Source organism: Amblyomma americanum, chromosome 9 (assembly GCF_052857255.1).
Source record: "Amblyomma americanum isolate KBUSLIRL-KWMA chromosome 9, ASM5285725v1, whole genome shotgun sequence".
Taxonomy (NCBI): Eukaryota; Metazoa; Arthropoda; class Arachnida; order Ixodida; family Ixodidae; genus Amblyomma; species Amblyomma americanum.
This window is the reverse complement of record NC_135505.1, coordinates 132,199,362-132,270,047: the sequence shown is the minus strand read 5'-3', so window position 1 is coordinate 132,270,047 and position 70,686 is coordinate 132,199,362. Positions and strand designations below refer to the sequence as shown.

Genomic DNA, 70,686 nt, shown 5'->3' with positions numbered 1-70,686 from the left:
TTATAAATAACAAAACTGCAGATAGATTTCCGTTCGTTCAAATCCGTTTCAGCTTTTTCCATTTCGAGAGCAATAATTGATGGGGCATTGCATCCTAATGCGAATTTCCAGTTCAAGCCACGCGATGCGGCCATGCCAATGCATTGACTGGCCTGTAATACAAGATTACCACCTAGCTCATGTTCTAAAGTTGAAACGATTTTAATTTCCCTCGTTGTTCTTTTTTTTCATTGTTTATTTTTATTATTCTGTTAGTGCGGCAATCACTGCAGGTTTCTAGAAGTTTGCATCCAGTAGCGGTAGAGCTTCAGGGCATGAAAACGTTCATTAGGCAGTCATCTGGGAACGAACACACCGCAATACTTTTGCCGACTTCGTCTGTTATGTGGCTATTGTATCATAAGAACAGGACAGAGCTCAGCACACAGCAGTGTGGCGCAATTGAAGTTGGAGCAGTATTTCTGAAATTTCAGAGTCGACTTCGACGTGCTGCATTCTGTACTAAGGTGTGAGTTTATTCCCCTGAAAATATTGCTATAGACACCAAAGTAAAGCAAGTCTCTCTCGGGAGTTTCGACAGTGAAACGCGGTCAGAGGCTGTTGACAGGTCGAAGCGCATGGCTTCTTTTCGGTTTCTTTCTTCTATCGCCTTTGACAAGAAGTTTATAGTTTTAACGAGCTGTTAACTGTATAAGCTATTCAGTTTCGCTTTCACGATGTTCAAGCTTTAAAAATTGTCAAACAATATTTTTTATGGGATATTTTCCAAAAAGTTTACATGTGCACTGAGTGGTCGATATTGCTGTAGTTCACAACTCTGTGTTTATCACAACATTTATAAACGAGTACGATTCTCGCAATCAGCCAGTGATACGGAAACTGTTTCGACGATGTTTTATGCATATTTAAAAGATATCCAAAGATCCAATCTGAGTTGCGTGTAATCACTTCACTAGCGATGCAATGTCGACAAAGATATTTTTTCGGATCTGTACTAAGCACAAATGGAAAATTTTTATATCTTCCGATAAAAAAAAAACTACACGCATGACAGAAGGTGAGCAAGCAATTGGCCTGCAGTAGGCTCTAGCAAATAACTCCCATGGAGCAACCACAGAGCAAAACTATTGCTGCACTGATCAGCAACATCTGAAAGGCTAGTAGTAACATTTTCAGAGTCAGCATGCGCACTGATCAGCAACCTCTGAAAGCCTAGTAGTAACATTTTCAGAGTCTGCAATGTGTTTCGTGTTTTCTTTTGTTGAAGCAAGATGACGCCAAAATCAATGCGGGGAGTTCGATGTCCATTCACTGCTTTTCATGGCAGCCATTAAATCATTCGCAAGCGGTTTCTTAACCGACTCTAGCTTCCTCTCTCTGAGTGTTAGCCTTATCATTTTCCTTTCTGGCTATGTTTTGCTAGCTGCGTTCTGCTGAATTTAATTTCAACCTAGTTTAATGGTTGCTGACAGCACGTTGCCAATTTTGCTGAAATTTTCACCTCACAGGAAAGTCATGAATATTCGTGGCCAAAAACGCAGTCTTTTGACCTGGAACTCTTTTATGATGCAGTCTACAAGACATGGCATCTAACTTGAAACAGTAGAAAATTGGGCACCAAATTTAACGACCTCCGCTGATCAATCCTTGATAACAGTTGGTGATCTGAAAGCAATGAGAAAATGTATATAAAAATGACCAGATGTTCATGCTTTCGCAAAATATAAGGGAGCACTCCATTGTGCGATAACAGACCAGAGGCTTTCTACAGGCTACGCGCAATCGAAATAGGCGTAATGCGCAACTCCATCACAAGACATTTCCTGCTGTTCAGGCAGCTTGGAGCGGTGACCAGGAGACTACAGCTTTGAGCGAGCACGAACTAGGGTGTCACCAACGAGCACCTACTTCTTTGTAGCATGCCCCTTGCCCCCGGTTAAACATGCTAAAGCTCTTTTTTGTTAAAGCTCTTTTTTTGTTTGTTGGCTGAAAACTTGCGCGAGAGTATACTTTGCGCAATTGGTCACGTTTAGATTCAACTTTAAGGGGTCATGTCTGTTATGAAACGAAAGAGGAGATGGAACCAGGGGACCCTCAAATAACCATGGATTTTGTGCTCTCGACAACTCACTACATATCTTTTTTTGCTCTCCCCAAATGCACGGAAGTGACACCCAGAGCGCATGCGCACAACCATAGGCCCACCTGAGCCCCATTATCGCCGGCGGCACATTCTGAGGGGTCTGCTAACGTGTCCCTCATTCCTCACGCTGTCCTGGCAAAATTCTGATTTGGCAAGACCTGAACGCGACCGTTTTCCGCTGCGCCATACTAGGAGCATGACGCTATTTAATGTAAAAACTCTAACCAAGTGCAACAAAGTGAAGACTACTCTGGACTAGGCGCTAGCAAAGTTAACGATAAAGACAAGATCGCGCTTCCTGAGCTTTGTCGAAAGCATCAAAAGCAGTCCTCGTAGTTCATCGCGGCTTGCATGAATACCCCTAAAAAGCTTGAGAACACAAATGCCAATAAAGAATATTGTCTGCGCTGAGTATTTCATCCCGGCCGTGCTTCCCAACAGACTTTCAGCGGATACAGGAGCCGTTAACCTCTTCGCTACCAGCGTTCCCATTTGTGCATAGTAGTTTAGTAGCGCCTTACGGTTAAGCGAGTCATTAACCAGCATTCACGTATTGTGCTGTTACAAGAGCAGGTCATTGTTTATTCTTTGAGGTGCCGAATTATGCCCACTGAAGCATTTCTTAAAAAAAAACACCAAAATGGTGACTTCTTGCCCGGGCGGCACGGAGCGACCGAGGACTGTTTTCTACCTTTGTTTACGGTTGTGCGTTGTTATATATTGAAAACATGACTGTTCAACTGCTTTCGTCAATCCTATAGTGTTCGAAACTAATATCTACATGTGTGGACGCGATCTCGCTGTGTCCGCGACGTATGTCCGCATTTTTGGCTACAGTTTTTCACCTCAAAATAATAAAATTTCTGCGTAATCCGTTATTGCGTTCAATTCAGCAGGTGTCTAAACACTCTGAAGAGTTGCTAGTTTTCTTGCCTCCTTAGGTGGGCAGTGAAGAGGTTGAAGTGCGTCAAGCATAGACACGCTACAAGTCTGCACCTTGACAGCGGCAGCAGCATTCACTTTAGCCAGCGCCATCGACATCAGCGCCAAGTGACGATTGAGCAAGCCAGCCGTATCACACATTGCACCGTAAATTTATTTGTACCCCATTTGTAGACTGTGCGCAGAGCACAACGAGTGAGTCAGGAGTTCTTCTCAGTTGTTCTTAGCCTGTACGAAAAAAAAACAAAAGCAAGAAAGGTGTTGTAATACATGCACTATTCCAAAAAAAAAAAGAAAAACAATGGTAGAACAGTCAACTGTTCTTCTAAACGAATTGTCGTTCAAGATTGTCAGTCTAGAATGAGCCCCAGAGTAGCCATAGTGCACAATTTACTCTGCATCTGGTAGAATGGTGTGCACACATTCATCCTTCAAAGCCTCTCCAATAAAGTATATTTCTTTTGGCTTCAAGCACATGTCATTTAACAGTTACCATAATGTCACTAACCACTTCTAAGGGATAGTAAGCACAGTCCTAAAATGGCAGCAACAGGCATATTGTAATCTTAATAGGGAAGTGCACTAATATGGTATGGTATGTAGGGTTTAGCATCCCAAAGAGACATGGGCTCTAAGGAACGCTGTAGTGGACGGCTGTGGATTAATTTCGACCACCTAGATTTCTTTAACGGGAATTCTGACATCGCACAGTACAAGGGTGGTTTGAGTTTTACTTCCATCGATACGGTCCCACCGCGGCTGCCGGGATCGAACCCGCGTACTAAGGAGAACGGGGGAGTACGTAGCAGCTTAAGCACTCACCAGCGACGTAGGGCAGCGGGGCCACATACGGGAAGGCGGCGACCACCGGGTGGTGCACTTTGTGGTGGTACTGGTACGAGACAGCCGTGGGTGCCAGCAGTGGGGCAGCAGCAACCAGAGGTGCAGCGGCAACCGGTGCGGCCACGACAGGTGCCACAGCTCCACCCTTCACCAGCACGGCGAAGCACGAGGCCAGGACGGTCAGCGCCAGGATCAGGGACTTCTGCGGTGGAGAGACAGTGCGTCACGTGAAAATCTTGAGGGTATTTATAGCTAGAAAAAATGCCAGTAACCATCTACCGATCTTTTCAAAATTATTTTCCTTCATTTGATATCATTCCAGCCAGCTGTCACTCAAGCGACGACAAAGTTAAGCTCTTCCTGACGCCAGGTTCGGGTACGACTTATTTAACTTGTCAGATTAGCACAAACATCATGCTTCTACCTCCTGTATTGATGAAGTTCCGGTGGCTACTTCTTTCAGCACTGTTCGCCGCTGATATATTTTGCGTAAGTATCCGTACTCAAGGCTGTTGAGGATCGAGCAGCCATCGTTCCTGGCCGTCGCATCAGTCACAACTACAACTGCTTGTTGAGCCCTGCACTGCACGTGTCTATTTTTTTGCTTCAGCTAGTATAAAAGCTGTGAGAAACACAGCTAGGCTCAAAATTCTGCTCTTACGTAAATGAAATGACAAAAAAGAAAATTATTCAGGAAAGTCTTCAACCAGTCATTCCAAGGTTCTTCAACGCGCTAAAGAAAGAACTTTATAAGGTTTGGTTTATTTTGGTTTATGGGGGTTTAACGCCCCAAAGCGACTAAGGCTATGAGAGACGCCGTAGTGAAGGGCTCCGGAAATTTCGACCACCTGGGGTTCTTTAACGTGCAGTGACATCGTACAGCATACGGGCGTATAGGAACTTTATAAGGTCTGTGTCGACTAATGAACTGCCTAATCTTCCCAATAGTTTCTTCTTCTCCGTCCATTACGCGCTACCAGCCCTTGCCTTTTGATTAGCGTTCTTAAGGAATTATCTTCCCGTCTCTGCTTTTTACTGGCTACAATTACCGCCTTGCCAAGAAACATTCCTATCAAGCTGCACTTACCATTATTGCTTAGTTCCGGCTTGTATTTCTTTGTGGAAGGAAGCGTCGTGCAAACCTCTTAGTTTCAAAGATACGAAAGCGCTGTAAACCCGCCGATGTCATTGCTGGTTGGGCGGTGGTCCTTATATACCAAAGACGTCCCCTGGGAGAGACGCTTCTCCGCCTCTCCGGCTTACGCCAGCGTTCAGGCTGACCGGGCAATTAGGAAAAAAGTGAGAGCGGAAAAAAAAAAATCTTGGCGAACTGCACTCGGAAGAGCTTCCGTGCTGTCACGGGGTCACGCGCTCTCGCTTAGCGAGGTCTGAGGAAGCCGCTGTTTCGTAATGAACGGGTGTAGCAGTTTCTTATCTGACGCCACCGGGCTTACACGCTCACCTTTGCTGTGATGTAATAACGGGCGGCTTTTTACAAAAAAGAGATGGCGAGGGCGGAGCCACGGGAGATGCATGCAAACAGGGAGACTTGACGAGGATCGTGGCTGGTTATGTCATCGCTGAGTCGTAAGCGAAGGAGCGGAACAGCTCGTTTTCCTCTCGGGCGTCTTTCCCGAATTTTTTTCTTTGCCATGATGGTTGCATACAGGACTTACTCTAACGTACACGGCTTCGACATCGTAGTTAAATTTTCTAACACAAAAGCTCCACCATTCCCCTGCTACCCATCAAAGGTGTTGAACAAAGAGGCCTAAGCCATAGACGGTGCGGGGGAAATGGGTTGATCGCTCACGGTGATGCACAGTATGTTTTGATAATGTGCGCTTGGACAAAGGAGTCGGCGCTCTCAGGGAGGCGGGGGAGGGGGCGTGGTGCAGTCCCTTCTGGTGAAGAGGACGTCGAAATAGCGAGAAATTGTTCTTTCTTCAAGAATTCGGCCTAGAATTGTCGCCCAAAGCTTATAGGCCTGTCATAGTTTACGACTAGGCTCGTTGCGGGCGATTTTAGTCACAGCTTGAACAAAATAATTGGGTAGTGGTACTCGGAAACTGTGCAAAGTTTTCAAGCAAGGCAGCACTACGACAATGAGCGTTTCGAAGCACTCCTACTCGCGTACCCTACACACGTAAACTAAGAACGGAGGTGAAATGGGAAAGGCGTTCCTGCCTCCGTTTGTACCCACTGCCCAAATTCATAGAGTACTTTAATACCCATGGATGCCTCATCAGATATTATCTAGACGTCCAAGGTCTTCTGTACAAACGTGACATCTCCGGGATTATGACGATACATCCGTGACTTTTCCAGGAGGAAAATTCTTGATCTTTGGGCTTTTGCTTCAAGAGCTGTGATAATCATGTGTCTGTCTGCAAGTGTATTCGTATTTTATGGTATTTCATCGTGATATTTTGTGCTCACAGCTGCTTGGGGTCAAATCGATTTTGCAGTATTAATAAAGAAAGAAAGAAGGAAGGAAGGAAGGAAGGAAGGAAGGAAGGAAGGAAGGAAGGAAGGAAGGAAGGAAGGAAGGAAGGAAGGAAGGAAGGAAGGAAGGAAGGAAGGAAGGAAGGAAGGAAGGAAGGAAGGAAGGAAGGTATGAAGGAAGGAAGGAAGGAATGAAGGAAGGAAGGAATGAAGGAAGGAAGGAAGGAATGAAGGAAGGAATGAAGGAAGGAATGAAGGAAAGAATGAATGAATGAAATAAGATAGGTTAGACGCTTGGTAGGAGGCGCAGGAGGAAAGGCAGGAAGGTTAACCAATAGAAAAATCTGGTTTGCGACCGGTTTGTTGTCGACGCCTCCTTGGTTGTGGGCATAATAAAAATAATAATAATTGGTTTTGGGGGAAAGGAAATGGCGCAGTATCTGTCTCATATATCGGTGCGGGCAGTGGAAATTCTGTTTTATGTTCGTCTTTAGTTCTAGTTTTGAGTGCCTGTTTGCACACTGAAAACGTGTTTTGAGCGCATCTTTGACAGATGCATGATGTAGTTTCAGAGCGCTCTAGCGTACGAAAAGCATCCGCTCTTACTGTTGCCTGCGAATTCAGCAATCTGTTAAGCTATCTCTGACTGTTTTTTTTACATTTTACTAAAAATTCATCCCACGTGCGCAGCTCATATATTGCAATGTGAATGTTTTTTTGTCTTTTGCCTCACAACCTGTGCATTGGCATTGAGACCAGTTCTGCAGCAGAAAGTGCGCTACTCTTTCAGTTTTTTCACCCCCCCCCCAACCTCCCACAGAGTTAAAAATAACAGCAGCTACTGCAACACCTTTAGCAATACGCAGTAGAGTTTTCCCGTACAAACACGACCTACGTGACATTATGCCCTGCCTACTGCGTATTATTAAAGTAGGCCCAACATGAGAACGTCCAAACAGCCCTCATGCCCAGAGACGTGGTCATCACGTGTCTTACGGCGAAATCATTAACGTAAAAAGCTCATTTCTGCGATGCACTTTAGGGGCGTTAGAGGAAATGCGTCAGAAGAATGCTTACGAAAGCAATCACTACCGGATGCTTAAGCCTGAGGCGCCCCAGTTCATTTACATGTCTCCCTTAGCTTGCGCTTATCTCCAACTCCAACTCAAGATGTGACAGGTGCAGTACTGGCACAGTTTCGGTAAATTTATATATCTGATTTCTAGACATTTTCGATTTTCATTGGCTTCTAAAAACTGACCACAACCTTCAGGTGAGGCTTCGTATTCGTTATTGTAACATATTCGTTTTAAGCCTAAAGACACAATGGATAAACGAGGATGCACTCGTCACTGATGGTAGGTCTTTGGAGCAGCAGTGTTGAATCAGCATCGATATGTGGCCGCTTTTGTGTCAGCCGATTCAAACCATTAAATTGTGTGCTCCTAATACAATCTCTCATTCACCAGACCAAATGTCGGTAAATTGTATAAGGGTGGTGTAAGCACAGAAATTCTCACGTATTATCTTCACTGGACCAATTTCTTCGAGTAGGTGTACCTAAATTTATGACCTTAACACTGATCCTAATTGTATAAGTTGTGGGATACCAACGAGCCTAAACACCTACCCTTGTCGTTGGAAAGTTACTCTCATGGGCAGCATATCGCGTAACCTTTGCTAGCCATTCATGTCGGTATGATTCACATGTTACCAACTGTTTTTAAGTAGCATTAGATACCCCTCTCGAACCGTGCTCACTGCCTACTACTGTTCCACCAAAAACACTTCCATTAGACGTTCTTAATGACAACCGATATCTTCACCTCAGCCATACTCGTCAACATCATCAGCCTGACTACGCCCACTGCTTGGCAACGGCCTCTCCCATGTCTCGGCAATTTACCCTGTCCTTTGCTAGCTGCGCCCACCGTACCCCCCCCCCCCTCAAACTTCTTAATCCCATCCTCCCACCTAACTGACTTTCTGCCGCCCCTTGCTACGCTTGCCTTCACTTGGATTCCACTCCGTTACCCTTAAGGACCATCGGTTATCTTGCCTTCGCATTGCATACCCTGCCCAAGCCCCCCTTTTTTATAGCCTTATTCAATGCCTCTGAGCATAATGGGAGAAAAGGTGGGCCCATATAATAAAGGCGAGGAGGGAGCGGTGATGTGGCCCTTGAGTCCAAGCAATACATGAGGACGGCTTGTCCGGCTGGAGGCCAGGTGGCGAATTCTGGTTGGCTTCAGCGCCGGGCAAACCCACAACAAATGGTGAATGTCAGCTTCAGTGTCTTGCGTGTTGCAGACTGGACATCCTTGGCGGGGATATAAGTGGCGGAATTTAGTAGAGATATTAAATTAAAAGCACATGTCTGTCAACATCCAAAAATGCAAAATGCTCAGTGCCTCCCTTACGTTAGTCTTGATATCTGATATATTATCGTCTTTAAAGAGTCCTGTAATTGTGTCATTTCTTAACAAAATTAAGTTTATAAAATTTTAAACGGTGCTCGCGAATCTGTTCATGTCTCCACAAAGCTTCCGCAGACTTCTATTTTAAAACTCTGATTTTTGTCGGGAATGTACATCTGTTGGAACCGCACTGCATTCCGCAGTTCCATCTTCCTGCCTTGTGCAGTATCTCCATACCGCCGTCATACATGTTCACAATTCTACTTGTGAAACTCGCAGTACAAATAAATCACAAGAACTTCACACGGTACGTTATCGAAAGCGTCTATATCTTGCCGACACGTATAGTGTTCGCATCAGTCAGCAGATGAAAGACAAGCTTTTCGTGTACAAAGCACTACCCCGAAGTCTGCGGCAACTTATTTGCTGTGAAACAGCCTAACGCAGCCATCGCAGCTATAAATCATCTGACATGAGTACAGAATAAGCAGCAGCAAAAGATGACCACAAACGTCATGACAGAGCATTTCTTCATCAAACTGAATTAGCTTAAATTGCAATCAGAAGTATCAGCAATCTAAAATAAAAACACGCTTAAATAAAACGAAGTAATGAATTGCAACCACAAAAAGTTTCAAACACAGTGGCATAAAAAACACTGTATTTGTACGCTTCTGGGTTCCGTTTTTTGACACTGTGTTTTTACATAGTTATGACCAATTTGGAGGTAAACTACTGAAATCAAAAGAAAAGAAAACATGCCAAAAGTGGGAACCAAACCCACAATGTCAGCATCAGCATGCTGCGTGAAGTCCCCGCATGCATCATCATCATCATCATCATCATCCGGACTACACCCATTGCAGGGCAAAGGCATCTCCCATGTCTCTCCAATTAACCCTGTCCATTGCCACCAGCGGCCACCGTAATAATAATAATAATAATAATAATAATAATAATAATAATAATAATAATAATAATAATAATAATAATAATAATAATTGGTTTTTGGGGAAAGGAAATGGCGCAGTATCTGTCTCATATATCGTTGGACACCTGAACCGCGCCGTAAGGGAAGGGATAAAGGAGGGAGTGAAAGAAGGAAGAAAGAGGTGCCGTACTGGAGGGCTCCGGAATAATTTCGCCCACCTGGAGGTCTTCAACGTGCACTGACATCGCACAGCACACGGGCGCCTTAGCGTTTTTCCTCCATAAAAACGCAGCCGCCGCGGTCGGGTTCAAACCCGGGAACTCCGGATCAGTAGCCGAGCGCCCTAACCACTGAGCCACCGTATCCCCGCAAACGTTTTAATCTCATCCGCCCACCTAACTTTCCGCCCTCCCCTGCTACGCTTGCCTTCTCTTGGAACCCATTCCGTTACCTTCAAGGACCACCGGTTATCTTGCCTTTGCATTGCATGCCCTGCTCAAGCCCATTTCTTTCGTTTGATTTCGATTAGGATGTCATTAACACGCGTTTGTTCCGCGTGCAGGGAGACCTAACTACTAACTAACTAACTACATTAACCCACACAAAAAGGTAGGATGTCCCTGTGCTTTCCAACACGCGACGCACCATTACCTAGCAGTAGTGCAAGAGTCCGTGGAATAGCTGTACGCTTGCCTACCTGGCCCTGTACGCATTACGCAAGCGAAGGGGGTGTCACAAGCAGAGCAAAGCCGAGCAGAAAGTACAAGCCATAACTCTTCCGGCAGCGCACACTTATGCTTGCGTAAAGATCAGCTGCGAAGCGACAGCCCCGGCGTACGCGTGGCATAAATCACACGCTCGTAGAGTGGGGTCACCACGAAATCCAGCGAAATGCTAAACACGTCTCGTATTTTCTCTTTTCGCGGTATACGTGACAGGAAAAAGGTGACACAAGGTCATTTGAAAGTCGATACACCGTCAACTCGGCATGGAGTCTCTGAGTAGAACATGTCAAGCGCCGTATTACTTGGCTGTGCAAGGCCGCCGTAGGATCAGGTTGCTAGAATGAATGACGCCTCTGGTGGCTGTCTCTTGACCTAACCAGAGATGCAGTCGGTCTTGGGTAATAGTTAAGCGAAGCTTTCAACAGGCTTTTTGGCTGAAAGACTGGCCCTCATGCTTGAGCTGGAGGTGCGTGCAGAGGATATGCTGCCTTTCAGAGTGAATGATACTTCTCCGGATTGTGGTTGCGTGATTCCTGCGCAACGAATTTGAGAAAGTCGCTTTTTCGCAAGCAAATGTTTAGCATTTTGCTCGGGCTCTGAGCGATATGTTTTGCCAACCAACAACTCTGAAGCGTGCAACCATTGAATTCTTAGCCTCAGTCCGCAGGTAACGCGGTAGCAGTCGTTCTAGCTTCGCTGGAGAGCGCTTCAAAATAATTAAAACAGAACAAGTAACGAACGAGGTACTTCTCTGTTGGAATGCCGCCTGAGAGTGTTCAGTCGGATGTCAGGATGTGTTTCATCTCGTTCATCTCTGTTTGTCCATCAAAACCACGCTCTTCATTATTAATCCCGAAGCGATATCTGCGAACCATTTCTTTTTTTCTTTTTTCGAATACATCGTTCACTCGCAGAACATTGTGCTGACTATAATCTTTTCTCTTCACAGAAGGCAAAAAAAGTGCTATGCGTCGCTTCTTTTCTCTCAAGGTATTCATAAGCAGAAAGCTTTGTCATTGTGTGTGTGCGTGCTTCCTTCCAGAAGACAGGAACCCGTCACAGTACAGTTCAGGACATTGTCTACCCGAGTGGAAACCAGACATGCAGAAGGGAGGCTGCACGCTTTCTTTTAACATTTCTGCAGGACACTGATCTTATTTTTAAATGGTGACAGCAGGAACGGACTATGGCCTACTGTGATTGAATGTGTGCGTAGATGGTGTCTTTCGGAGTAGACTACGTTATACTGTGAGTGAATGTGTGTATGGAGTGTGGCACTACAATGGCCTATGTTCTACTGTGACTGAATATGTGCATAGACGGTGACTTTTGGACTGGACTGTGATGTGGAGTGTGTGGATTTATTGTGTGCATAGATGGTGACTGCGGGAGAGAATGTGTGCTATTATAAGAGACTGTGCGCTTAGCGGGTAGATGCGGCATTGTTAATATCGAAGGGACGCTGCGGTGGAGCAATTGCTGGCAGATAAAGCAAGGCTAACCTCACCTGCAGCATTCAACACCTCAACCTCAACCTGTGTGCGTGCGCGCGTGTGTGTGTGTGCGTGTGTATGTGCGTGTGTGCGTGCGTGTGCGTGTGTGTGTATGTGTGCGTGCGTGCGTGCGCGTGTGTGTATGTGCGCATGCGTGTGTGTGTGTGTGCGCGCGTGTGCGTGTGTGTGTGTGTGTGTGTGTGTGTGCGCGTGCGCGCACGCGTGTGTATGTGTTGTAAGGTTTCTGGCGACAGCCGGTGGTCTGATTCAGCTGCGTATTCGGCCAGGACACCTGCAGCCGGGGTCCCTGCACGGCGATAGGCATCTTGTTTCCCACGGCCGGTTCTCACGTGGTTTATTGGATTCGAGACGGAGGATTCCACTGCCGTTTGTAAACCTCGTTCCTGGAAGATCGTGCGGCCCGGAGGCAGTTAGCGACCGCCAGAACCGAGCAGGGGGTGACTCACCCCTTCAACTATGCCTGCTCGCCGGCGCCTCGCCCATTCGGACTTCCCGGAAGACGTGTCCGGCTGGAGCGTGAGAACTGTCGTTCGGAAGCGAAGACACCGCTCTCTCTGGTGGGGGCGATTGTCCAGCGGCACCCTCTCTCTCCGGTGAGGCATGTGACGGGGCCGTGTCCCTATGTGAAGTGGTGTGTGTGTGTGTGTGTGTGTACGACAACGCAAGTTAGGCCACGCACAACCTGGCGAAGACTTCCTCGAACCTGGGGAATCCTAGGGACCGGACCCTTTTTAAACCGGACGACGAGTGCCGTGAGGAAGGAATCCTAGATCATCCTCAGATCTTCTAAGATCCTCCGACCTTCCCCCATCACCCTCCAATGGGTTCCAAAATCTTGTAAATAATGTAAAATAAACCCCCTGTACAGTTTCCTTCATAACCAAGTCCGACAACGTCATTCGGAGAAGGGACCTGCGGCGCTGAAAGAGTCAGCTCACTCAAGGACCCCTCGTCTCTATCAGTGTAATATCCTGCATGGCTTTTTTTCTATCTGCTTAAGAGGGCGGATCATGGAGAAAAACAGTGGGAATAAGAAAAAGGTGAAAATTAATTTGAAAAGTTAAGATGAAAAGAAGAATGTTGTAAAATGTGTACAAACTAGCAGAAGCACACAAAAAATAGCGGAAGGCTGGGGACTGCTTGCAATGGTTGAGAAATATACATTTCAAAGTACGTCCGCCGCGGTGGCTGAGTGGTTATGGCGCTCGGCTACCAGCCCGAAAGACGCGGGTTCGATCCCGGCCGCGGTGGTCGAATTTCGATGGAGGCGAAATTCTAGAGGCCCGTGTGCTGTGCGATGTCAGTGCACGTTAAAGAACCCCAGGTGGTCGAAATTTCCTACGGCGTCTCTCATAGCCTGAGTCGCTTTGGAACGTTAAACCCCCATAAACCAAACCAAACCATCAAACAAAGTACCACTTAGGTAAATAGGTAAGCACGTGCCCTTGTCCCCACGAAATCATTCAAAAATTTAGCTAATCTTAGGCATGGAGACTACGCCGTTCATAATTTTTTTTCCACACACTGTTTTCAATATCCCCAATCTTTCAGTTTATATCTGTTCTGACAAAATTTAGCAAAACAAATGATAGAAGCACGTGTGGCTCCGGTGAAGGTCGACCTACTTCCAGCGACAACTTTCACAGCACATCGGTCCCAGCTTTCCAGGAATAACTCGTAAACGACCACATACGCGGAATTATTTCAAAATCAAAATGAAGCCACCTTTTGTCTTTATTCCCTAAGTGCCTAGCACAGGCAAATCTTTTATTTTTTGTATTTCACCAATGACTGTAGACCCGGTGCACAGGTTTCAATAATAGCGTCCGTGTGACTGACCTTAAGCGCACGTGCCGTGTTTCTTTAGCTCCGGTCTTTTCTTGCCGGAAATGGAAAGCAAACTGAAAGCGAACAAGGTTTAAATAGGAAAGGACTTTATGGCCGGGATGTTAAATGAATATATGACCGACTTTTTTGGGGGACAGCTGTTCTATGGTGTGCTCAGTACATCCGACCTTAGCTCGTGCCGCCGTTCAGGTAACAAGGTCGTCACTGCTGAGGAAGTATGCGTTGCATGCCTTGGTGTAAAAGACTGCGAAAAAAAAATTACAGATCACTGCGGCTACCCAAATTGGAGGAATGCCAAAGCGTTCACACCTCCTCGGCACTGGTCGCCTTTCAAATTTGGCGCCATGGTTGCTTTACCGTTCACTTAATTCTTCATTTCTTTCCAAATTGCGTAATTACTCATCTTAATTAACAATTTTACTCTGATTATACCCACAATTATCGATTCATTGATCGATCATTGTTTATCCAATTGGTCATCGATCGACTTCCTAATTACATATTGTTCATTTTTTCATTGGACAATCATTATCTAATAGATTATTATCAATTAATTATTTATTTATTCTGAATATACGTCCTTTTCATCTCAATCACCAATTTTGAGTTTTAAAATTTGACGCCGTGGTTTGCTCCCCCCCCCCCCCCCCATCCACTATATAATTGTATAGCCTATTCAACCATTCATTGACTTTTGCTTAGAATAAATTCCCTAACCACCACGCATCTATCAAACCTTTTATTTGATTACTTTTCATTCATCGAACACTTTTCAATTTATTTCAACCCTTTATTTCGCTTTTTTTTTACAATTTCATACCATTGTAACATCTACTGCTGTTTTCCTGCACGCTCATTATATCGACGTCCGCGCTATTTCGACGTTTGTGCCATTATTGGCTCTATTTAATTAATCCTAATAATTAACTAGTCGAGGACCGAAGAATGTGAAGCGCGCTTCAGCACTCAGAGCCCTTTTCCCTGTTACCTTGTGAGAATTAATAGATCGTTCATGCATATGCTAGTAAAATCAATTTTTTTCACTTGCAACTAAAGGCGCAAAACATTTCGCTTCCCTTTACGCAAGCGTGGAAGCTTGGTTTATTATATTCTGTCCGCGACTGTGCTTCGAGCTTCTTCCAGGGTGTCATATCCCTGTCACACGGGCACTTTCGATCCTCATTCAGTCAATGGTTGGTTTATGGTTTATGGGGGTTTAACGTCCCAAAGCGACTCAGGCTATGAGAGACGCCGTAGTGAAGGGCTCCGGAAATTTCGACCACCAGGGGTTCTTTAACGTGCACTGACATCGCACAGTACACGGGCATCTAGAATTTCGCCTCCATCGAAATTCGACCGCCGCGGCCGGCATCGAACCCGCGTCTTTCGGGCCTGCAGCCGAGCGCCATAACCACTCTGCCACCGCGGCGGCTCAATCAGTCAATGCTCATCGAACTCAATGCAGATCGACGGTTGTCACACGGCCACTTTCAAGCGCAATCGAGCTCGATCCTGCTTGACTCGATGCCGATTCCTCAAGAGTGCTTGAGGTTCCAAGCACAATCGAGAACTCTCGCTCTCATGAAGCTATAAAAATAAACACAAGTTAACAAAACCAAACCACAATTATTGTTGTTGTGATTGATTAAAATGTAATACAGAACATTTTTAAGGTACTATGCCTTCTTATATGCAAGCATATGAAAATAATCTCTACACCACGCTCCAAGCTTCGCCGTCAGTGTAAACAAAGATGGCGTCCTCCTGCTCGTCGGCGCGGAAACTGTGGAGCGAGCGCGAGACAGCCGCTCTCATCGACTGCTGGCAGGACCGCCTAAATAATTTGCGGCGCCAGAAGAGAAACGCCGCAGTCTATGCAGAAATCGCGGAGGCGTTGTGAACCCTTGAGTTGCATCGCACAGCAGCAGAGCTGCGCCACAAAAACCAAAAACCTGGCGCAGATACGCAGTGTACCCATTTGGCTACGGATTTGGCTGCCGCTGCCCCCGACTGCACAGTGTTGCCGGACATCGCCTTGTTATGGCTGTCGGCGGAACATTTGGCGCCACCTAACACACATGAGGGAAACTTCTCAATGAGCATTGAAAATGCCGTGTAGCACCGGATGTTTCGAGCGTGCTCGAAAATCTCGATGCAGATCGAGCTCAATGAGGATCGAAAGTGCCCTGTGTGACAGGGGTATTAAATGTGTTTGCCGACTGAAGACGTAGAATCATGGTCGGAAATCATGGTCATGGTAGAATCAAGGTCCGAATGCTTTGCTTTTTTTTTCTATATGAAAAAACATTACTCAAGCTTCATAGGTCAGGAGTGGTGGCAGCAAGAAACGCTCACCCAGAACCCGCCTTCCAAGAGAAATAAAACTTCAGGTGGGCTGTTAGTAACCAACTACGCGCTACTCAAAAGAAAGCCCTATGGCCTGAACACGTTTGATGAAGGCTGTTTCATTTATGTTAGGCGACAGATCTAGAAACTTTTTTACATAAAACCTTATTTCCCATGTCGATGTTCCCGGAAGACGCTAATGTCCAACATTCCTGGACGAAGATTTTGAATATCAGAAAATTGTAAGGTACTGTTATGGCAGTACTGAAGGTAATGATCTATTCATCCTATGTGGAGCAAGATATTTGTCAGTTTTTTTCCATTTCTCGCATAGAGCAGTTAAGACTGCCATAGGAAACCAATGAACAATGGGGACCGCTTCTGACGATAGCAAAAACGTTAATACAAAACATTCAAGCCTACCGACGAGGAGTCTGCAGATATATTGATTGTTGTAGTGAAATCATACAATATATGAAAAAAATTGTGTTCATAAACTCTTTGCCGTTCAAATATCCTTTTCTCTAATTTTTCGATGAAGTTTCCACTGTAAGCGATACACTGCCGTCTCCGTTCGGCTAGCGTTCTCGGCCCGCCGTATAGAAGAATGAAAGCAGTTGTTTTTCACTCGCTTTGTGATTGGAGTCCTACAATGTGCAAACCCATAACTCATGACGTCAAGCTAATCAAATAGTGGCGAAATCATATTTGCTCAGCGTCAGGCCTGTTATGAAGTCGCGAAAGAGCTGTCATTATTTGTACGTCTTCTGCATAAAACGTAAGCGGCCCCATAATTCATGACAACAGGTTAATCAAAACTCGGTGAAATCATAATCATCGTCAGACATGTTATAAGGTCGTGAAAGAGCTGTCAGTATTTGCACTTTCTCTGCATAACACGTTGCAATGGGTTCCTTTCAAGCTTCGGTATCTGCAGCCACAAATGGAGAGGTGAACCCCCCCCCCCCCCCCTGGCATTAGTTCAAAGTGTCAGTATGATGAAATAAAAATAATAGCAGAAAATTAATCGGCGTTGGAATGTAAGAAACGATCTTCTCTGTAACAGTGCAGAGACGTACAGTATTTTATTACGAAGCACACCGTGGTTTACAGCTTTGTCTTTTTCCTGAACATCATCCTGATCTTGTAGCAGGCCACACAGACGTACCCTTCATGAAGCTGAGCCTGGATGTTGAGGACGGTGGTTTTCTGCACATAGCGATGACCAAGCTCATTTTTACTTACTCCCCCAAAACGACTAAAAGCACTTACCCCTGTCACAAATCCAGTCTTCGTAACACTTTTATTACCAGTACTGCTTTCTTTCTGATAATTGTTAACTGGCTTTGTTGTCAAGCTCTCACTCCGCGAATGATAGTCAAATGGCCTTGTGTTGTTACTTTTGTGTCGTTCTTGCAATTGCAGTTAGGTAAGAGACTTTTTCCAAAGTATACAACTTTACGTTCGCTGCCAGTTATCTAAAACCCGTCTACATTCGAATGTCGTACGTTCGGCTTCCTCAGTTGCCATGTTGTCGTCTTCCAGCCTCGCAAATTATCGACATTGTTAAATATATCTTTATTTACCTTACTTCTTTAACTACAACCGCAGCAAAAAAAAAACAGTAAAGGCAATCATTATCTAGGAGTTTTTCGATTTAATTTGCTGTTCGCTCCTTTCATTCGCAGTTTCCAGGGAAGGCCACCAGTAATATTTAAAAAGATTCCCCTTATTTTATAAAAATGACTCTTATGGTAAAGTGAAGGCGGTGAGAAAACAACTGTATCTTGTTAACTAGCAAGCTGGGCAACTATAGTCGGATACAACTTAGGTCTCCAGTGAGGCTCCGCCCACATTCAGGACCGCCGCACAGAATTCCTCCATGACAAAAAAGTAGTCCGTTGTTAAAACTTCTCTTGTCATCTAAACAAGTAGCTAATCACGAGAAAAAAGTTAGCAGCTCTAGCATTTTGATACCTGGCTTGTTTAATAAAATCAAACATTAAAAAGCTAATTTCGTTTACTTTTGTGACCGGCTAGCGGAGTGATACAGTACGTCGGGGACCATGGCCCAGTGTTAACAACTGCTGTTTTTTTTTTAAGTTGTATCCTACGATAAATTCTGTTAAATAGCTAACTGTCAACCACCAAAGTCAGGCGCCAAGTCAAGCTATGTTTTTGAACGTAACAGCTCAAAAAACGTGGCGGGTGCAGGTACGGGGGAAGGGGGCTGAACACAGGGCTTACTACAAAATCAATACGAATTCTGTGTGCACTCAAGCGACAGTTTGCACAGGTATTCAATTCCAGCTTTCTCGAGCAAAAAATTTGAAAACTGGTAGATTGTAAGATACTGTTATGCAAATATGTTGCAGAAACTTTCTCTTAAAGTGTTTCCAACAATCGCATCGAGCAGTTAGGACTGACATAAAAAACAATGGGGAACGTTTTTGAGGATAGCAAAAACGTGAATAGAAAAAAATACAGGACTGCCGTCGGGTGATCTGCGGGTATATTGGTTGTTATAGTTAATCCTTACATTATATGAAAAAAAATTGCGTTCATAAATGGTTTCCCGCTGAAGAATGATTTTGTTCAGAGTTGCTGGGTACGTTGGCATATGGCATTGAGCGACGGCACAATTCCCAACTGTACTTTCCGCCTGCAGCTAATACAGAAGACAAAACAAGTGTAATTCTGGCATCTCCGGAATCCCGCTTGGGTTCTCCGATGTTCTGAATTCAAGAAAGCTGCTCGGTCGTCAACAAAGCAGTGGTGTGCATTTGTGCCAGCATTACCTACCCTCTTCGTATAAAGTATTCTTGGAGGCAGCTTGTACACAAACTTGTATTCGTAGAAACCCGGTAGCAATGGGCACCTGCCATGCCACCGTTTAGTCAGCGTTTTCTCCTGTGACGTCTCTGGATTGCACAGCTTGTAAGTGCTTATCAAAGAGAACAGAAAAACTGAACAGTTTGTAACCAAACATTATAACGTAATAACCACCGATCAACAGACTCAACTGAGAGAAATTTTTGTTATAAGTCATAGTAACAGTAGCAGATATAAATAAAGCAAATAACAGGAGCACATTAGTGAAGAAGTTACCTCTTAAGTGCAGAACACAACAGTCAAAGAAAGAACTGCTGGTCTTCTCATCCTAGGGCAAATCATCAAACGCCGGGTTATATAAACTATGACTCTCAAGGTTAGGTTACATGTGAAATAAACACCCCTTAAACAAGAAGACTTGCTCAGCCGTCGCTGTAGCTCAGTTGGCAGAGCATCGGACTCGAAATTATGAGGTTGTTGCTTCGGATCACACTGCATGTGGTTGTTTTTCTAATGTTTTCTAATCAATTATATTGGAGCGATAAAATAATTGTAGTACTAATCTCTCGTTGATCAACACCGCAATTATAAAAAAAAGATAGAAACATTGCGTTTTGCTCTTTGCCTTCGGCGACTGGTGATTTCCTTCTATATATGAAAGAAAACAGACGTGTTGAAGAAACCCTCGTACTTTTCTTGACGTTTCGGCCGGGGACCGGCCTTTACCCGAAGAACCTGAGCTGCGGGAAGTATCTTAAATTTATGTGGTGACGTTATCATTATCTGCACGAATGACGATCAGCATAAGAAAGCTAAAACGGGGCGAAGTCATGCAATCGCAAAAGCGCAGTCAGGGGTCACCTAAAATACCAAGGGAACATGGACACGTGTCGAACTTACAAAGTTCAGAATAATGCGGAGCGCACACGTGTGAAAAGGGTGCGGTGCAAAAAAAAAAAAAATTAAAATGGGAGGGGGGGCACGATGCGAAGCTACATTCAGGATGATATCACACTAAAGGGCAATGATACAGAGTGGCATGCAATCACAATACAGCTATGTTGTCTATTCACTTGCAGCGTACTTTATAAAAAGAATAGGAATAATAGTCACGTCCCCGCTGTTCTCAAGTTGGTCAGAAAAAATGGGACGAATAAGACGGGAAAGCTAGCTTACCTACACTTTAGCTTATACCTGACGATACGGCTTTAAACATATGAAGTAAAAATGATCAGTTCTCGGTAATGGTGCGATCGAAACCTAGATTCCAAGATGGTGGCTTTTAATTTATCAAATGAGTGACCTGAAACATCTCAGGTCACTCCATAGTTTTATTCCCTCCATAGAACCGAGCATCGTCATCATCATCACGCTCATACTCACCACGAGTTCCTATTCATACACTGGTAGCTGTACAATTCTTCATCCGTTATGTAGAAGTGCAGAAGTGAGTTGTCCAGTAGGCTCCTCCTAAGATACATCTTGACGCTGACATTTCTGTATACATCCGAGAGTGACTTGGAGGACACGCTCAAACGAACGTCGTCTAAATACTCTCGGTTATTGATTGGCGGGTCCAAACCTGGGCAGAACAAAAACACGTGTCAGCTTTATGCCACTTGGTCCCCAGTGATGCATTTCTGTACAAAATTGTTAATGGCAACAAGACCTTCAAGCCTGACTTTTGAGTTGGTTGTGCGCTGTTGTAATGTAGAGCACCTTTGTCGATTTGCACGTCAGTCTTCAACGTATGCTTTTGACTCATTCCAACTACGTGGCCCCTTCGTCATTCCCCTATAACAATGGTCTATAGACAGTCTATAGACTTCTTATATACTTTCTTGCTTTCCTACAGATGTTCCTTTTTGTCTACTCATAGTCTATAGACTGTCTATAGACAAAAGTCTACTAAAAGTCTTTAGCCATATATCTAAAGATTGTCTATAGACTGTCTATATGATTTGTATTGCCTATAGACTGTTCTCTAGAATTCGTCTACAGATAGTCTACAGACTTTATAGACAGAAGTCTATGGACAGTCTATAGACTGCCTAAAGAAGTGTTTGAAAGGGTTGTACGCCAGTGGGGAATAGAACAGCTTATGAGTTTGCTAATCGTTAGTCGACTAATTGAAGGTGCGTGTTGACCACGTAAACAAACTCATTTAATATGATATTTGTCTATAGTCGGATACAACTTAAGAATAAAGAAGCTTTATCCCGTAAAACATAGCCAGCAATTCTGGACAAAAGCATTTTTGAGCGGGAAATCGTTTATGAACGCAATTCTTTTATAGAATGTAAAATTTCACTATAACAATCAATATACCCGCGGATCACCCGACGGCAGTCTTGTATTTGTTTTTCTATTAACGTTGTTGCAATCGTCAAAAGTGTTCCCCATTGGTTTTCTATGGCAGTCTCAACTCTTCGATGCAATCGATGGAAATACTTTAAAAGAAAGATTTTGCTACCTATCAGAAGAATGGACCATTACGTAACTCCAATATTTACATAACAGTATCTTACAATTTTCCACTTTTCAAAACATTTCTCCGAGAAAGTTGGACTTGGACCCTCTTCCAGCCAATGGCGTCGGCTGACTCTCATGACCCTGCTAGCGTGACAATGCAGGGAGCGTTGCGGCAGTGCAGGGAGGGGACAATCCCCTTTTATCTGCCACTCCCTGCATTGTCAGGCCAGCAGGGTCATGAGAACCAGCCGACGCCATTGACTGGAAGGGGGTCCTTTGACGGGGTAAAGCTGCTTTGTTCTTGAGCTGTATCCGACTATAGTCGATGCAGATTTCACAAAACGATACTGAACGCGCATGGTCTCACAATGCGTCCAGACCTCCAAGTTGTATTTCCTCCCTTTCCGATTTGTCTTCCTTTCGCGAAGCTGACAATTCCAACTTGCTTCCCCAAAATCAGAAGCGTGGCCGAAATTTTCTCGTGTAAGTTCTCTAGTGAAGTAAGGCGGTTTGGTACTTGAGGTATTCAATTGGGCTAGATGGGGAACAGGCCTAAAATGCATTGTTGCAGCGCTTATGACAGAAAAGAGTCTGTTAGCAATTTCCACGACCTTAAGGGGACACCCGTCAGTTGTGTGTTTTGAGCAATGTTTGCTAGAAAATAGAGTCACGTATTTACACAGGAATTTCTAGTTCAAGGGAAACATCTTTTATAGGTTCGGTTCCCCGTGTCAACTGCACTGTTATGGTACTTCAAGCATTACACGACAGCTCGGAAAGTTGCTATTCTCATTTTCATTGTGTACTCCTGGCACTAGGACACTCACGCAACGAAACGTAGCTGCCCTTCTATCTCGACAAACTGGAAACTTTTATGTACCAGGCCACATAATATATGTTTTTGGAACAGAACTCTGACGACAATGTGTGAATGTGCAGGCGTGCCACTTTCGCAACGGAGCGAACAAATCGGTTCGACGCACCGATCCTACATAAACCAGTCCTCGGCACCGCCGCATCATGGCATCGATTTCGTGAAAATCACTAATATAGTGGACCGATGCGATGAACCCTTGATATTACTCACTTTTTATTTGCTGAAAACAGCCTAATCATAGAAAGCATTATCGCGCATGTGCGCATGAACTGGAGCACTTAGAGACAGAAAAACAAGAAAAGTTATGTTTGTTATTTATACTTGACTATTCTTATCTTTGGTGCATACCGGGCAGGCAAATGTTTTCTTGATACACAGAAAGTGAACAATGGAGGGGAAAGACTGAGAGTGCATGCCAACGTTTCGGCAAGAGAACTTGCCTTCGCTTGGGCAAAGCGTTCATCATTGGCAGGTTTTAAATAGGGCCTTCACTTCGATGAGGAAGGTCTTCCTACTAGAAATGAAGGTCCTGTTTAAACTCGGCCAGTGATAAACACTTTGCCCAAACGAAGGCAAGGTCTCTTGCGGTAACGTTGGCATGCACTCTCTCTTTCCCCTCCCTTGCTCACTTTGTATGTATTCTTATCTTTATGTTTCTGCACTCTATACATCATTTTTTTACGTGCACTCTGCACAAATTTTGCTGTGTTATATAGCCAATTTTCGCCAAATAGAATGTATTCCGTGCCAAGCGTTAGTCGTGTCTATTGTAGCGATAGCTATTGTACGGTAGCATTTCGAGCCTTCAGCGTGGCGGCGCCGCCACCCTGTGGCTGCACCGCTGCGCCGCCACGCTGTCACGTGGTTGGTCACGTGCTGCGCAGCAGCTGCCGGTGGCGCGGCGCTGTGGCTTATCACGTGGTTCGTCACGTGGTTGGTCACGTGACCAGCCATGTGGTGCGGAGCAGCCGCTGCTGCTGGCGGCGCGGCGCGGCGGCGCAACCGAGCTGCAGCAGCTGCGCGAATGCGCCCTGTCAAGTAGGGCGAATATGAAGAAAGAACGCCCAGCGAAACGGAGCGGTGAAAGACAGACTTTGCAGTTCAACTGAGCAAGTTCCACCCGGCCAGCTGTAGCTATCGCGTCACTTCAGGTTTAACCAAAGCTAAACCACACCCAATTTTTTTGAAAAATCTCCAGTGTACTTCATATGCCATGGATAAAAGGCTTTTCCGGTATTCAGGCTTGTCTGGCTGCCACACGTTGTTGTTCGTCTGGAGTCGTTTCAGCAACTTATTGTTCGGGCAGTGTGAGAAGCCACTTTTTCTTGACTTCCCACTACTTTAGTGGTACAGGCAGGAGCTTATTGGTTTACATTTTTTTTATGGCAGCTCCACCATACTCTTTGCTCTTCTCGGTGATGCGGTTCATATTTTCCAAGAAGGACTACCTTCGCATTTGTCTGAAGACTCCAGTGCCCTAGGACCGCAGCTGGAGTGTCACAGCATGCATAGACGACTTCTCTATTTGCGACCAAAGCAGTCTGGGATCCTTGAAACAAACACTTCGCACTGCGCAAAAGTCAGAATAACTGCTGAGAAGTCTGTATGTCCGCTGCAACGACATATTTTTACATAGAGGGGTCCTGTAGACGAATGATTCTGCACTTCAGGCCATGTGGGCAACCACTGTCGCTTACGGCAATGTTCTTGATTCAGATTACAACCGAGGAAGCTTCTGTGACACATAACTCAACTTTCCTTGAGAGAATGCTGCGATCAGTAAGTAATCAATAATTTATTTTAATTATATCGCGTTACTGAAAAATATTTTATGCAGCAGTGCGTACGGTGACGTTATATATCTTTTTACAATGCAGAGGAATAAGTAACATTAGAAAAATTTAGGAAAACTGCGAGTATTGTTTTTATTTCTCTTCTCGATTTCTCGTTTTTGCATTGCGCATTAGATGCGGTACATTGCAGGCCGTGCCGTATGCATCCTTGGCGCTGGTAACATTTTTCCACTTTTCCTGCTTTTTGTGCATGGTGCAAAACCGCAGAGTTAAGTAACGGAATTTTCTGAGGAACATAATGAGCATCTGACGACGTTAAACTTACGTGTCCAGCCCTCTATAGTCCTATATCTGCGCTGTGAGCTGCGAACAGTTACGGTTTTAAAATGGTTCTTAAACGACTTGATCATACCATGCAGCTGCAATATTGTCGATGCGCTTTCTTGTGGCCTCAATGCGCATCTGTCTTGTCAAAAGTGCTCGAGCGCTGCGCTGCTCAACCAACTAAGTTACATCCGGTTCGGATGCTTGTTTTTTGAAACAACGCCTGCGAGAAAGTGCTTGATAAAGTCACACAAAAAATTTTCGTCAAACCTGTAAAATGCAACCCTGTTTGCGCAGCGTTCTGTTCGAGCCGTTTTCAAGGTTTTCCAACAATGGGAAGTTGCGACAACCGTGAAACGCGTTCACTGCGACTTTCACAAATAAAACCGCATTAAGAAACACTGCGCTTTATATCACTGTCTGCATTAGGTTTGACCACAGTACTATTTATGTGCGATATTCTTTTAATGAATGTTGAGGCATGCTCAGGTGATTTAAAATACTACTATGGCAAACTCTCTTCCTTACCGACGCAAGGGTCAATCGTGGCGAAAAAAGTGTGTTTCTCATACTCATCTTCTTCATTGACCTGTTCTTCAGTGACAGTAACTTTCTTTCCGCCTTTCGGAGTCGTCTTATTGGATGACACGCAAAGTATCAACCCAGCCAGCAATGCATAACAAAACCACATCTCCCAGAACAGTCCGGTGGAAGCCCGGCGAATAGCGCTTTTCAACAGGTGCACTTCTATTGCTCGTAACGTTCGTACCGCACCTGCAGTAACATATGGATAGCTAAGTATCGTAAAGTCTCTGTACTTCAGGCGTGTCAAGATTTATAAAAGGAAACAGCTTGCAAATCTTTCCTGGCAATAAAAAGACAGAAAATATATAAACCCGTTTAATTTTGTTAACATGCAGCTGCCCACATAAAGCGCATGTATCTTGGCACGACTAAACTTAATTGCAAGAACTCGGCTGAAGTCTTTGGAATCAAGGCGATGCTAGTCTGCGATAAAAGCTCGAGGAGGAAGATGATATAGGCGCCCTGAATTTCACTCTACCTGATACTATCCTTCTCCTAAATTTTCACTGCGACATCCTGAAAAAATTGTCGAGGCATTGTGTCATTGATCCACTGCGTCGGTTTCACAGCACATAGAATTTTCATGTCCTGCATAAAAAAATTTTCTTTTATTCCATTTTTAAAACTATTAATCAGCTCTGTATATTGAGGGGAAAAAAAGACACTCAAGCGGGATGAATTAGTTGACACATGAAATGTTTATTATTTCTTCATTTTGTTCAGAAAGGTCTGATCATTACAGTTAGACGAAAACATGCCAAAAGCTCTCCGCCTTCGATAATATTTGCACGTATAAGAACCGCTCGGCCCTGCGAAGAAGAAATGAGAGAAATATATTTGCTCAGAATTTACTTGTAAGCAACGAATACTTTATTTTTGATAAGGATGGCTCTTTGCTTCGTTGGTGTGCCAACCTAAATTAATCAGGAATCTGAGTACGCAATGGTGTCCAATGCCTGTGGGGCACACCAGCCAACTGGTGATTATGTATTTTTATGGCACGTGGGCAGCTGTGGCCAAAGAGCGCCATGACACAAGGTGTTTTTCGACTACTCAAGGTGGGGTCAAAGACCCATTTCCCAAGCATTTCACCCTAAAGAAGCCGGGAACAAGGCAGGGGAAAGCTTGTACCCACTGTATCACCGGTGGGTACCCGGCGGCACTAGGGATCGAACCCCGCACCTCACGCACGCAAGGCGGATGCTCAACCATTTGGCCACCGCTACGGGGGGCACCGGCCAACTGTAGTACCGATTAGACTGAAATCCGGTCCATTTTCCATTGCCCTCTGCGATGTGACCGGACGAGAACCGGAGTAGTCAGCATTCTATGACTGATGTTACTCTATTTACGGCACCTCTTTCTTCTTTCGCTCCCTCCTTTTTTGCCGCAGTGAAGGGCTCCGGAATAATTTCGGCCACCTAGGGATATTTAACATGCACTGACATCGCACAGCACACGGGTCCCTTTGCGTTTCGCTTCCATCGAAACTAAGCCGCCGCTGTCGGGTTCGAACCCGGGTACGGAACGACCGCCCTGCGCCATCTCTTACTCATACCCAACAGTTCTGGATCAACAATTCTGGACTGTCCAGCAGGCTCACGACGTGGCCGTGAGGCTTGGCCTTCCTGTCCCGACATGGGAGCGGCCGCTTAGTGGTTAATTATCACTACTTGCAGGACCAAATAATATTTCCATCCATCCATCCATCCATCCATCCATCCATCCATCAATCCATCCATCCATCCATCCATCCATCCATCCATCCATCCATCCATCCATCCATACGTACGTACGTACGTACGTACGTACGTACGTACGTACATACATACATACATACATACATACATACATACATACATACATACATACATACATACATACATACATACATACGTACGTACGTACATACATACATACATACATACATACATACATACGTACGTACGTACGTACGTACGTACGTACGTACGTACGTACGTACGTACATACATACATACATACATACATACATACATACATACATACATACATACATACATACATACATACATACATACATACATACATACATACATACATACATACATACATACATACATACATACATACATACATACATACATACATACATACATACATACATACATACATACATACATACATACATACATACATACATACATACATACATACATACATACATACATACATACATACATACATACATACATACATACATACATACATACATACATACGTACGTACGTACGTACGTACGTACGTACATACGTACATACGTACATACGTACATACGTACATACGTACATACGTACATACGTAGGTACGTACGTCCGTCCGTCCGTCCATCCCTCTTTTATCCCTTCCCTTACGGCGCGGTTCGGGTGTCCACCGAGATATGTGACACAGATTCTGCGCCATTTCCTTCCCACAAAAACCAATTTTTTACTTTCATTTCCTTCAACTAAAAATCACTCCCTTTTTACAGCTGTAGTGTTGTCTGCGCTCGAGTGCACATGACTCCAGCTTACCTTAAGCACAGTCCAGGCGGTGTGGCTGAGCTGGTGTCGAAAATACCCGTTCAAAAGACCCCTCGGTATTGGACACTCGTTCCTCCAAGGATCGGTAATCCGAGTTTCGATCTCCGTTTCGGCATTGCACAGATTGTACGAGCTGTTAATGATCAAGCAAGAAAAAACTCTTCGAACTGTGTTTTTCGTGGTCCTGTCCGGTGTACATGGGGTATAAATATCAGCTTCGCTTAATCTTTTCAAAGCCTAACGTTAGCTGCACATTGCTAATGGGCGCGGAAGATATTTAGGGAGTGCGAAACGTGATTTTTTTATGTACACGTGGAACAAATATAAAGCCGAAAACAATTTATCAAGGAATCCAAGATCCTGTGCCGAGATCAACAGTTTTACTTTCAAGGCAGAGATGCACTCTAAGAAACGCGCGGCTTTCGCGGATTTCGCTAGGGTTTTAGCGGGCATATTGCAATTTTTTTTCTCTCTAGACATATGTTTGATGCTCTTATGTTCGCATGGAACATATCGAAAGCATCGAACATATGTTCGATGCTTTTTAAGATCTCATCTGGAGGTTAGAAATATTTTATTCATGAGTGCGACTGTAGCGTTACATTCTACCTTCCTCATATCAGTACTTCACACCGTAAGCATTGCAGTTAACCTGAGCACCCTTCTTGCAGAAGTGCTATACTGATTCCATTCGCACCGCACTATTTTAAGACAATTTAAGGCAAAAGACAATAAGACTTAAGGCACGGTTTTCATGCGTGTTGCAAACCGAGCTCTTTTCCGACAAGCCACCATTTTCGTGGTCTACGAGCACCCTTGCGGTGGTGATTCGAATGAGTAAATAGCAAGAACATAACTTGCTTTTCATCCTGTTTTTTTTTGGCTGTGTGAAGTTTAAAACGTTTTTGTCCCCTTCATGTTGCATGTCATTTTTTATTACTTTTGCTCCTCTAAGTAGACTAACAAATTGTTGGACGAAGCGTAACATGGCCACAACCCCTGTAATTGGCCCTTTCTTGCGCCATGTCCTATTGCATTCGGCATAATAGCCGTCATGACTAAGTAATTGAAAAATGAAGCAACTTCCTTAAAAATGCGACCTCATTTTTCTTTTTTAGTTTGGAGCCTCCCAAAGCTAGTAGCCAATTCTCTTGTATAAACACAATGCAAACTGCTGTTCCACGGCGAAGCCTTTAGCTTCCTCGTTGTCAGCTAAAATCCTCCTAAATATAAGTATATAAAAGTTGTTTCTATAGGAATAATGACTGGAATTCAACTGCAAGCGTTCGCGTTCATTTTACCGCATGTTGCCTTACCAGGAACCGATGTTGTCGACGCACGGTATCTGTGGCCCTCCGGCAATTGACATGATTAAGTCAAGTCGGGGATTTTTCTGTAGTCTCCGCATGAACTCCAGTGTGTAGTTGATGCCGAAGTGCTGCCCCAACGTGGCGTTCGTGATGATGACATTGCTCACGTACACATTCTTATCCTCTGAAAAGGTGATGGGAGCAATCACGTTTCTCCAAATGTTGTGTATGGCTGTTCTTTGTCATGTTCATCATTCATGGACATACATCGATGTTGCGTAATGTAGTGCAGTCAATGTTTAAATTACATTTTCCTTATCGGTCATTGTTTATCTTTTTCTTCTTCCTACTTTTTTTGGGGTAGGAATGCGCTGCTTCCGACTTCAATATTAACGTATCCATGGCTTTTCTTGCATGTTTTCTACGATACATTCAAGCTAAGGCTACTGGAGGTGACTGCCTGAAGGTGGCTAAACGCTAAAACATTCTCCAACAAAAACGTGGTTCATGAACTACTCAGGGCTCGGCACATCGGCAGTCATGGTATTCGTCAACCAGTCCCACCACTCGCTTTGCAATGGCAATCGTTTGGGCGGATCGGTTCACTTACTCGCCACGATGTGATGTCTCTAACCGCGAGCTCCACATTGAAGTTTTGTTTTTTGCTCCCATTGCATGTTCCGTAAACGACATTCAAAGGTCTCCCACATCAACAACCAAGTTTTCAGGTGACATATTTTTAGTCAAATGTTTCCCACATCAACAGCCAAGTTCCATCACTAAAATATGAGTACACCCTCATAGCCTTTAAGGGACTTTCGGATATCGTAGCGCATCTGTATAATCAGTGCATCCTTACTGATAGGTTTCTTCTTGGCGTGCGTCACTGCTCGCTGCGACTCACCTAAGCAGTAGTGAAGAGTCGGCGATTGCGTCCAACACCTACAACTTGTCAGCACTGTAATGAAGACCCAGAGCCTTAGCTGGCGCATTTGCCTTTTTAGACAGATTGGCTCCAAGACATTCTTTTAATATCCTTAAAAACACCTGCGCGGCTTCAAAGTCGTAAAATGTGCTGAACGCCATTTGTTTGTTCTAAAATCACTCACGTTGCAATTGAATGCGCTATTAAAGGTTTTATGTCCCAGGGTTTAACATTAAGCGAACGCCATCTGTCAAGCAACCATAGAGTTAATTGCCGAAGACGCTTAATAGCCCGAACCTTGCAGACAGCAATTTCTGGTCCTAGCCTTGTCCATATGAAAAAAGTCCACAGAACGGCCAAACCTGGCTGGAAACCTACCTTTCGTGGCACTCCTGACGTTCTCATAGACAGTGTCAGGAATCATATTTAGTTAGCGTGACTCTATTAACATTTAGACACTGCTGTTTCTTCCCAGCGATCGCTGGATGAGATACCTCCTACGTCTTAAAATGTGCTGGCCTCGCAGACTGGCGAGAACTAGAGCAGTTTAGCGTTCACTTAAAAAACTTCATTCGCTGGGCGCCATTACACTCTCTTCAGACAGAAATTCGGGTTCGCTTTGGGCGTCGGGGTTCCGTCTACAGAAAGAAAATAACCGCCTCACCATGGACATTCATGCCAATACCCTTGCAGTTACCTATCATCACCGTAGTCTCCGGCACCCACTGCATCTAATGTGCAGCCATCTAAGTTGATAACTGAAGTAACGTCACGCGTGTCGCCTACCTAACCAAATTTCATTTGAGCAGCTACTCTCCTAAGGCCTTTCCGGATGAAATACGAAATATAAAGTGGGCGATTAAATTATCGTCGCACTGTTTCCATTAAGAAATACTTGTGTTGGAACCTGTGGGGGCTCTGTGGGTTTGGCGTTGAGCGGCTGAACCCAAAGTTGCGAGGCCAAATCCCGACAGTGGCGGCTTCATTTCAGTGACGACGAAATGCGAAAAAAAAACGTATGCTGTAGCGGTCCAGTCCACGTTAAAGAAACTCAGGCGGTCGAAAATGATCCGGAGCGCTCCACTACGGCATCCTTCGTAGCGTGTGTTTTGCTTTGGGGCGTTAAGCTTCACATTCCAATACACACTTCCGTTACTATGCAACATCACATTCACTTCTCTATTTGAGCTGATGCCGCAATAGTTTCTGATGTTTTTTATCCGTTGACGCAGAGAATCTGGTAAGCGTTGTAGTTTAATGTGGGCTACAAAAGCATAGCAGGAATAATCAAGCTTAATTTATTTCTTTTTTATTCTCCTTCGAGAGCCGCGGAATTTTTTTCGGTGATTTCAAGCCGAATAATTACGCAACAACATGTTTGTTTGGTTTATTGCGCGCAGTAAAGTAGACAAGAGGGCCGGCTTGAACACACAGCAACAGATTCGGCGTACGTCCATAATGCCACTCTGGCGTGAAGCTCTCAGTGTTTCTTAATTTTCTTCCCCTCTGCACTTCTTCACTCGCCGGTGGTTGTCTGTGCATGCTTTCCCCCTTTTCTCTATCCTCCTCCCAAATATGATCTAGCCGACGCGCCATCTGCCGACAATTCAGCGAAACAGAATGCAACCTCGAAAAATGGCCAGAAAGGCGGAAACGTTCTTACATTGCCTGCAATTATGTTGAGGCGTCAGCTATGGGATGATCCAACCCGATGGAGTGTTCTCAGTACAATTCGCGGTACTCCTGTCTATTTGACTCGTGATTTATTGTCCCACACATAATATATTGTACAAATGTATTCGTTGAACTTGATAGTGATTGCGCAAAGCCGTTGGGCGCCCCACCTCAGTCTCTCAACACTTCCGAACGACTAAGATCGCGTTGACAAACTATAAAAATGTAACATAGTCCATGAAGGCTAATGGTCGTTTGAGGCAGCCAAAAAATCAGTCTCGAAAGAAACTTTGACGGCGGTCCTATTAAATCTCTTTATAAAGACTGAAAGTTTTGTAATTTCGTTCGTTTTTTAGAAAGCAAACAGTGACAGAAGTAATGGGCAAGAACGAAGTAAACACTCTACATTCAAGCATGGTTTGTCTTCATGGCACATAATTGCTTGAAATGAGACCTTCACATGCTAACAATTCCTGCAGTCTTCTATATGGCTTTTCACTTTAACAATATATGACGTCCTAACTTTGCCGCTTCGCCGAAAGGTCTACCGAATAACAGCAATATCCTTTTTCTTTTTGCAAGGTAGCAACTGATTTTTTTAGTACGACCACAAAAAGAAAAACATTCACTACACAAGAGTAATAAACTCCAACTGGCAAGAAACTGTACATGCCGAAGCCTAGCAAGCAAAACTTGATTGCTACAATTAATTAGGCCTCCTTCTCCTCAATATGATCCTTACTTCAGTGCATGGACGTGGTTGTGCAGTTAAAGAAGAAAAAACGAGGTGAAGAAAGCATAAAAGATATATGACAAGATCACTGCTTCTGCTAATTATGGACAAGGTATCATGAAATTCAATTCATTTGGAACAAAGGTGTTATTTGATTGGGGTAGAGGAAGCAAATGGTTTATTTATTGCCCTCACTACGGCGCTGCATGCAGGGTAGGCTTATATCTTTTTCACGCTTTTTGACAAACTCAATGAATGCGGCCAAATGCAGATTTGTGAAATTCAGAGGAAGAGGAAATTTCGGAGAACCACTTTTCCACCGACGTCTGGCAGTGATGGGGCCGTTGGATAACTCCACGGATGCCCGTAATTATTTTACTGTGACAACAGTGCCAGTGCCGTTCTGCCAACATGTCGACGCCGTCGCGTGAGGTCGAATCCTATGGTGAGCAAGTGATGGGGAAGGAAGGAGGACATCAACAGCGCCATAGAGTACAAGAGAAGCAAGAGAGATGAGGAGAGTAGCGCCGCAGCGCCCCCCGTGGACCGGGCAAGTAGGAAGGGGGCAGTGAGAAGAAGAAGCGACGAGGAAACCCAAGCATGGTCGACTCGAGCTTGTGAAGTGGCGTCGTAAGGGCGAGAAGCGTAACGCGTGTAGAGAAAGCGATAAAGGGAAAGTTACGGTTCTCTAATGTGTCTCGCGCTGCAGCACATTTCTCCCTAGCAAAAAAAAAAGTATTCTCCTTCCCATAGTCGCAACAAGAAAAGGAGAAATGCAAAGTTCGTGCACACAGCCCCGGCGCCATTAGTCTCAAACACGCAGCGCAATCCAGAAGACAAATTAACGTCCCAAAAACGAAATTAGTAAACCGAAGGCAAGTCCCCCGCTGCTGTTGCAGCTTTGCCGCATCAATCTCGATGATCGGCTGTCAAACTTTTAGGTTTTGCACTGTATGAAATTGCTTACAGTTCTCGGTCGAAATTCACGGCTTATGACGGATGGTCCCAGCATTCTTCGTTCACATTACAGAACGCATTCGCTGATTCCTGGATGTTTTCTTCTCTTTAGCAGGATCGCATTGAGCCAATGCACTCTTTTAGGACTTTATTACAAAGGATAACCGTTGCTATTTCGAGGGACTTTTCGCGGAAAACTTAAAGCCACAAAACGATTTCAGATACTTCATGAAAGGCTCGTGAGGTAATGATTTGTGCATGTCACGACAACATGAAAAGTGCAGTTAATAAGTCGATGTTGAAACGTTACTTCTGTACACAATCGCTAAAATATATTTTAAATTCTTCTTAAAACTCACGTCCAACTATTAGTACGGGCAGCTAACACGGAGCCGGCACACATAAGAATAATGGCTACAATCTCAGGGTTGAACGTAAAGGATTTTCTTCAGTTTTTTTCGATTTTGTTGTGTGTACGAAATTATGGTTGATATACTCCACACACAACTGTTGATTTTTAAAGCTTTGCAACAATCGTCGGAAATCATAAGGCCATGTACACTCTAAACGCTAATAACTCTATATGTAAATGAGAAGGGAGTAAGCTGTCCTCTAGGGCAATTCCTTTTATAAAATGGAGTGCGCTAGAGGACAGCTTACTCTCTTTTTGATCATTTCTGTTTAGAGTGTAGTTTTCTTTTCAGCCATATAATGGTGCATGGTCGACACCTGTAATGTTTTAGTTTAGGCGGTAATTTCGGCCAGGGAAATCTTTCAAGATCTTTTGCACTTTAGGGCTGCCGTATTCACTACATTGCGGGGTTCAAAAAGAAACCATGCCTCATGGGTGCTCCTCGTGCAAGGCTTATTCTTGATCTTATTCTTGATTTATACTTATTGTATACTTATTCTATACTTATTCTATACTTATTCTTCATCTGGACCTGTCTACCAACACTTCAGCAAGAACAGGGACAACGCAATAATCCACGACACGTGGAATGCTGCAGGAGAAGGAGCCGAGGATCCGGATCTAGGTGGGAGCTCAACCTCGAAGGAAACGCAGCCCGCGATTTTGCCGTTATCTTCAAACGTGTAGTTGAAGATCTTGATCTCATTCTGAAAGACAAAAAATTACAGGATTGCACTTAAATCCCCGTAAGGCCGGAAATGAGAAAGCCTTTCTCTTCTCTCTTTCCCCATCCATTTTTCATTTCTATATTTTATATTTCAAAATTTTGTTGTTTTTATTTACTTTTGTTTTGTTTTTATTTTATTTTTAATATGTTTATGCTAAGTAAGCCTTCTCACGCATATAAATTGTTTTTCATCGTATCAGTTACACAAAAAACTTCATCAAACACAACATTTATTTTCAATAATTGAATTTAATTAAATAACTAAATGCAATTCATCGACCAAACTTTTCCAATTTCAAGATCTACACACGCACTATCTAACACAATTAAACTTTTTCGCATTAATGCCACCAGAACGACATAATCGTGCGGATAACATTTGCGGACACTCCATCCATCTTGTGTGAACAGTTTTGCAGCGCAGCGTTTATTGGAAAAAACCTAACAATCACGGAAACCAAACACAGCATAAAAAAATGTGATTTTTCAATATTATTACGGCGTTGATCAGGGGGAAAATAATTCTGCGATGACTACAGATTTCAACGAGAAGCGCGGAGGGTGCTGCCATAGCTGAGTTGCAGAGCTCGACGCATGACATATCAGGGTCATGCGTTCGGATTCAAGCGGTTGAATATGGTCATCTACTGCTGTAAGATAATCTCCTATCTAAAACGATTGCGCAATTACCTTTACGTCTTAACAACGCTGGTATTAAGGCACTACATTTCCTTGTGCCTTTCGTGGTTTCAATGACTGCTGGCTTCTGTCGCGCGAAACAGCTCTACCAGCCGATCACCTATCTGTGCCTGCCTGCTGCGTAGTAGGTGTAAGCAAAGCATAAAGAAATAGGCAACTTTTAAAGCTCAACTTGAATGAACTATAGTTCCACATTGTTAAACATATCCTAAGAGTTTTTTTTTTTGTGAGATAAGCTTTTTTATATTTGCGCGTCCACGCTTTACACAGGTTTCGTTTGTGACATGGCATAGGGCGTTGGAATATTCTAGATGACTAATCCATATGCAGCCTTAATCATTCCTATACCCATCTGAATGTCATTTTGGATGAATTAAGAGTTGCTGTCTGAATGCAAATCGAAAAGAAATAAAGCAAAATTATTATTTGGCTCTAGGGCTTCATTTCTGAAAAACAATAGCAAATAAAACGTTTAACATTCCTTTTTTATGAATCCCTCTGACGGTGTGTAAACGTTCACAGGGGACAATGAAGTGATCATCTCATAAAAAATAAAGCCAGAAAAAATGGATTTTCAAGAGAACACCGTTTTCCTGGCATATCGCAGTCGCTATGATTAGCCGCACCTGGAGAACGGGGAAAAAGAGCGCAGAACTAGTTGCGTAATACCGTACAGCACTGCAGTTAGGATCGTATATATCTTACGCAATAGTTTCCTGGAGGAGCATATGGATTGTGCAGGCACCTGGTGAGTTTCGACGCCATGGTCGTGAGCACATATTTGTCGAACTCACCCTCGCGCTGCCTACATTGTGCCTGATAGGGTTCCCGACATTCCTTTCTTCTCCCCTCTTTATGCTCCCTCGCTTCATCTCTTATCTAGAGGCGCAGCCCAATGTCCTTCTTCCAAACCCTCCTCCTCTACGTTAAGCAAGCTTTCCGGATTGCGTTGTGTGCGCGAGAAAATAGCGCAAGATATTAGATTTTGATTTGAGCACAATGCACAATGAGCACTGTACAGTATGTGAACAATAAAAGGTATACGTGTACTTACGCCAGATGAACTGTTCCTGGAAGTTGTTTTGCTAAATAAATGTCGACGCGTCAAAGTTTGAAAAAACACCAAGCCTGCATTCACATCCTACTTTTTCGTTGAGCCACACTTCCATCCCGACAAGCGTGCGGGACAAAAAAAAAACTGGTTTCATAGCCGAAACACTAAACTCTGGCCCTCTCTTGCGCGCGTTGTCAGAGGTATAAAATTTCTGTACCTTTTCGCGTGCACTACAGCCGTGTTCACCGGTGCGCTCGATCGCTATATGTACTGTCGCGCTAACTGTCCGATAGAAATTCTAACAGCCTTCCTAGTAATCAAGTGTCATTATATAGACCGTAACTCGAGATATCTATAGTGATGAACACTGTCTGAGCTTCTTATTTTGGCCCGTGTTCCCGTATTTTGTCTCTGAACTTTACAAAGTTAGCGAAACCGACAACACTTTCGAAAATATGAAATCAAACAGCACTCGCTTTTTCAACCGGATACAAGCCTCCGATTTTCTACATCTCCCGAAAAAATACTTATCTTGTAGTCGCTGCAACTGATACACAATAGACTAGTATACTGACTCACTCCTGAAGTAAGGTGCGTGTTCTTGGTCAGGTCCAAAGTCATGGTGACTTGATAAACCTTTTTATGTATAGGACATGTATTGTTCCATGCTTCTGTGATTTCCATCTCCATAGTGGAATTTCCGCCGCAAAGCATGTACTCACTGTAAATTAAAAAAAATGAGAAAACATATTGGCAACATGCAGTGCTCTATTTTCTCCTTAATGTACAATGTTCTAAAGCTGAACTTTCATGTTTTGTTGAAAAACAAAGTGATCTTTCAAGAATTCCTGGCTCGCTCGAACCACATTCTGCGATTTATTCTGGAACCACTGTTGCCAGAATGGTCAGTGTATGTTTTGGTTAAAAAATATTTAGAATCACCGCCGCTTTTCGAATATTTATCAAAGTGTTCAATCACAATGTCTGCTATGTAAACAGGCTTTATTGCAGTTTAGTGATCTGAAGGTAATTTTTTTTTGTTTCCAGGGCTTTCAAGGAAACCTCGATTCAATCCAACACAAGTGAAGTCTATTTCACTTCTATATAAGGTTAACTGTGCTTGCCTTAAAGACTGAGATCATTTGTAATGAGCCTCACACACCACTGATGTCATGTTATGTTGTTCGTGCTTAATACAGTGTCTACCCGGACACGAATTCTGACGTATTCACGTCGACAGTTTTATCCAACCGAGAAGAAAATTTAATTTATCTGTAGTATACTTTCATACTAATATCCCTTGAAGTTTCTGCCAGCCCTCGGAGAAACGATTAAAGAAGTTTAATCTTTGATGCATATAACTTTAAGACGATACCGTAGAATGCATGCGCCGTCATGTGAGAATAGTAGCAGTAAGAAAATAGTTCAGGGGCAGCTAGCAGCCCTTGTAAAAAGAAATTTTCTCACTCGCATACAAGCTCGGCGAAATTTTGAAAAATCTAGACACTGCAAGCCATGCTAGGACCAAACTATATTAAATGCCTTATACCACATTCTTTCACCCAAAATTTTCAAATATATTTCTACTCCCATGACTGACACTAAAAGCCATTATTAGTTGAAAAATTCATTCAAGAACTTAAATAGATTAGATTATCACAGAATTCGATGGACCGCGGACTGCATTGAAAGAAGGTCCCAATGAAGTGTCAGAATAATCAACCATCTTCTGTATATGATTTTTTAGCAACATTTGATGCAGTGACAAATTTTTAACTTTAATTAGATCCTAAAGGCACCAGGGAACCACAACCAGTAGTGGTTCACTTTTACACCTTACATGCGCAGCGTGCCATTTTTGAAATCACGATGCATGTTACGCAACACACGTTGCTACCACGCATTTGTTACAGAAATCAGAAAAGCTTAATTTAGGTGGTGTAGAATATTACGCATCAAGTTTCCTTCATATTGGAAACGGTGCATCCTAAGTCTCCCCTCACTAAGCAGCACAGACAATAGGCCCGATATTGGAAATGAATGATTTCACTCTGGTCTTTTATTGGACCAGCCTTTGCCAATACATTTCCAACATTGGGCCTATTACACGTGCTGTTCGAAAGGGCCACGACACGCTCACTTCGCCGCATCATTTCACAGGTCGCACGTTCTTGTTAGATTCTGCACTGCGCGCATCTATACCATGGTAGCAGCGGTGCTACTATGGTTCATTGTGGTAACAAGAGTGCTAAAAGCGTGCACCAGAATGGCAGACTTTACCAGGAGCCGACGTCTTCAATGCAGGGAATCGGCGACGTCATCCCTTCGTCCGCTATCGTTACTTGGAGGGTAGCATTCTTCTGGAGAGTGACCATGACATCCATGAAAAAAGTTACGTTCAGCATGTTGCTTCCGGGGTCGCTGGTCGCGGTGACGTTAAACATGGTCACATTGTGGATTTCTGCAGAATGTGACAAGACGCGCCACAGGAAAACTCATGACCACATTTATAGAAAGAAAGACGAGCAAGCCCCTGAGATAACGCCCAAGTTATTGCCATCTCTTTTGCTAGTGTGCGTCAACTTCGTACTCTAGTTATAGAGACGTACTCACGAGCGAAGGTATTTTTATCATGAGAAATTTATAATTCCTATATTCATTTTTTTTTAATTTTCATCACATGTCCATTAGGCGCATCGGCATAACACCGTTCTCGCTTCGAGTTCCTCATCGATTCGGACTTGCCCTGACATCTGCTAGTCGCAACCGTCATCTCAGCTAGAAAAGCGACTGTCCTAAACAGATGGTGGTCCCGGGTTCGAACCCCGAGCCAGGACAAACTTTTCTTAAACTAGGAAGTTTCCCTGACAGCTGCATAGCTTTCTTTCGTGGCCGTATGGGTACGCTTGCGTGGAGGCTAGTGAGTAATTATTCCCTTATTATATCTGCTACCTATACCAAAATTATTTGTGAACAAGTGTGAATAGCATGGCTTTTATATGTGTAAGGACAGCTTCTTATGCTGTTACGCGTAAGACCTTACTTTTGAGCAATTTTGCTGGAATGCTCCAATCGCGAACTATAAATCAGTTCCTCCTTGATAAATGCATTCATGCCAGGAATCTTCTCCTTTCATACCTAGAGGGAAGATGTTTTAAAGCGAGGCTTGTCTACACTCCTCCAAACTTTCTTCCATATCCTCTCTCTCTTTGTCATTATGCCTAATGACAAATATCTCGAATAAAAAAATCCCGTTAAACGTTTATTATAGCCCCTGTTCAAATGAGCCCCTAGCTGCAAACTACTTCGGCGCTCTCACTGAATCACAAACGGAATAAATCAATCAAGAACAATGCAGGATCCGCTCTCCAGAGTCTTCGTATCGTATTTTTGATGCCTGCTGTAGTTTAAATGCTTGCTTTAATCATACGGTTGCGTGACGAGGTATAAATCGTTCCACTCTTTTGTCTTCCATATGACGAAATTGTAAAAGCTTCGGAGCCAGTAAAATACATTCCATTTGCAGTGTGTCAGCTTCAAGGAAAGCGTGGAGCACGCGACCGTAGGTGAACATGCACTGAGGTGATCGATTGGCGTTTGCCGCCGATAGTGTGGTGCAGAGGCGGCGAGGAAGGATTCTGAGTGCTAGATGATAGAATGCTTTCATAGGTGACAAACATCCTTGCCGGGGACACTCCTTTATGACGCGGAATAACTTTGAACCTCTGATAGTCGCTTCGTGTGAGTGGAGTTAAATCACTTGCGCACACGTGGTTCTCTCTCACTGGACCTCATAGTGTCATTGCTCAGAAATCTCTCATGCGAATCCCGAGTGGCTAAGTCATTTTTCTCTTACGGCATGCATTCACTAATCCTTAATGCTTCCTTAGAACTAAGATTTAGTTAATGTCAGCCTTAGAAGCAGTAACAATTTTATAACGCCTGCAGCGTCCTTGTCTAGGCATACCCCCAAGTGATGCTTAATTGTCGTAAAACTTTTACTAAAAATATATTCTTTGGAGAAGAACTGGAAAGAAAATGCGCCTAATTTGAACGGACGTCTGAAAAAGAGAGACTGAGTAAATAAAACCTTTTCTAACGTGAAAGCTTTCTGTGAAAGGCTAGCAGGTTGCCTGGCGAAGAATTTGTCATAGTTATTAGTCAGAGCAAGGCGACCGGATATATTGCAAATAAAACTGACGCACGAACAAACCGGACGTGACCACGGGTGTCTAAAACAGAAAACAAATTGTCCATTTTCGTGCACGAAACCACATGAGCAACTAATGCTTTGCATTCGAGCTAGAAAATACGATGATGAATTTTGCTGCCTAGTGCTGATAAGCGTTCCTCGTTCGTGTCCACCCTACACAGCTACATCACGATGGGGCCGCCGAGGTGGTGAAGTTGTTATGGCGCTCGGCTGCTGGCACGAAAGACGCTGGCTCGATCCCTGCCGCGGCGGTCCAGTTTTGATGGAGGTGAAATTCTAGACGCCCGTGTACTGTACGATGTCAGTGCATGTCAAAGAACCCCAGGTGGTCCAAATTTCCGGAGTTCTTCACTACGGCGTCTTTCATATCCTTAGTCGCTTTGGGACGTTGAACCCCATAAACCAAACTAAACCAAACGTCACGATGGCGCACGCTAGGTGGGGCTTCAGCAGAACGAGGACACTCTTGTCCCGAGATATGCACAGGCAAGGGGCGTCGGAAAAGGGCTGAGTTTCCCGGTCAAACCTTCTTCCTCCGCTCACCAGGCTGCGTCTTACATCGCTGTGATTGATGTGGAAACTTATATCGCATGTTCCCTACATGTGTGTGTGTGGGGGGGGGGGGGGGGGGGTGTATCCGGTGCGAGCAAGAAACTTACGGCTCGTGAGGCAGAAATTGCATGTGCATCTTCAAATTGCGCGCTCCTGTGTTGCGTACATTCTTCGCCACTCCTCGCCATACATAAACTTTCGACGCTCTACGTACACCAGGCAACAAGCATTGTTTAGCCTCGGTGGAATGCACTGTTCAATTAAAGACAAGCGTGTAAATGAATCTCACGGGGCATGTATGTGTTCCGCGACAACTATTCTTGGCAATGCAGCCGAAGCTACCGAGCCGAAGTGTGCCCTCTGGTCCTACGCAGCGGAACAGTCCAAGGTGCCTGCTATTTATTTCCTTATAAAACACAGTATATTGGTGGTATTCGTTACTTGAGTCATGTTTATCAGATACCTGTACACTTTCGACGTAAGAGAGTCACGGAAAAAATGGTTTCTTTGACTACAGTGGGCTGTTCAGGCTTGTACAGTTACAAGAAGCATCCACTGATGGCGCCAGCTGCTCCAGCAACGGAGCGAAACAACCGCGCAGCAAACTACCTGCCAGTCGGACTCAGCCGTCCTGCGGCCGAACTACTAGCGGAGTGACGCAGTTACATGCGCTCCGCCCTGTTGTTTTGTCTTCACTGCCAAATGAACTTGTCGCCGAGTATATTGTTATTTCCCAGATGCCACTCCGACGAGAAGCCTTCAGTATTTCGAAAGTTTGGAACTTCAGCAATAGTCTTTTGTTATCAAAATGGTTTTAATCGCGCGCTTGTTTTTATTTCAAAAACAACGTCAAGCTGTAGGCAACAGCAAGGAAGAGCTGACCCCTGTAGCTCTCCGACGAACAAACGAATGCAGAACTGCGCAGCTGGGGACAAACACGCAGTGCTCGCGAGCTAGATATTTTGAGTTCTGTTACTCCCTCTGTGTCGTTCTTTGTATTTGCTTTTGCGCAATGCTATGTGGCAGCGTGTCAGTAGGCGCCATATTGCTGTTTGGGACTCTTTCCAGCTTTCGGAGCAGACAGACAGAACAAAAAATTGTAGAAGGAAAAAGTGTCGCACATCTTTTACCAATGTTTTGTTAGCTGAATGATAAAAACTCACTTAAAACTTCTATTTGAGTTACTCAATTCGGACAGTGGTGAAGGTTGCATGCTAGGCTTGTTACAAAGAAAAGCCTTCGAAATTCATTTCTGCAACTGCAAAATGGCCTGTTTCCTCCCTTGAAAACCTCATTTAGACATTTCTTTGGCATGAATTACATTAGAACGTCGTACAAGTTGCCGTAAGCAGACACAACCCGTGGATGTTTTTCTGGGGATGTGTTCCATGCCTGTTGTCAACAGCACTGTTTCCTGGCATATTCCTCTCTTGTCGAATGCCGCTTTCTGTTACGCCAATATGCTTAATGCCGGCGAATTTAACTGCGACACACACCCTGTCGCCTCTAACAATCTTGGCAGTGGTAGTTCTTAATTATGCTGAATTTAAATTTTTTGCTTAAACTCGTTTTAAGAGACCGGAATAACGAGAACCACATGCACACTGCAGTATGTGGCAACTGCGTGCACATGCACGTCAAAATTTTCTACCGATCTTATTAGATAACTGAATCGCATTCAAGTACTACTAACAAGACTAAAGCAGTGGCAGAAATTTCTAATCTAGAATGGAATAGGCACATCGTCCATTGACCTTATCGTTCCCATTATTAGTGCAGGGTTATAATATGCAAATATGCACGGATAAGGGTGTGCGTTTTAAGAGTCGTCCTTACTTCCTCAGCGATTCGAACTTTGTTCTTCATCATTTGTTGTTTGCTTGTTTTTTTTTTAAATCCTGTTACGCTTGTGCCAAGTCGTGTCTGGTGTTCAGCACCACCACTCGATGGTTATGTTGAACCAAGAACCGTTTTCCATGTTTTATATTTTTGTTCGTTTCCCATTTGATGGCTTATTAGCACAGAAATTGCGTGAAAATTAGCTAGTCTACAATAACCAATCCGTTTTCCAAGTTATTCTGACATTGTTTGGCCACATCTGTATAATTCAACACTTGCACCGAGCAAGGCAAACCTGCATGGCATCAAGTATACCTGTTATATCCTTCTTTCCATATGGGTCCATTCTGAGCTTGCCTGGGCTACCACCAAACCTTTCTCCGGAAGTCAACCACTCGCAGAACACTTCTGTGATTTGGTTTACAACCTTACGAACCTCGAAAGTATTTTTATTGGCCCCAGAAAAATCACCACATTTATTTGTAAAGCTAGATAATGTTTTCTCATAAACTAAGCCGGTACATTAAAATTCAATTGCGTCTATCATATTTATCCTTTGCACACTACGTGCCTCCGCATGAGGTCTTGGGCACTAGTGGGCGGTACCTGGTAGCACAATTTATTATAATACAATGCATATCTAGTGCAAAGAGCGCTGGGATAGAAATTATATTCACAGTTTAAAAAACATGGCTTTAGGGCTTTTATAAGCACCCGCTTTGTACACATTGCCTAACGCGGTGAAAACCGAGGGAATCATAGAGCCATATCCAGAATTTTAGGACAAAAATTTTGAATATTGTTATATTGTAAGCTACTGTTATGGAAATATTCCATTCTTCCAGTGCGTAGCGAAATCTTTCAAAAAAATTAAATTTTTCCCATCGCTCGCATTCAGCATTTAAGTCTGCCATAGAAAACCAATGGGGAACGTTTCAGACGACTGTAAAAACGTTAATAGCAAAAAAAATGAAAGCCTGCTGACGGGAGATGTGCGGATATATTGACTGTTACAGTGAAGGCTTATACTTAACCTCCCCTCATTCCTCCTCCCACACGCCTTTCGCAACACAGCTTTCGTTCTTTTGGCCTCCTCCTCTCATCTATGCATACTTAAAGACGTTAGCTACTGCCCCCCAGTCACCCGTGATGAAGGAGCCCAGCCGGCCTCGAAAGGTTGGTTTAAAATTGAAATATTTGGTTGGAGATGTGCAGAGTTCATTATAAGTCTCCAAACCCAACCAGACAGGAAAATCTGTCGAAATGTTTAGTTTTCAGTCTTACACTATATGAAAAGAAGTGGCGTTCATAAACTTTTTCCCGTTGAAAAATGCTTTTGACTACAAATGCTGGATATGCATGCAAGCACACAAAATAGATAAATAAGAACCACTGCTGTATTAGGCATCGGCAATTTGTGTGAACCAAACAGTGATCTACCCTAAGGGTGACTCACCAGAGCACGCCTTCAGCATGGGCACCTGAAGGTCTTCCGCTGAACTCGCTGTTGCAACAAACAGGACAGTCGATACCAGCACTGCTAACAGCATTTTCGTGTTCTTTCGGTCACAGAGATTACCAGGAATAAGAAACCGAGAAAACCGCTGTTCAAACTTTGTTCAAGGAACACACTGTTCTTTTAGTCTCGTGGCAAAATGTTCCGTCGACGAAGACTGCAGGCTTTCGGAAATGGGTCGGGTGAAAGCGGCGAGATTCAGAGTGCGATCATTTGTCGCGCTTCGCTTTGCTGCGCATGCGCGAACAGGTGCGAGCACGCCAGCATGGCAGCACGCGTTTCCGCCCATGAGTCAACAGCTCCCACAGCATGCCAACGCCAGAAGCGTCGGCGGCGGATACCCATACCGACGGACTGGCTGAAGCAAAAAAACAGGATCTGTGTACACCACATACCAGCTGCTTTTCTCTGCCGTTAGTCTCCAGTCTGTTCCCGTTTCTATGTATTTTTACGATTAATCGAATTTTTTCTTTGTTTTCTGCTGTTCATCGCCAATTCGGGGACGCGCGGCAAGCAATAAATGGAGGAAAAGGAGGCGCCCTCCCCTACACGTGCTGCAAAATGTAGCGGTGGCGGCTTTGCCTGGCACGTCGCAATGAAATGTCCCTCGGAGTTGTGCAGGAAGCAGCCGGAAAGTTGTTGTGACCCAAGCAGCGCACGTAATTGGGCGAATATTGGAAATGACTGGTGTCCCCCTGGTCCATTGTTGAACCAGCCTTTGCCAATGTATTTCCAATATTGGGTCGATTAGCTGTGCTTCTGGGTGAGATGCTCAATTGGAAGTCGCACGCGCCCCCTAGAAAAGTCTGGAGAGCTTCCCAATGGCTGCAGTTCTTGTGCTCTTAAATACCATAAACAAGGATGGATAGCTGCACGAGTTGGTATTAAGTTCATTGTAGGTGGTACAGCGCGAAACAGGCGACAGAACAAAACAAAGACACACACAGACGAGCGATCCTAAATACCAGCCCGGTTGAGTGAATTTGCCACCTTTTTGTAGGAAGCCTTGTGTTCTATTAAGTACTCTGTCCATTAGCATCTCCATCCTTAATGGAGGTTCAGCGTCTATCACGTCCTGCTGTTGATCGTGAGGTCGCGAGTTCAATGCCACTCGCTGTTACCATGTTTTCATGTTGATGAAATGCAGGAACACACCTGTATTGAGGTTGCGCTGTGTGTTAAAGACCCGAAAGTGGACCGAATAAATCAAGATCCCTCCAATGCAGCGCGTGTATTAACCGTTTGTTGTGCTTTAAATGTAAGCTCCGGGAATAAACGATTTCGTGTGAATTAAAGTCTGGCAAAGGCAACCAAAGAGGGAAGGCGTCTGCAGCGAACATGAGGAAACTTCTATCGAACACTCGTAACCACTGAAAATAATGCTGAACAGATCATACTGGCTGCCGAATGGCTCCTATAAGAAGGATGATCATTGGAAGTACTAGTTTCATTAAGAAACAGAAAAAGCAGAAAAATATGGGGTGGACGCATGACCAGATAGAAGCACTAGGCGGCCCACTCTACGAGGCATAGGAACAGGAGGCTCCCCCACATGTTGCGTGCCTGTTGAATGAACAAGGGACATCGATAACTGCACCTCGCCTCCTCACCCGAAAATATTTCCCACTCTATGACGCACATTGGGCCGATTCACCATGACTGCGTCCCTACAGATGGAACATCATCGAAATCTCTCCTTTTCCAATGAGCCTAACATAAGGAGCAATTGTGGACAAAATCATTTTTGAGCAGGAAGCCGTTTATGAACGCATTTTTTTTTCATATAATGTAGGATTTCACTATAACAGTCAATATATGCGCAGATAACCCAGCGGAAGACTAGTATTTTTTATTCAAGTTTTTGCTATCGTCAAAAGCGTTCCCCATTGGTTTTCTGTAGGAGTCTCAACTGTTCAATGCGATCGATGGAAACATTGTAAAATCAAGATTTTGCTATATATCAGAATAATGGACCATTACCTTCAATATTTCTGTAACAGTGTCTTACACTTTTACAATTTTCAAATTTTTTACACGAGATTGTTGGACATGATACCATACTTTTTTTGCTCAGCAAGAAACAAGATTGCTTTTTGTTATGACAGAATTGGCCTTCGTCGAAGCTGCTTGCCACAAAGTCCCCTGCGTAGCAGTCGCTGTACAATCAACCCGTTGCAAAACAATGAGATCATGTACTAAAAGAGCTGTAGGGCTGAAGGTCATGTGTTCAAACAAAAATAGCGGATGCCGCCAAGCGTTACACGTAGCGCTTGATGATTTCGGTGCATGCCTGCTTGTCGGTAAAGTCTGTACATTATGAACAAGCTGCCTGATCGCCGCGCAATGGAAGAAAGCGAGCTTATATTGGAAAATAAAATTCCACGAATTTTTTACCTGCTCTTTGTCCTGACAGAGCGAGAAAAACAAGAATGCAAATGTAGAGGTCAATAAGAGTCCTTAAATTTTATCTAGTTCGTTAGTAAGGAAACATTTATTAACAAAGAGCCATGCGTAGAATCCGTCTGCAAAAGAATATACCTACACATGTCAAACAAACAGGACCATGGCGTTTATCCCAACGCGGCATACACATATTCTCGCACGCAGCCATGCGCAATTCCGCTGGAAGCAAGCGGTACAGAGTCGCTCCTGGGCAGAGTTCAGTGCCGTGTTTGCATCCGCAGTTTATGAGGAAAGCTGTGCACGTCATCATCATGATCAGTCCTACTAGGTCCACTGCAGGACGAATGTCTCTTCCACATAGGAGAAGAAAGAAAACCACTTTGGAAATATTCATACATGTTCTGAATAGGCCAGGGTTCAATAGCTAATAAATAGCTTGAAGGTTCCTTTGGTCTTTATAAGAACAGTGTGAAAAGAATAAATTAAAAACATGCAGCGGAGACAGGTAGCACACGAGCACGCTGGTGGCCAATTATGAAAAGAAATAGAAGAAAAATCCTCATACATTGTGCAGTAATGAGGAGAAATTATGGAAAGATTGCTTACAAAACACAATACGTTCAAACAAAATACATTTGAAGTGTCACACACTGGTGGGGCGATGATAACCGGAACAGTAAAATGATGCGCACACACACTGAAATAGTTAACTGTTATAAAATTTCGTTTATTAAGTACAAACTGAAATCATGTACCAGGAGGTTGCTCACGCTTAGTTGGTTGGGTTCGTACCTCCTAAGAACATCAGATGTAAGAAAGTTAGTTGCTTCAATCAATCCAATTATACCTGTTTAGTGCCTGCTGAGGCCACTTTATCTCCGTAGACATTTTTGATGTCATCCACCACCCTGACTGTCCGCCGCACCTACTACGTTTTCCATATGTTGGAATTCTCTCTGTTGCCCTGGTTCACCGTCAGTTATCTTCACTTTTCATTATAATGTCCTCCCAATGCCCGTTTTTTTTCTTTGATTTTAGTGAAGATATTAACTTCTGTTTGTTCCCTGACACGCTGTCGTCTCTCCGAGTCTCTTAACATTACTGGGATCATTTTTCTTTCCATAGCTCGCTACGCAGTCGTCCACTGATTTTCAAGAATCTTCGTTACCCTCTCATTCCTGCCCATGTGTGATTGGCAAGATAAAACCCTTAAATTGTTTCCTCCTGAGGGGTGCTTGTGAACTCCTATTCATCTATACAGGTGATATCACATATATTTAAAGCCTCAAGCTGTGTTGATTCCATCCAAATAGCATTCCATGCCAATCCTAGTCACGAATGTTTATCGCGGTGGTGAAAAAAGATTACGAGAGAATTTAGCCGAAAGAACGCTATGAACATCGTCAAAGCAAGATTGTCAGGCCATCACCACGCCGCGGTGGCTCAGTGGTTAGGGCGCTCGACTACTGATCCGGAGTTCCCGGGTTCGAACACGACCGCCGCGGCTGCGTTTTTATGGAGGAAAAACGCTAAGGCGCCCGTGTGCTGTGCGATGTCAGTGCACGTTAAAGATCCCCAGGTGGTCGAAATTATTCCGGAGCCCTCCACTACGGCACCTATTCTTCCTTTCTTCTTTCACTCCCTCCTATATCCCTTCCCTTACGGCGCGGTTCAGGTGCCCAAAGATATATATGAGACAGATACTGCGCCATTTTCTTTCCCCCCAAAAAAACAATTATTATTATTCAGGCCATCACCTGCATTTATTTTCGTAGTTTGACAATAGGTAGCTAATGTGCTCTCAAGAAACACACCCAAATATATCCATGGAGGTCAAGTACACGTTATTTTCCACAGAAGACTCAAATTAAAGTTGTAGCCTTCTCTAGCTCCCCCCCTACCCTCCTCCTTGAGAAAAAAATTGTGGAAAAATTTGCATTGAACATAACTTTTAAGAGCATTGCGAAAACAGTCAACTTCTACAGCCCCAGCCACCCCCTCCCACTTCTACAGGTTCTTCTAAACGATTCCAAACCTGCTGTCGTACATCGTACAGATTCATTTCGTTTTCATTTCATCTCGTCGTGTCTAAGACAGTGACGGAAGAAATGGGAAATTGGGATGCAAAATACTAATCACAGGCACGGCCGGTTTAGACGTGACGCTGTCACATACAGTCCCGCCGCGGCGCCGTAGCACCCAGTCCGGCCGAGTCAATTTGTTGCGCAACAACCACAGTCTTTCTTTTTTTCCCCTAAACGTGATTAGCGGTGCAAACCAGTCGTCAAACCAGTCGTCATGCTTTGTCATTCGTCGCTGTCAGCGGCCATACGTCAGTTGGACATGGACGTGGGACGCGCTTGTGCGAGCATGTGCCCCAGAGGGCAAATTACAAGTAAACGTTTTATTGCTGCTCAAACGACTGATTTTGCTGCAATTTCTTGCTAGCATTACGAGTGACGATTTGCCAAGCTACTGCACTCCCGGCAGATGGCACAGAATTCTTGCGGCGAAGAACACAAAAACCCACTGCGTTTTGCAAGCTCCGGAAATGACAGGTTGAGGTCAAGGACGGATTTGTAAAACAGGACCGTAACACGAGTTTAAAATATTAGAATGATGGCTTCACTTCCCTCTTTAAAACGTAGTGGACGACTGTCAAGACGTTTCATGGCAGGGATAGGCCAGGAAGATGGTCGATCGTTCTCGAATTGTGCGCTATGTACTTTTTATTCGACTATTTAAATTACATTGGTATTCTAGACAAACTCTAATACCTCCGCTCAGTGCCATCACTGCACATTCGAAATGCACAATGAAATTCGTCGTCCCCTTTCTTACACCTCTTTCATTTCATCTTTCTCTCCCTGCATCCCTTCCCCACGCAGAGTAGCAAGTCAGTGAATTTAAACACCGGCTGAATTTTCTCTTTTCAAATCGCAGATCTTCTGTCCCTCTCTCTTAACGAATTGTGTTGTCAACCATTGCCAGTGAAAACCGACAGTGTTTACCGTACCCTGAAATTAAGAAGTGTGACCCAAAAGGGCATTATTGTTTTACTAAATGACAATACCAATTGCTGTGTTATTTATTCCCAGGTAAAAAAAAAAACTTGTATAAGGCACGACAGTTAAACCCTGTCCTGTTGAAACCGAATTCCTGCCCACTAATTCCAAAACACTAAAGCCCATTCACATGTGAAGTATATAGTGCGGTACCAGTGCAGTATCCTTACGTTTATTCATCCTCATCACAAAGAGCAGCTGAAACCGTAAATTTTATTGCACTCAAGACATAAGACCATGACAAAGACCTCCAATTATCGTCATCTTAAGGAAGCAGAAGCAATGGAACCCAGCTCAGCAAATATTCTGGACTGGTCGCAAAACCTGAGCTTCTTTTAGATTTTGCTATGAAAGCGTTGTTACCACAACCATATATTAGTCCCAGCACCGGAATTGTATGCTTGTTTTGCTGCGATGTTTTCGGAGCAGCATGCATATTCTGATTGCTAGGCCTGACGTCATGTCGCAGATTCATTCCAGTTCTATTTCTGTTCTGTTCACATGTGTCAATGGTTAGGTCAAAAGCCACGATCCCGCTGCGGAGCGAAAGGGCACTCATTCAGGCGGAAAAGTATCAAGTAATAAAACTGGGGAATAAGAAGTTATTTATTTATTTATTTATTTATTTTGATTACCCCTCAGGGCCAGTGGGATTACAGAGGGCGAGTGGTAAATATGCAAAAAACAGAGAGAAACTACAGCTCGTTACAAGAATGTTTAAATGGCATCTTAATATAGAATGTTAGCTATTGCTACGCGGAACTGCTCATAATTTACAACGCCAGCAACTTCTGCGGGAAGGTGGTTCCAGTCACGTGAGGTTCGCGGCAATAATGACTGCGAGAAGCATTACGTGTTGCATGACACAATTCCGACTTTGTGATTATGATAAAGTTATATTCTAGAGCCAAACATATCTATATCAGAGAGGCGCTGCCTCCCTTTGTGAATAGCAGAGCTTGTACCCATTCGTGACGGTTTGTCTACTTTAAAAGACCGCCTCTGTATTGCACCACCGACCCGTCCTCTGCTGTTTGCACATTCCACACTAGCATTTCTGGCTCTACGGCGCGTAGCCAGTCCCCTGGATATCGTCGGCGATGCGTGCCACAGTGTGCAATAATATCAGCTGCCCTGTTTGAGTTGTGTGGGCTCGATGCGCTACGCACCATCTTGGGGCCACTGACAATGCGTCACATTCACTGCAGGTGAAATACCCGCTTCCTATACTGAAGCTATCCTCAGGAGATGCCGTACTGCTTGAAAAAAAAAGCTTAATTGTCCGCTACTTCACACGTACTTCAATTCCACTGACGCGCTACCGCTGCAGAGCCGACGGTGGACCACTTCTGGCTCACTTTCCCGGAATTCGAACGGCACACATGCCACAACTTGACAGTCAGGATGGCCATGCCGACCAACAGACACAAGAGTCGACGCATGGGCCCCAACGCCGGGCATTGTAGGCATTTATATAGCCGACACAGGTCAGCATAGTATATATAGCTGTCTTATGCCGAAGGGCATTATTGCGCACTTAAAACAAAAAAAAATTCCGAAGACCACGGCTTGTGAGGTACAGTAGTACCTCGCCACGTTACTGGTAAGGCACTGTAATAGCAACATTTTTATTGTCCAGCAAATTTAGCACAAATTAATGTCGGTTGCATGCGCTGCTACGTTCAGGGCTTTCGCGCGCTTACCACAACACCTGCAGAAGTGAACGTCATGCATTGTTCCCAACTGTAGTTTTTGGGTGGTGCACGTTCGCGGTTTCGTTGTGCAGAAGGCTGATGACTAGCTGCATTTTTTTATTATTTTTCGACTTTTATGTCAAACTGTACACACCCCAGCGATTGTCCATTGTTCTTGCCTTCGATTTTTACGTTTGTGGAGTCCGTCTGGAAAGCAAGAACAGAAATAAAAAGAGGTTGCTCACTTACTAAAGCACAGCGACGGAGATAAAAACAAAAAATTTCAAGTAATTTTAACAAACTACCAGGCTAATGTATTGTTAAAGGTTACTCGAAAATTGTGCATTGCGCCGAAAGCTTGAACATAAGAGCCTATACTATATTTATTACTCTCGCTTTGTATGAACTGTTGAATGTTTTCCTTGAAGATTGACCGCTAATCTTTGAGATTGCGTTTATCCAGTTAATCAGTTGTCGAATTATAAACTATTGATTAACTGACTGACTGACTGACTGACTGACTGACTGACTGACTGACTGACTGACTGACTGACTGACTGACTGACTGACTGACTGACTGACTGACTGACTGTTAGGGCCGCCGCGGTGGCAGAGTGGTTATGCCGCTCGGCTTCTAGCCCGAAAGACGCGGGTTCGATCCCGGCCGCGGGGGTCGAATTTCGATGGAGGCCCGTGGGCTGTGCAATGTCAGTGACACGTTAAAGAACCCCAGGCGGTCGAAATTTCCGGTGCCCTTCACTACGGCGTCTCTCATATCCTGAGTCGCTTTGGGACGTTAAACCCTCATAAACCAAACCTAAACCAGACTGACTGGTCGGTCGGTCGGCCGGCCGGTCGGTCGGAGTAGTGAAGAAAAAAGTGATCTTTTGTCAAATGTGTGATTTTCCTCGAACGTAGTGCTTAAGGAAGGCTCCAACTACCCCTCTGTACTCAAGTATTAGAAATTTAGAATCCTTCATGTCAGCGCGCCAAGCACCTCAATAAAATTGGAAGTTACATCTGCTATACTGCACGTGCTATAGTCTGCAAGTGCTGCAAGTTCTATACCACAAGGAGGCTTTCTTATAATGCTGGATTTTTTTTCTAGCGTTGCAAATGCGCGACACACGAGAGGGGATTGGTTGGTCGACTTACACATCGTTTAGTCAGCGTATATGCCAGGGAAGTATGATATCTCAAATGCATTTTAACCCCCCCACCCCCCCCCCCCAAGCTACACAGTGGTTCGCAGTAGTCATCCTACGTCTAAGGAAGCCTAAATGTGTATACAGTATCACTGAACGCCGGCTGTAAACGATAGTTGAAACCACGGCAGGTGACAAAATTTACGTGGGACACAAAAGGAGGCGCCACAGCTTTACCACTTACTGTGATGAAGATTCCGGCTAAACGTGGTATCTTGACGACCAGGCTGTTCGAATAGTCTCCAGGGGGTATGGGGCACGTGTTATTCCAGGGAGAGGCGATCTGCTGCTCAATGTTTCCAGTGCCACCACATATATCGTACGTACTGCAAGACGCAGGGCAGAAAAATTTGGGTGACCATTATTCGCTCTTCTACGACAAGAAGCCGTGGAAAAAAATACTTCTAGGCTGTGCGCACTTCCATACGCAACAATTCTGGATGGAGCCATTTTTCAACGGGGAAGCTTTTTGAGCGCATTTTTTCATATATTGTAAGATTTCTCAATAGCAATCAATATATCCGCAGATCTCCAGTCGATAGGCTTGCATTTTTGCTATTAACGTTATTGCTATCGTCAGAAACGTTCACCATTGGTTTTCTATTGCAGTCTTAACTGTTCGATGCGAGGGATGACAAAACATTAAGGTAAAGATTTTGCCACAAATCGAAAGAATGGACCATTTCAGTGAGGGAGTAATTACTCATTGGCATCCGTCCAAGCGCAACCATATGGCTACAAAGAAAAGCAGTACAGTTTTCATTCGTAGCCGTATGGCTCCGCTTGGGTTGATGCCAGTGAGTAATTTTCTCCCTTATTACACACTTACTCCACCTTGGGGGATTCCCCCAAACATTTGACCAATAGACCATTACCTTCAATATTTCCATAAGAGTACATTACAATTTTCCAATATTCAAAATTTTTATCCAAGAATCTTGGGCATGGCCTTAGTGGGAATAAGTATAGTGTTAGAAAACGCGGGATTAAAAGTATTAATGCTCTATCACGCAGAAGGCAGACAGTCCGAAAACTGTATTATTTCCGTGGAAATAGGTTTGCACTAAAAAGCTGGAATTCAAAGAAAAAAAACAATGTTTGCCATCAGACTCACCAAAGTCTATTGTCATCTTGTGGTTCAACCATAGCTGCCATTTAACGTTTAAAAAGCACTAATTATCAGAGTCGTCGCAGGCAGTGGTGCCCAGGAGAGACTCAGGATCAAATCGGGATATTGAAATTCGCTTGCAACGTGTTAAATGGACACTCCAACTAATTGCTGTGCATAGTAAAAAGACATAATTTTGTTCTTTATGACTACGTTGATGTTTGTTTTACGACAAAATATTCATTTATTGCTGAGAAGATTCAGTTTGAACACGAAACATATTTTTGCGCCACTTAACTCTTGATGCCGGTGACGAAAACACCTCCGTGGTTCGGCGTACTATTGTAGGCTATTTGTTTATTCATCGCTGATGGTGCATTACGAGGCACGAAACACGCCACAACGACCGCACAATACAATCGTTGTCATGCAAATAAGTTTTTAGTCGACGCACACTCACTTATACCATTTATACTTATACTCACTTATACTCTGACAACGGAACCTAAGGAGCAAGAACCGATCATGGCACTTTTTCGGGTTTTTTTTCCTACTTTCTAATTTTTGTTCCTAAATGATGGTGTCAAGGAACTGTGTTACGAAAAACGTTAGATATCACTGCGGCAACCCCCTTTGGAGGAATGCGAATGCACAGACACCTCCTCGACACTCGTTGAACCTATTTGCCCCTCTTTGATTGTCTTAGCCCCTCTTTGCGTTATCGACTGATTGTTTAGTTATCGATTGGCTGATTGCCTGTCTTAAGTGCGAGGCTCAATGTTAATGCATCAATTTCCCCAGTTGCTGTAATCAATTGCCTTAATTATTCACATTTACTCTGATTACACCCTCTTTTCATTTCAATCGCGCGTTTTGAGTTTTCAAATTTGGCGCCGCGATTCATTTTGAAATTCGGTGCCATGGTTCATTCCTGCCCACCTACTTGTTTTCACAACCGTTCGCTATGTTCACAACCATTATCTACATCTTTGACATTTTTCGGCTGCAATTAATTAACTAATCATCCGATCGGCATCAAACTTTTTGCGCATCATCCTCGCATAGTCCTCTATTGACTACAACCATTCGTTTGATGATATCTGTTCTGAGAACGCTGTAACTGCTGCAGACACATTTTACGGATTCGAAACCGCCGACATAGCCTAGAAATGCTTTCGCATTAACAAAATATTGTTTGTAAGTGATCGCACTGTAGTGTGCAGACAATAATTTGTGTTTTTTTTTTTCGTGAGACGGTGAAGCTAGCTATGGTAACTCCATAATTGTAGCTTGAAAGCGAAAGACGTCGTAGTCTAGCAGTACAAATAACAGTGATGACGTCACCATAGTTTTCTTTTACAGCGCCGCCAGCAACGACACATGTATTTCATTTTTGGCCTTTCCAACTTGCAAGAGCTCCGTTTTCAGATATATTTGCCTCTTTGCATTTAGAACGCGATAATCAGTTGATGGATGCCGACTTCAATTCATCGTCGTTGTTCTTTTAGAAAGCATGTAGATTGGTCAACCCTGAAAAAATGCTCTATAGACTTCTTAAAGACTTTACTGCCTTTCTATGAATACTTGTTTCTGTTTACTCATAGTCTATATACTGTCTATAAACAAAAGTCTGCTAAAAGTGTATGGCCATAAATCTATGATTCTCTATACACTGTCTATTGGATTTGTATTGCCTATGGACTGTTCACTAGGGTTCGTCTATAGAGAGTCCATAGACTTTATGGACAGAAGTCCGTGGACAGTCTGTAGGTGGTATAAAGAAGTTTTTGCAAGGGAAGAGCATGAGAAGCATGCACAGACCACGAACTGACACTGACCACGAACCGACTTCACCAAGGCATGGCAGCTCCGTGCTTCCTGACGTCATGGTGAACACAAGTTGTGGACTTCCAGACACCTCTTTTTCCAACTCGACACTGTAATTCAGGGTCATGGTCGAGCCAACCTTGACGTTGGACACGGTCACATCGTCGATGACTAGGATATTGCTTACCGAGCCCGCTGCATGAAACAGTAACCGGAAAATTATGAACTTTTGTTTCACGAGCGGATCGCTCCGGTCCGCAAAGTTTTCAGGCAATCTTGTTAGTTTGGTAAAAACTTTTATACGGCAATTTTTCCCCGCATGTGGCGTAAGTAGTGAACACAGCGACATAATGATTCGGCACGCGTCGCAGAGTTCGGCTGCTGCCTTTCATTTACGCAGTGAGTGCAGAACAGCTCCCTTATTAAAATGCTCTATAGACAGTCTATACTTTTTTTACAGCCTCTATTGCCTTCCTATAAATTTTTCTTTTTGTCTATTCATAGTCTATAGACTGTCTATAGAAAAAAATGTACTAAACGTGTGTGACCATAAATTGTCTATAGACTGTCTTTAGCATTTGTATTGCCTATAGACTCTACTCTATAATTAGTCTACAGACCGTCTGTATGTTTTATAGACACAAGTCAACGGACAGTCTATAGACTGTCTAAAAAATTTTGTAAGGACTGACTGCATGCCGAGCTTCGCAAGTCATAATGCGTGGCCTACTGCAAACAGACCAATTCAAACATGGCATGTGAATGTCTTAGAGTTGATAATGCCGAAATTCTGCTATTCCAAGCTGACCGCTAACTAGCAGTCTGATCACCACAGGAAAAAAATTAAAAAGTGAAACAAAGGCATCTTCTGTCCCTCTTCACCTCTTTTTCGCGCTTCTCCCTAGCAAAAATTTCTTTAGAGATTCTATAGACTGCCCCCGACTTCTTTCTATAAAGTATGTAGACTTTGTATAGACGAACCCTAGAGAACAGTCTATGGGCAATGCAAATCCCATGGACAGGCTATAGACAATCTATAGATTTATGGCCATACACTTTTAGTAGACTTTTGTCCATAGACAGTCTATAGAATATGAATAGACAAAAATAGATATCTATAGGAAGGCAATAGAGTCTATAAGAAACCTATATACTGTCTATAATTTAGAGACTGTACACCATTTTTCTAAGGGCTATCTGGTCTCAGTATATTCTCTCTCTCTTTCTCTCTCTTTTCGCATTAGAAGTTTTCTATGGTCGTGTTTTTGTGCTCATTTGTATCATCTCTGCTAAACCTGAGGTCGCGCTGCAGCCTGTGCCAACATGCATAGATATCGTGCAGATTATTCTTGCGAAAAGTATAAAAGCTTTTGCGGCTGCCCTCATTAAGATTAGGAAACACTGGACTACTTTCGCGAACATCTGCCTTCTTTCACAATTTTTCAAAGAAGGGAAAACGACCTGGAACATTTAGCTATTTTAAAGAAAGCGCAGGCTGGGCCGGGCCTTGGCTTGTACCCAATGGAAGAAAGCGGTGGGCAACCGGTTGGCAGCGGTAGACGAAGCCATCACCTCCCGAAACCAAGGCGGATTATTCTAAAGGGCAGCGTCTCGTATATCCTTAATAACGAATAGACTATTGATTTGCAAAAGCCTTTTCGAGTCATCCTAAGTTCATGTTGAAACGAGAGAATTAAGTAAAACTTAATAAACTGGGTTCACTGGTTCGATAAGTTAACATAACTTTGCAAAGATCTCCCAATTTAACTTCAACATCACATACAAAAAAGTCACAACATAAAGATCACGAACTCTCTATTTTTTTTATTTTGAAACAACCTGCAAATTGAGCCAGTGGGTTTCTTGGCTACGCGTCGCTCGAGAAAGCAAGAAACTGGAACGTACCAAAGCACTCTCTGATGCTCGCAGTTTGAGTGGAGGCCGAAGCAACGCCCACACAAGTCAGAAGCAAAGCGGCGGCAATCATCGCCCTCGCGAAGTGTTTCTTTCAGCCAATGCTTCCAGGAGCGAAACTCTTTTTCCCAGTCGTCGTCAAGCACTGCAGCTACAATTCCAACAGGGCATCGGCGTGGAGCTATTTATACCACAGACATAATTCCACCACACTTTGCAGCCTGCCCTTGTTTCTGAGTCAGTGGCATTAACACGTGCGTCCTGCAAAAGCATGCCACGGACACCCACCCAGTGCAGCCACGGGGTTAATGTTCGCAAAAGTTGTGTTTATTTGCATCCTGGAATACGACCTTCTCAAGCCTCTGCACCCGGGGCTGAAATACGCGGAGCACCGCTAGCCTCGAATTTCCGAGGAACATTTGTGTTGTGGTTTTTTTTCTGTTTCGCACGACTAGCAGCGAAGGTTGTTACAATGACACCATTGGATTGAAGACGACCTATTTTAACTTTTGGTCCGCACTTTGTTGCCTCTGAAGCATGCTTGCGATAGTAAAATCATTTTTTATGAGAGACCGCAAAGAAGGGAAAGTCGGTAATGGCGTCATGGAATGAGCGATGTTCGTTAAGGTTTTGATCAAGGTGCCTAGGGGGGGGGGGGGGGGGGGGGGGGGGGGTTTAACGTCCCAAAGCGACTAAAACTATGAGGGACGCCGTAGTGAAGGGCTCCGGAAATTTCGACCAACTGGTGTTATTTAACGTGCACTGGTATCGCACAGTACACTGGCCTCTAACATTTCTCGTAAATAGAAATTATACCGCAGTGGCCGGAATCGAGCCCGCGTCTTTCAGGTCAGCAGCCGAGCGCCATACCTACTGAGCCACCGCGACGGCTGAATAATCAATTGTACTACAGCGGGACATGTAAGACCCACTTTTAGATCTAGAGTTAAGACACCGTCACCAATCGGGACCCTCTCTCTTCTCCTCCCCTCCCCCAGTGCAGAGTAGCAGGACAGTTATCAGTCTTTCTGGCCGACCTCTTTGCCTTCGTTTCATTAAGTTTATCTATCTATCATGTTTCTGTCGGTGTCTGTCCGTCCGTCCGTCCGTCCGTCCGTCCGTCCCTCCGTCCGTCTGCCTGCCTGCCTGTCTGTCTGTCTGTCTGTCTGTCTGTCTGTCTGTCTGTCTGTCTGTCTGTCTGTCTGTCTGTCTGTCTGTCTGTCTGTCTGTCTGTCTGTCTGTCCGTCCGTCCGTCCGTCCGTCCGTCCGTCCGTCCGTCTGTCTGTCTGTCTCTCTGTCCGTCCGTCTGTCTTTCTGTCCGTCCGTCCGTCCGTCCGTCCGTCCGCTTGTCTGTCTGTCTGTCTGTATGTCTGTCTGTCTGTGTGTCTGTCTGTCTCTCTGTCTGTCTGTCCGTCCGTCCGTCCGTCCGTCCGTCCGTCCGTCCGTCCGTCCGTCCGTCTGTCTGTCTGTCTGTCTGTCTGTCCGTCCGTCCGTCCGTCCGTCCGTCCGTCCGTCCGTCCGTCCGTCCGTCCGTCCGTCCGTCCGTCCGTCCGTCCGTCCGTCTGTCTGTCTGTCTGTCTGTCTGTCTGTCTGTCTGTCTGTCTGTCTGTCTGTCTGTCTGTGTAATCTCTATAGTTAAGACGGTCTAAGCGGCTGCTAGACTTGCTGGTCCCAGTTTATTTATCATGCGGTAATATTAAAATAATGTCCCAACCTCATGTCTAAGTGTTAGCAACCAGCGTGCGGCGCGTGTTGTGTTTCATCTCGATTTATTTTTGTTTTCTAACTTTCTTGACAAAACTCTTTGACCACCACCTTCGACGTAGCCGTACTCGCATATGTGACATGCCTGGAAAGTAAGTCTCCTATTCACTGAAAGCTTTACGAATAACCATCTCGTTTTGTTTGTATAAGTTCTATAACTTCGAGAATTCCTCATCATCATCATTATCATGTGTTAACGTTTAATGGTCCCGTAGGGGCATTACACAAAGGAGGAGAGGGTCGTAATACCAGACGGTTGTCAATAATGAAGTTCTAAATCAACAGCGTAACACCCGTTCACTAAATTAGCATAACGATGTAACTTCCTTCTCGAAAACATGATGGACACCTGTCAGGATGGTTTGTGGTAGAGACAGGGCAGGAGACTGTTGACTGTTAACAAACTGTTTTGTCAACCAAATGCAGTGTCTGCCACAGACTGTCTGGCGTACTCAAAAATTATGAAGCAGACCCAGAAGTGCATTCCTGATTGATAACTGAAAACAGCAACTGCTATGTAATTTATTCCTAGGTAACATCCTAGTAGAAGACACCACAGTTATACGCTGTCCTGTTGAAACCGAATGTCTGGCCACAGACTTCAAAACACTTAAGCGCATTCCATGTGAAATATCCAGTGCAGTAGCAGTTAAGTATCCTCATGTTTATCCAGCATCAGAAGGAGCAGCTGAAACAGCAAATTTTAATACACTACAAGACGTGAGACTCGGGCAAATGCTTCCAGTTATCATCGTCTTGAGCCAGCTGGAGCAGCGGCGCCTAGCTCAGCAAATATTCTCATCTTGTTACAAAACCAGAAATTCTGTGTTTGTTGCGGAAGTGTTGATACCCACAAGCATATATTGGTCCCAGCACCAGAATCGCATGCTTGTGTATCCGCGATGTTTTCTGGGCATCATGAATGTTGCTAATTCTAGGCCTGAGATAACATGACATATTCCTTCCAGTTCTAATTCACTTTTAATCTGTTCACACACGCCATTGGTTAGATCAAAAGCCACCATCTCGCTGCGAAGCAAAATAGCACTCAGTGAGGCGGATAACAACAGGGTAATGGAATTGGGGAATAAGATTAATTATTTTCTAGCGGCGAGGATTTCTAGCACACTGAGTCACGTTTAGCCAAATAAAGTAAAAGTTCCTATATCACAGATGCGCCCCTTCCTTTTGTGAATAGCAGAGCTCGTAGTCATTCGTTACGGGTTGTCTACTTTAAAAGACCGCCTCCGTATTGCACCACCGACCCGTCCTCTCCTGTTTGCACATTCCACACTAGCATTTCTGGCTCTACGGCGCGTAGCCAGTCCCCTGGATATCGTCGGCGATGTGTCCACAATGTGCAATAATATCAGCTGCCCTGTTCGAGTTGTGTGGGCTCGATGCACTACGCACCATCTTGGGGCAACTGACAAGGTGTCACATCCACTGTAGGTGAAATACCCGCTTCCTATACTGAAGCTTTCCTCAGATGACGCCGTACTGCTTGAAAAAAAGCTTAATTGTCCGCTACTTCACAAGTGTTTCAATTACACTGCCCCGTTACCGCTCCAGAAGCGGCGGTAGACCACTTCCGGCTAACTTGCCCGGAATTCGAGCGGCACACATGCCAAATCTTGACAGCCAGGATTTCCACCCTTTCGTAACACCTGACAATAGAGTCGACGCATTGGCCGCAACGCCGGGCATTGTTGGCATTTTTATAGCCGACACAGGTCAGCATAATGCGTATAGCTGTCTTATGCCGAAGGGTATATTTGCGCAATTAAAACAAAAACAAAAAATTCCGAAGACCACGGTTTGTGAGGTACATCAGTAACCTCTCCACGTTACTAGTAACGCACTGCAATGGCAACATTTTTATTGACCAGCGAATTTACCACATATTCGTTTTGGTGGCATTCACCGAAACTCCCAAGGCTTTCGCGCGCTTACCACAACACCTGCAGAAGAGAACCTCACACACTCTTCCCAACTGCGATTTTTTGGGTGTTGCGCTTGCGTTGTTCGGTTGTGCAGGAGGCTCTTGGCAAGCTGCGTTTCTCTTACTGCTCGCTTCGCTACTTTTCGATTTCGATGTCAAACTCTACACACCCCAGCGATTTTCCATTGTTTTTGCCTTCTATTTTGACGTGTAAGGTGTCGGTCTGCAAAGCAAGAACAAAAATAAAAAATAACTCAAATACAGCAACGGCGCTAAAAACAAAAGAAAGCGCAAGTACTTTCAACAAACTGCCAAAGATTATTATCAAAATTTATTCTGAGCATGGCGCCGAAAGCTTAAACATGAGAGCTCATGCAACATTTATAGCTCTTGCTTTGTATGAACATTTGAGCATTTTCCTTCGATGTTGACCGCTAATCTTTTATATGATGCTTATCCAGTTCGTTCATTCTTTAAAAGTCATTGTAAACATTTATTTATTTATTTATTTATTTATTTATTTATTTACTTATATATTTATTTATTTATTTATTTATTTATTTATTTATTTGAAAAAAATTTCTCCACGACTGTGTAAAAGAAGCGCTTAAGGAAGGCTCTGGCTACCCTCTGTCATTGTATAATGGAAATTTACCATCTTACATGTCACTTAATGTGCCATACATCTCAAGAAAATTGGAAATGATGTCTGGTGCACTGCACGTGCTATGGCCTGCAAGCGCTGCAAGTGCTATACTACAAGGAGGCTGTCATGAATTCCTGCATTTTTTTAAGCGTCGCAGATACGGCGATACATGGGAGGAGGTTGGTTGGTTGACTTACATACTTCCTAGTATATAAACGCATATGCCAGTGAAGTCGGCAGTTTCAATTAACCTTACTCTAACTTCCCCCCGAAGCTGTCAACCCACGTAAAACGAAGCCTAAATGTGAACACAGCGTCACCGAATGCCAGTTCTTAAAACGAAAGTGGGAACCACTGCAGGTTACCGAATTTACTTTGTGCGAAAAAGGTGGACCAAATTTTTACAACTTACTGTGATCAAGACTCCGGCCAAACTTGGTATCTGGGCGTCTATGCTGTTCGTATAGTTTCCCGCGGGTATGGGGCACTTGTTATTCCAGGAAGAGGCTATTTGTTTTTCAATTTTCCCGGTGCCACCGCATAATTTGTACGTACTGCAAGATGCAGGGCAGAGAAATTTGGTTACATATTTCGCTCTCTTCTACGACAAGCAGCTGTAGAAGAAAGAACTTCCAGGCTGTTGGCCCTTCCCATGAGCGGGGGAAAGTATGGTGTTGAAAAACGCGAAAATAAGGGTATTAATATTTTATTACGCTGTGGGTGAAAAGTCAAGAAACTGCGTTATTTCAGTGCCATTAGGTAGGCACTCATACGCTAAAGTTTAAAAATACATATTGTTTGCTGTTAAGCTCACCAAACTCTTCAATCATCTGGTGGTCCAACTATGGATGCCATTTAGCGTTCACAAATCATTAATTTCCCGTGTCCTTGTAGGCAGTAGGAGCGAGGAAACAATATCAAATCCGGATACTGAGATTAGCTGGGCAGGAGGCGCCCTGGTGGCTTTTAGCTACGGGGCTTCCTACAACACTAAATTATTGCACTCATTCTCCTTGTATTCTTAATAAGGTGTTAAGTTCAGCTTGAGCATGTTAAAGGAACATACAGACAACTCCATCTAAATCATGTGCTTAGTAAAAAATCAATTGCTAACTTCTTTCCGGCTCTGCTGATGTTTATTTCGGGCAAAATAGCAATTTATTGCCGAGAAGATTGAATTTCAAAAAAAGAAACTTTTTTTTTTTTTGCGCGCGCGACTTGATTCAAACTGCAGGCGACATCAGTGACAAAAAAGTCCCCGTGATTCTAGGTACTGATGCTGGTCGGTTATCCATAGCTAAGTCTACAAAAGGAAGCACAAAACATGTCACTACGACCGCACAACACAAGCGCTGACTTCCCACTAAATTGCTATTCGGCGCATAGTCACTTTACCGCTGATTGTGTTCTCACCATATCTAGACAACAGAACCTGAGAAGCAGGCGCCTATCATAACTCTCATCGTGGTTTGTTTTGGTAATTTCTAGTTTTTGTTCCTGAATGATGGTGGCAAGGAACTATGCTTCGCATAAAATCTTCTTTGAAAGTTAACGCAATGTATTGGGAGCAGGCTTTAGTCATGTATTTTTCTTGTGGCTGTGAAATTTACTGTGGTCGCTCCATAATCATCGCTTGAAAGAGAAAGGCAGTGTAGCCTAGCAGTGCAAATAAAGGTCGTGACTTCAACTTAGTATGCCTTGAACAAATAAAATTGAAACAATACAGGTATTCTTCAGTAAAAACTAGAGCAGCATAAAACATTCACGTGAAAGGAAGACAGGACGACGCGCGAATGTTTTATGTCACGTGAATGCTTTATGTTGCACTAATGTTCAACCAAAGAATATGCACCAACTCGTCCAGCAACAAGTTTTGCTTGAATACGGGCATTTCCTTCTGGGTCTTTTCCAACTTGTAAAAGCTCCGTTTTTAGATAAATCTGCCTCTTTTGCCGTTAGAACGCCGTAATCTATCGAAGTAGGTCTACCTCAATTCGTCCTCATTGTTCATTAAAGATGGTGAGCGCAGGAAAGCAAGCAGATTCGTCCCGGGCTTAAGAAGCTTGGCCGAGACTTAATTTCACTGACCACGAACCGACATTGCTGAGGCACGGCAGCTTCGTGCTTCCTGACGTCATGGTGAACACAAGCTGCGGATTTCCAGACACCTCCTCCTCCAACTCGACACTGTACTTGAGGGTCATGGTCGAGCCAACCTTGACGTTGGACGCGGTCACGTCATCGATGACCAGGATGCTGCTTGCCGAACTCCCTGCAAGCAACAGTAACGGGATAATTATGACCTTTGTTTCACTAGCAGACCGCACTGGTAGTTCCGTGAGGTTTTCGCAAGTCCAGTTAGTTTTCTATAAACTTTTAGCGTGAAGGCACTTATATGCTGATCAACACAGAACACGAATTTTGTCGCCGTACGAACGTACGTTCTTTCGATCTTGTGCCGTTGCCTGGTAACCCGGGTTACTCGGGTAAGTTCGGAGAAGTTACTCGGGTAACCTCGGGTTAGTTCGGAGAAGTGTCGCTCCAGCTGCGAGAGAGGTCACTCGGGAAGAGCAACACGGTTCGCACAATCTCTACGGGTGGCTGTGATAGAAACGCCCACCTGTCAGTGCAGTGGAGCATCGCTTAACTGAGTAATACTTGTTTCCATGTTCCATGGTTTCCATGGTTCATGTTTCCCGAAAAGGGGTGTAGCGCCGAAAAGGACAACACATAGCAAACGCCTGTCCCGTCTCGCTTGCTGTGTGTTGTCCTTTTCGGCGCTACAACCCCTTTCTGGAAGCATCGCTTAACCGCTGCGCCACTGCGCTGGTACATTTATGAGAACTCGCCCCCATCTATGAATGACCGATTCTGCATATATGGGCATAAAGTCATTAAATATATTGCGCCATACCCTTAAGGCGGAGATTAAGTGTGCCCTCCAGATGAAGAATAAACACCTGCTTTCGTGTGTCTACCAGATTTAACTGTTAAGCCCCTACCAATTTTATACTGCAATTTTTTTCCTACAAATATGGTAAGTAGTGAACACTGAGCTTAAATGATATGGCATGGTTCGCAGAGTTCGGTCGCTACCTTTCGTTTGCGCTGTGAGCGCAGAACACCTGACTGCATGCAATGCTTCGGCAGTCATACTGCATAGTTTGCTGCAAAAAGACCACTCAGAACCTAGCATTCGGTCTCGTAGTTAATAATGACGACATTCTGCTATTCCTAGCTGACCGCTAACTAGCAGTCTGATCACCACAGGTAAAACATCAAAAAGCGGAAAGTGAAAATAAACGTATATTCTCTCCCTCATCAGCACTTGCCGCACTTCTATCCGGTCTCAATATATCCGCTTTCTCTCTTCCTCGCACTAGAAGTTTAGCATGGTCGTGTTTTTGTGCTCATTTGTATTGTCTCCGCTAAACTTTAGGTCCCGCTGCAGCCCGTGCCGACATGCTTTGTTACCGTGCAGCATAAAGATTAGGAAACAGGTTTAGGTATATGAGGGTTTAACGTCCCAAAGCTACTCTGGCTATGAGGGACGCCGTAGTGAAGGGCTCCGGAAATTTCGACCACCTACGGTTCTTTAACGTGCACTGACATCGCACAGCACACGGGCCTCTAGAATTTCGCCTCCATCGAAATTCGACCGCCGCGGCCGGGATCGAACCCGCGTCTTTCGGGCCAGCAAAAGATTAGGAAACACTCGGCAACTGTCGAGAACGTCTGCCTTCTTTCACATACGAACACTTAGCTATTGCAAACAAGGCGCAAGCGACTCCATTTTCATTCCAAAGCATTCACCCTGAAAAATCCGGTCACCGGGCCGGGCCATGGCTTGGACCCAATGGAGGAAACCGGTGGGCAACCGGCTGGCAGTGGGAGTCGAACCCACCACCTCAATAAATCAACTGTGGTTGTTAGGGTGTACGACCTCTTGTACGTATATTCGTAATAACGAACGGACTGTTCTATTAGAAAAAGCCATCTCTGAACCTACAAAGAGCATGAATAAACAAGCTAATTGTCAAATAAAACTGAATAAAGTCGGCTCATTGCTTGAATAAATTTGTGACCATAATTTTGCAAACATCTTACAATTTACCTTACGCTGCCGTAGTGGATCAGTGGTTATTGCGCCCGGCTGCTCACCAGAAAGACGCGCATTCGATCCCGGCCGCGGCGGTCGAATTTCGATGGAGGCGAAATTCTAGAGGCCCGAGTACTGGGCGATATCAGTGCAAGTTAGAGAACCCCAGGTGGTCGAAGTTTCCGGAGCCCTTCACTACGGCGTCTCTCATAGCCTGAGTCGCTTTGGGACGTTAAACCCACAAAAAACCATAAACCAAGCAATTCACCTCACAATGTGACATACACAAACGCTATCGAAAACATACCAAGTCAGTTTTGCGACTGTCAGGAGTACTCCTTTTCTAGCCAAAAAATTATCGTTATATGCAGAACACGAACCGAACTCATTCTAACTTTTAGATTTTGAAACAGTCTGCAAATGTTGAGCGCGTCGCCTGAGAAGAAAAAAAACTGGAACGTACCAGAGCACACTTTGATGTTCGGAGTTTGAGTGGAGGCCGAAACAAGGCCCACACAAGCCAGAAGCAAAGCTGCCGCAATCATTGTCCTCACAAAGAGTTTCTTCCAGCCAGTGCTTCTAGAATCGAAACTCTTTTTCCCAGTCGTCGCCAAACACTCCAGCTGCAGTTCCAACAGGGCATCGACGGGGAACTATTTATACCACAGACATAATTTTGCCACAGTTTGCAGACTGCCCTTGTTTCTGACGCCTACACAGGACGGCATTGGTTTTGCCGCGCCTACACATGCATTGCAAGGACACCCACCCAGTGCACGCACGTGGTTAAGGTTCATAGAAGTTGCGCTTATTTGTATCCTGAAATACGACCTTCTCGATCCTCTGCGCTCGGTGCTCAAATACGCGGCACAGCGCTGTCCTCGAAGTTCCGAGACACACTTGTGTTGTTCTTTTTTCGTTTCACGCGACTAGCAGAGAAGGTTATTACAATGACCCCATTAGACTGAAAACCACCTATTTAACTTGTGGTACGCGCTTTGTTACCTCTAACGCACGCTTGCGATAGTCAAATTCTCTTAATAGCTTTAGCTCTTACTCATCACGTTTCTCGATCTCTTGGGGTCTGCTACCATTTCTCTTCGGGGTGAAATTTTAATTCTAAGTCCGAGGAATTCAAGATGGCGGCCCTCATAGCAAATAGATATAGCAACCCAATTCATGATTTATTGGTGACGTCATTACGTCATTAGTATATCGAATTGGGGATTGATTGGTGACGTCACTGATATATTTAGTTGGCGATTGATTGCTGGCGTCACTTATAAATGCAAGATGTAGTCCAAAAATTGTAATTAATTGACATCATTAATTGATCCAAGATGGCGCAGCTAACGCTCGTTACTTGAACGTCTTCCTGACGGTGGTGGCATCTTTTTTTTTTATGAGAGACCGCAAAGAAGAGAAAATCATCAATGGCGTCATTGGATGAGCGATGGTCGTTAGGGTTTCAATTCAAGCATCATCTCTGCCTGCAGTGCCAGGACGCATGTTGCTTCAGGCTATTGAGATGTCGGCGCGATGATGTTGAAGGCGTAAAATAACGTGCACGACGCGAATATTCTAATGCGCTCTAAACACTGTTTTAAATGCTGTGTCCGCGCTACATTCTAAAATTAATCGCAAACAGTCTAGCTTAGCTACAGACTAGGTATGCTTGTTGATGTATCAACATTCACACCAGCGCACAAACAACCCTCGGGGCGTGAACAGCAAATATCTACACCGTAGGTCACGTAAATACCAACAAACAGCCATTGGTATCGACAGCCAGCGTGGGAATGCACAAACACAAAATGGGTGTGGGCTGTTGATGTGCTACCGAAACCATCATATCCAACAATTCTGGACAAAAGCATTTTTGAGCGGGAAACCTTTTATGAACGCAGTGTTTTTAATATGACATTAGGAGGAGGAGGAGGACTTTAATGAAACAGGAGAGGTCACTATAAAAATCAATATATTCGCAGATCACCCGACGGCAGTCTTGAATTTTTTTTTCCATTAACGTTTTTGCTATTGTCAAAAGCGTTCCCGATTGGTTTTTTTTTTTTTATTGCAGTCTGAACTGTTCGGTCTGATAAATGGACACCCTTTAAAAGGAAGATTTTTCTGCATATCAGAAGAAGGGACCATTGCCTTCATTATTTCCGTAGAAGTATCTTACAATTTTCCAATTTTCAAAATTTTTTCCGGAAATGTCGGATGTGCTCCCTCGGGCAGTCTAACAGCTCAATTCGCTCAAAGAGCCTGACAGCCCCAAGCGGCCCATTACTGCATCTGTGCAGGGTCTGAAAACCCGCCATGATAAATCATCAAAGGGAGTCGCGAAACCTAAGGCTGTTTTCCTGGCTTCCACTCAACCATCTGCTCCGGATGTCCAGAGACACCGGCTTGCCGCCACAGCCTCTAAAGCCGTAGGTCCCAGCAGTAAATTCTCATCTTTACTGCCATCAGCAAGAACGCGGAAAAAATGCATAAAGCTTTAGACTGCTGTCGTGGTCCTGGCGTCAACAAGAGTTCTTTATCCCCTCTTTCAGCCATCTATTTTATGGAAGGAAAGGAGGGGAAGGGCATGGCTTTGATGCAGGTCGAGATGTCATTCGCATTAAATAGTATTGGTTTATTGGGGTTTAACGTCCCAAAGCGACTGAGGCTATGAGGGACGCCGTAGTGAAGGGCTCCGGAAATTTCGATCGCCTGGGGTTCTTCAACGCGCACTAACATCGAACAGTACATGGGCCCCCAGAAATTCGCCTTCATAGAAATTCTGCCGCCGCGGCCGGGATCGAACCCGCGTCTTTCGGTTCAGCACCCGAGCGCCGTAACTACTGAGCCACCGCGGCGGGTGCATTAAATAATATTAACTAAGTGGAAAACTATTAGTAATTTAGTGTATCCAGTTCAAGTAACTGCATAAGAGCATGCTGCATTCCTCTCCCAAAGTTACGACTGTTCTCAAGGCACCAAGTTTTTCGGAATATGAGCTTAAATTTATTAGATCATTCAGCATCGCTAACTCGAATTCACTGTTTCAGCACACTGTTGTACCATGTGTTCTCTCTCGTTAGAGTACCAAATTCGAAGAATCCCGCGAACTAACCTCAAATTTCTATTACAAACAACCCGCCGGGGCACTACGCTTAGTACAACCAAACCGAAGAGTCAGACCCAACATTGACCCTGCGAGAGCGAAGACTCCACCTTCAAAGCAACGTTGGCCCACGAGGCACTCTATGGGGACAACGTCGCTGCATTTGAGTGGGAGCTGCACACAGCGTAGCGTTTCTGTACACGTTAGTGAGTGATTATTTGTGAACGTTTAAAGTTATTTACTTTGCTATTAATCATTAGTTACTTTCTACTTTGTTGGTTTTAAAAAACCAGGGCTATTACGCGTCAAATATAGGGATCAGCGGCCAAGATGGTGCATTACCAGAAATGTAAAACCTTGCTTGAAGGAATGATCGGCTGCCTTTGACCCGGAGTAGTCAGGAAATTTTGAGCTCAATGTTGCACAATCTTCCTACAATTCTTTTCAAGCGCCGCACATCATTTCTCTCCATAAATGTTTTGTGCCTAAAAATTTAATGCAGGGCTCATGAAAAGCAGTTATTCTCGTTTACAACACAAAACACCAACTGTATGGTTTTTACCGTCTTATGATACATATTTTTGTACCCTGTGTCTCAGTTGCTAGAAGCTAGTATTGAAGCACTAAGATTTGTCTCACGAGTACTCTAGGCCCCCGGGGATGCAGATTTATTTCTTTCGAAGACGCACATTACGACAGACACTTATAAACAAATTGCTATGCGTGAGAAACCTGTCTGCGTGGAAATAGTGGAGGACATCTTACCAAGCTTACTGTTTTAAGAAACAACATTCGCTGCGTTCGCTATTCACACGAAAAAGCACCTTATTAAGATATGAAAGGTGCTAAATCAGTCTGAAACAAAACGTACGTGCTATGTTTTAACACATATTTCGTAACAGCCTTAAATTCGCAATTTACAAACTTCTGTACAAACTGCCCTAAATGTTTAGATCCTTACATTCACACAAACTCGTGCACATTTAATTGGTGGTCTTTCATTGTAATACCATAGGTATTACATACATACCCGTCATCTAGAGCGAAGGATAAAGCCCGGTGTGTGCGTCAAATTTTAAGGTTTCCGGGTCACAGTCAAACGTAGAGCTCGAGAAAAATCGATTCTGACATTTTGTGCTACAGCGGGACGCACAAGTCCCACTTTTTGATATACATTTATTACGGCCTAAAGGCTACTGGTCCTTCGTTCCGATTTTATTTATCTTCGTAACTTTTAAAATAGTGTACCAATTCCAGGTCAAAGTGCCAGCAACCCTAGCGTGCTGCATGTTCTGTTTCACTCGATTTTTTCTTCGTTATCATTTCTGTTGACACAACCTTTTGACTGCCTACTTTGACGTTAATCATACTTCTATATGTGACATGCCGGAGAAGTAAAAATTATATTCTCATTTTCATTGAATGCTCTAGGATTAACCTTCCCGATTTGTTTTCCTAAGTTTTATACTTTTTGAGAACTGGGCAACATCGAATAAGCTATGTTCTGGCATTAAAACAATTTGTTACTAGCACTTCCTCAATTTGGATCATTTTTCAGAAGTTCCGTAATTATTACTAAGCCTTTTGCTGCACTTTTTTGTAAGAAAACGAGAAAACTTCGCTCCTCGAGAGTGTTGAGAACTGCGTCAGCAAACCCCCTGCGGCCGTAATGGGCCACCCAGAGAGAGGTCATAATAA

General features: G+C 44.1%; 5 protein-coding genes across 7 annotated transcripts; all 5 read right to left on the bottom strand.

Moving 5' to 3' along the window:
- Nucleotides 1–3,218: 3,218 nt before the first annotated feature.
- LOC144105533 (uncharacterized) lies at nt 3,219–5,140 on the bottom strand. Its single transcript, XM_077638654.1, has 3 exons — nt 5,016–5,140; nt 3,908–4,130; nt 3,219–3,313 (listed from the first exon to the last, which is right to left on the bottom strand). The coding sequence occupies exons 1-3, from the start codon at nt 5,016–5,018 to the stop codon at nt 3,309–3,311; spliced, it is 231 nt and encodes a 76-aa protein (XP_077494780.1). The 5' UTR covers nt 5,019–5,140; the 3' UTR covers nt 3,219–3,308.
- A 12,088-nt stretch (nt 5,141–17,228) lies between these two features.
- Nucleotides 17,229–30,818, bottom strand: LOC144104408 (uncharacterized). Of its 3 annotated transcripts, none has more exons than XM_077637391.1 (4): nt 24,981–25,220; nt 20,370–20,568; nt 18,957–19,098; nt 17,229–17,363 (listed from the first exon to the last, which is right to left on the bottom strand). In XM_077637391.1, exons 1-4 carry the CDS (start codon nt 25,141–25,143, stop codon nt 17,262–17,264), a joined length of 606 nt encoding a protein of 201 aa, XP_077493517.1. In that variant the 5' UTR covers nt 25,144–25,220; the 3' UTR covers nt 17,229–17,261. The 3 variants fall into 3 exon arrangements, with proteins under 3 accessions (XP_077493517.1, XP_077493520.1, XP_077493518.1); XM_077637394.1 differs by lacking the exons at nt 17,229–17,363; nt 18,957–19,098; nt 24,981–25,220 and adding exons at nt 27,590–27,731; nt 28,915–29,092; nt 29,813–30,419 and having other exon boundaries at nt 20,461–20,568; XM_077637392.1 differs by lacking the exons at nt 17,229–17,363; nt 18,957–19,098; nt 20,370–20,568; nt 24,981–25,220 and adding exons at nt 25,734–25,846; nt 27,590–27,731; nt 28,915–29,092; nt 29,813–30,818.
- A 388-nt stretch (nt 30,819–31,206) lies between these two features.
- LOC144104409 (uncharacterized) lies at nt 31,207–44,511 on the bottom strand. Its single transcript, XM_077637395.1, has 4 exons — nt 44,150–44,511; nt 38,370–38,550; nt 36,669–36,810; nt 31,207–34,316 (listed from the first exon to the last, which is right to left on the bottom strand). Exons 1-4 carry the CDS (start codon nt 44,241–44,243, stop codon nt 34,146–34,148), a joined length of 588 nt encoding a protein of 195 aa, XP_077493521.1. The 5' UTR covers nt 44,244–44,511; the 3' UTR covers nt 31,207–34,145.
- Nucleotides 44,512–51,279: 6,768 nt separating this feature from the next.
- On the bottom strand, nt 51,280–57,498 carry LOC144103686 (uncharacterized). The gene is made up of 4 exons (XM_077636345.1): nt 57,417–57,498; nt 55,523–55,706; nt 52,761–52,902; nt 51,280–51,578 (listed from the first exon to the last, which is right to left on the bottom strand). The coding sequence occupies exons 1-4, from the start codon at nt 57,496–57,498 to the stop codon at nt 51,492–51,494; spliced, it is 495 nt and encodes a 164-aa protein (XP_077492471.1). The 3' UTR covers nt 51,280–51,491.
- A 3,400-nt stretch (nt 57,499–60,898) lies between these two features.
- LOC144105532 (uncharacterized) lies at nt 60,899–66,504 on the bottom strand. The gene is made up of 4 exons (XM_077638653.1): nt 66,340–66,504; nt 63,866–64,049; nt 62,190–62,331; nt 60,899–61,354 (listed from the first exon to the last, which is right to left on the bottom strand). Exons 1-4 carry the CDS (start codon nt 66,419–66,421, stop codon nt 61,268–61,270), a joined length of 495 nt encoding a protein of 164 aa, XP_077494779.1. The 5' UTR covers nt 66,422–66,504; the 3' UTR covers nt 60,899–61,267.
- Nucleotides 66,505–70,686: the final 4,182 nt, after the last annotated feature.

Coding starts and splice junctions, on each gene's coding strand:
- LOC144103686 (XM_077636345.1), bottom strand. CDS start 57,498: ATGATTGCCGCCGCTTTGCTTCTGACTTGTGTGGGCGTTGCTTCGGCC. Junction 55,707..57,416: donor GAGCATCAGAGAGTGCTTTG/GTACGTTCCAGT, acceptor TGTTTCATGCAG/CGGGCTCGGTAAGCAATATC. Junction 51,579..52,760: donor TAGCCGGAATCTTCATCACA/GTAAGTGGTAAA, acceptor CTTGCTTTCCAG/ACGGACTCCACAAACGTAAA.
- LOC144104409 (XM_077637395.1), bottom strand. CDS start 44,243: ATGCTGTTAGCAGTGCTGGTATCGACTGTCCTGTTTGTTGCAACAGCG. Junction 38,551..44,149: donor CATGCTGAAGGCGTGCTCTG/GTGAGTCACCCT, acceptor CACATTCTGCAG/AAATCCACAATGTGACCATG. Junction 36,811..38,369: donor ATTGAAGACGTCGGCTCCTG/GTAAAGTCTGCC, acceptor TTTAATTTACAG/TGAGTACATGCTTTGCGGCG.
- LOC144105532 (XM_077638653.1), bottom strand. CDS start 66,421: ATGATTGCGGCAGCTTTGCTTCTGGCTTGTGTGGGCCTTGTTTCGGCC. Junction 64,050..66,339: donor GAACATCAAAGTGTGCTCTG/GTACGTTCCAGT, acceptor TGTTGCTTGCAG/GGAGTTCGGCAAGCAGCATC. Junction 61,355..62,189: donor TGGCCGGAGTCTTGATCACA/GTAAGTTGTAAA, acceptor CTTGCTTTGCAG/ACCGACACCTTACACGTCAA.
- LOC144104408 (XM_077637391.1), bottom strand. CDS start 25,143: ATGTGGTTTTGTTATGCATTGCTGGCTGGGTTGATACTTTGCGTGTCA. Junction 20,569..24,980: donor CACGATTGACCCTTGCGTCG/GTAAGGAAGAGA, acceptor TGTTCTGCCCAG/GTTTGGACCCGCCAATCAAT. Junction 17,364..18,956: donor GAATACTTTATACGAAGAGG/GTAGGTAATGCT, acceptor CGCTATGTGCAG/AAAACCACCGTCCTCAACAT.